At 38.4% G+C, this 72,089-nt stretch overlaps 1 protein-coding gene across 1 annotated transcript; it reads left to right on the plus strand.

Annotated features, from left to right (window-relative positions):
* Positions 1-3,781: 3,781 nt before the first annotated feature.
* Positions 3,782-48,473, plus strand: efnb2a (ephrin-B2a). The gene is made up of 5 exons (XM_088415664.1): positions 3,782-4,521; positions 19,512-19,795; positions 39,423-39,515; positions 41,597-41,707; positions 44,623-48,473. Exons 1-5 carry the CDS (start codon positions 4,409-4,411, stop codon positions 45,027-45,029), a joined length of 1,008 nt encoding a protein of 335 aa, XP_088271790.1. The 5' UTR covers positions 3,782-4,408; the 3' UTR covers positions 45,030-48,473.
* Positions 48,474-72,089: the final 23,616 nt, after the last annotated feature.

Raw genomic sequence — 72,089 nt, forward strand, 5'->3', positions numbered from 1 at the left:
TTCCTCCCACACTCCACAAACATGCATGGCAGGTGTTTTAGGCACACGAAATTGTCCTTAGGTGTTATTGGGTGCGTGAATGGTAGTTTGTCTCTGTGTGCCCTGCGATTGGCTGGCAACCAGTTCAGGGTGTCCCCTGCCCACTGACTGAAGCCAGCTGAGAAGCCTGCGACCCCTGTGGGGATAAGCGGCTCTAGAAAATGGATGGATAATGAAAGTCAATTTCATTTCAAGTTCATTTTTACTAAATATATTTTATTATATATTTTTTGTATTTATAAAATTATTCTCCATATTCTGTTCTTTTCGTGTCATATCCATTTGGTTACGTTCCTTCTGGTGTTGTAGTTTTGGTTGGAGTATTTAGCCAATTAGAAATCAGCTAACTTGTCGCCAGGGTGTATGTAATCTGCCTTAACCAGAAGCCAGGGCATTTGCATCAAAATAGCAGAGGCTTCTGCGCAAGCGCAGATGGACATGTGAGTAGCTAATATAAGTTAATGGACAGCTGTAATAGTAAATCGAGTCATAAAATCGCCATCCAGAGGCCTCACGTTGAATGTGATGTGAGTGGATGCTCACTGTCGGAAGGTGGTGCAATGCTCAACAAGCAAGCTACGAGGTGTTGGCTTTGGCTAGAGGGCTACCAGGGGTGTAAGCTAACCCTGGCAAATAGTTCTGCTGGGATTGCCTTTTGTTTGAAAAGGATCAATTTGGTGTTTGGAGCTGCACTGGATTTGCAAACTTCAATTGTTTAACCAAGGCAGCAACGAGACACCAAAGCACGGCTGGACACACGCGCTACAGTACTTTTAAAAACCTCTTGGGACACCTGAGTGGATATACAATATTGTACATCTTAGTTCGAAAGTAAAGAGAGCTCCACAATGCGCTACAGTGCTTTTAAAAAACTTTTGGGAACACCTGAGTGGATACACTGTACATCACAGTGCCAAGAGAAAGAGCATGAAGAGGTCAAGAAATACTAAGTAGATATTGAAAAGACTGATCGATTGTGACCGCTGTTTGTTTTGGTGAGTGCAAGCATGTTCTTTATTTATTCTTTCATTTTTAATATGTTTGTGTTTTTATTTCGTTCATGTTCAATTAATATTAAAGAAATAAAATGTTCTTCTTTTATTATACTGCGATTTGTAATTTGGTCTCCATAAAATCTCGTGGATATTTATATTAAATTATTATTCATTCTTTTAAGTTTTGACAGTATCACGTTTAATGACAAGTTTTAATTGTTGATGCAGGTTTACTGATGTTTATACTCCGGAAAATAGCCCGTGTAGTCCAGTAATGCGTACGTGTGTGCATGATGGGTATTTATTCGAGAGTCTGACATCACAGAAGGCATTTTGTGTGAAAGTCACGGCCCGCCAATGATTATTTTATTATCAAAGAGAGTGGCTTTTTATCTCATTATTTTGACTTTGTATCTCATTATTTCGACTTTTTATCTCATTATTTCGACTTTTTATCTCATTATTTCGACTTTTTGTCTCATTATTTTGACTTTTTATCTCATTATTTCGACTTTTTTTTTTTTTTTACCGGCGGAAATAGGCTTCCATACAATGGTCTCTTGAAAGATTTTTTTAATACTAATACGTTCATACTATTGGTTACTTGAGTTCAAGAGACAAATCAAAAAGTCGATGTTCCTACTAATTTGAAATTGATGCTCTTTCCCTTAAATTCCTCTGTGAGTTCAATTCAGCCCATTTCACGGGTTGGTTATGCAACCAGATGCAATAAACATATTTTTAATCAAACTACGGCTCCACAATTGTGTGTGTGTGTTTTTTCTTTTTGGTTTGTTTGGTTTTTTTGATGCCAGAACTCAAGAGGCTTTGTCGCCTACTGCTAAATGATATCCCTGGTGTTGTGTCAATTAGATTATTGGCTGGGCAGACAAACCCAATCCACAGCGGCTGCCTTTTGACATCATTGATCAAATTAAGTTGTTGAAAAAGGTGCCAGAACTTCACACGCTTGTTTGCTGAGCTGAGCTCTAGTGGAGCACCCTCAATAAAGATTTGGGGAAGAAGTGAGGGGGAAGGACTAATTGGCTAAAATTCAGTTTTTGCTTGGGCTGTAATTATAATTTTTAGTCTATATGAAAGACAATGCTTGTTTAAAGAAAAAAAAATAGGTAAAGCATGTGGGTAACTAGAGCTGTTGTCCCACCAACAACTTTTGTTCAACAAATATAGTGTTTTTTTGTTTTTTGTTTTTAACCAATAATGTAAAACAGGGGTGACCAAATATTTTTTATCATGGGCCACATTGTAATAGTGGTTTCTGTCAGGGGCCGGAATGACTATAAGGTCAAGTAAATTTGAAGTGTTTGTCAGACACTTATCAAAGTTTTGAGATCAAAGGTTGGTAAAGAGGGTTGAAGAGCGATTGGAAAAAAATGTTTTTTTTTTCCTTCAAAGTTTTTAAAAGTTGAAGACAACTTGCAAGTTTGCCATTTTAGCCAGACACTTGAAGTCAAATCAGTATTTCGCAGGGCTTATAAAAAGATGTGGCCGGCAGGATATGGCGCCTGGCCTGGAGTTTGACACATGTGACGTAAGGCTTTATATACTGTACATACCTAAATTAAACATCTGTCCATGGGTCTGTGGCCTGACTACAGGGGGTCTGTGAAATAATTTTTATTATAATTCTTTCATTCTGATATTAAATTGTGAAAGAATTCACAACTCTTCAATAAAGCAATCAATTAACCTAGTTTAATATATTTTTTTAAATGTAATAATTTTGAAATTTGTCAAAATCCGTTTTGTGTCTCCAATTGCTTGCTAACGAGGCAGTGAATCAATAGCAAAGCAAAAGCGGCACTTAATTTTATAATGCTGTTTTTTAACTAAATAATTGGTAGCAGCCTGTTTGGGGGAAACTGACCCGGTTTGTTATCAGGAGGCGTGCAATTTGCAAATTTTATTTTTTAACTTAGGTATAGCTGAAAAATAACAAATATACTTGATATCAAATCGAATGTGTTGAGGAATAAAAAGGGCACTTATGTATGGCTTCAATGATCATTTTTGTTTTGTTTCCGCAAACATTTGTAATGGGGGTTCTTGGAAAAAAAATGCTTTCTTAAAAGGTTACCGGACTCCCAAAATTTGAGAACTCCTGCATCACATTTCAGCTGCTTTCATTCAGTGCGGCATTTCCGCTAGTGGGTGCTCTTGCCTTAAAAAAAAACAAAAAAAACCTCACCTCGCCTTCAATTGCATTTTTTTCTTCTCTCCTTTTCCTCAATCGAAGTCATGGGAGGCACTTTGCGTGCTTGTGCTACACAATCCCAATCATGATTAAATGCTCGCCCGTGGCCCAGATTACGAGACCAGAGCGGAATTCAACAGTTTAAAATAAATAAATAAAATAAATAACTGCGGTATATCTTTGTATGATTGCGGAAAGGCTAGCCTTTGTTGTGACGTCATTGGACAGTTTCTGCGCGTGCGTGGCTAACTGATACACGTTGTTCATCTTAATCTTGAAAACGACACATTTGACATAGGCGATTTGAAAAAGTGCCCCCCCCTCCACACACACACACACACACACACACACACACACGCCGCAAAACCCACAGTGAACTGGTCGTCGCGCTTCACTGACAGTCGACTTCTGTCGACTTCCCCGCCCAGGGACCAATCAGCTGCGCTTATGGGCGGGGTCTTGATTAAATGGACTCCACCTAATATATCCATTCGCCGTCTCTCCCAGTTACTTTCTAGCCAAGTCTGGGAGCTCAACCAGGAGCAGAGCGTGACTCTCACGTCCACGATCTTTTGGAGCGGATATGCACACATTTGGCCGCCGCAGCTCTTTTTTTGGACCTATATTATGAGAACTTTTATACAAGCTCGTTTCATTTATTTCATTCTCGGTTTTAACCATTGTATTCGTTTTTGACCATCATCGTTTCATCCGATTCCCCCCCTCTCGGCTGCTGCAAGCTACAATTTGTTGCTTATCGTCATCTGAAAAGAGGAATATCATTTCATTTCACCACTCGTCTTGGCTCTCTGCAACTGGTTTGGATTTGATGCCAATTACTGAAATCTGACAAAAGGGATTTGTATTTTTTCCTTCTACCAACAACACGTTCACTCCGAGGAATGTAAGCGACGTCTTCAAGTGCGCGCTCTGAGCAAGGGAGAATACGCAGCTCCTGTGGAAAAAAAAAAAAAAAAACTATGCGTCTTTGCTTTGTGGTGCAGGTTTCCCTTCTAACGATGCTGTAGACCGCTTGGGGGTCTGTGGTCCGCTTTGGATCGGGATACTGCAGAGATTGTCGTTCGAATTTTCGGGGACAATTATATTTATTTGGACCGAAATCGTGCACCCGCCTGGAAGCACAGCAAACAGTCAAATCATGGGGGACCCGATGTGGAGATATTATTTTGGAGTTCTCTTTCTTGTCTTTAAAGTACACACGTGTCGGGCGCTCATCTTGGAGTCAATTTATTGGAACACAACAAATACCAAGTAAGTACGCACGCACGCACGCAGTACAGTATACACAAGCAGACACACGTCGAACAGACGCCAGCAGTGGGTGCGCTATATAATACTGTAGTATATAGTATATAGTATAGTGTTGCTCATATGGGCTAACATAAATATATCAATATTCCAATATCTCACCCGGTCCAACAATGGCGCATGTCATTTCGGACTACGTACTATTTCCATTGTATTCCCATCGCAGTTTTGTCACTTATGCGATGGCATATAACGAAGGAACTTAACGTAGCCACCTTTTCAGTAAAATCATTTTACGCACACAATTGGCTTTAGTTCTCCTATATTCTATGGTTTGTTAGCCGAATAGCCAGCCGTGCGTTATGTACCCCCAGTGCGGCATACAAAGCACCTGAAACAATACACACGCTTAGCTGTTTGTTGTCTGTGGTTGGATTTCTTTAATTAATCAAGTGTTTATCAATTTTTGTCCGACCCGGGTTGTGGTTGAAAACATCATTCCAAACAACTGCATCAGTGCTTGCATTGTTAACACACTGCGTGGAACTTCATTTGAGAGCGTTCAATTAATTTACATTTTGGCCAAATAAAATGTTGTTTTTCTTTCTAGATTAATCCAATGCGGGAGGCACCGAAACAAACAAAATACGTTTAAATAAACCTTGCGCCTATTTCTCGACTGTTTTGGTTAGGGCACCAGGATTCTACCTTGAAAACCAAACGTTCTGTGTCCTTCACCGTGTGCAAGAGAGAGGGAGAAAACCATTTCATTGAGAATTTAAAATAAACTTCTGGAGCAGGCTAATTGCAATTCTGTATATGGACGAAAGACGAGCCATTAGCAGCTTACATTTTTATCTTTTTACTACGTACCTTGTGTAGACTACTACTACAATTTATTGGGCGAAGGTGCAGTTCTTTTTAAGATAACAAATCTATTGTGTCCTACAGCTTAGTGAGCCCCAATTTACAAGTTAACGATGATCGCTTTGAAAAATTCATATAATTCAAGTAAAGGAAAATGATCCACCAGAATTAATTTTCAGTCTCAAAAATTATGCTTTTGTTTCTGTCAGTCTACTGTGGTTGGTCATTTTTGTGAAGCACGGGTGCTAGATCAATTCAGACTGTTTAAATATCCAATGAGAGCATTTGACCGTTAGTTGACATCTGTTTTTAGTGACTATATGAAAGCCAATGGACTGTAAATTATTTTGATATATATATAATTCTATACAGACTGATGTATTTTGAGTCTTACGTGTATGGAGCTGATCTTTGGGCTCAGCACACTCGGCCACTATATTCTCTACTGCCACTGCTAAACGCCAACACCTCCCTAGATACAGAGAATGACCAGCAACGGACTCTTCAACGGAGCTGGCACCTTTCACTCAAATGCTTATCCATAACAGGTTTTTTAAGGTTTTATTTGCTGCTTTTAATACAAAATTTGTGACTAGCTTCCTTGTGACCCCTCACATGAGAAGCAATATAGAAAATGGGTGGATGGAAATGATCATAAATCTGTTTTTAATATAGGCAGCATTAAAATAGTGACTTGTCAACCTTGATTTTAAAAATGTGAAGCTTGTTTGACCTTGTAATAATAGCTGACTCCCCTAACTGAGACAAATGCAGCAACATTCCATCGGGAATTAGCGTTTGCGCTTTTTTTTGTCCTGTGTGTATTTCTCGGCTATGATATCATTTATTGAACTATGTGTTGGGATAAATCCTAATAGACCTAAGGTACCTATGTACCTATCATTACCTATGGTAATGATAGACAAAGAATTACTGAGCTTTACTTAAATTAATTTGTTGCAATAAAAACAATTAACAATAAAAACACTTAACAATGCCCGGAGGAAAATATAACTTAAGCTATTATTCAAAAACTAACATTATACCCTTTTTTAAAAATAACAACAATAAAACAAAACAAAAAAAAACATGCATAATCATTCTTGCAAGCACTTTTTCAAATGGCGCGGAATGATAGCAAAACATGAGAAAAAGTCAAACTTGATTTTCTTATTAAACTTGAAAGGAAGCCTATGGAAAATTCACAAGCTTTATGACTAGCTCTGTCAAGCAGGTCAGCAAAATGCCCCGCAGACTATATATGCTATGTATCTCATTGAGTTGATCTTAGTCTGCCTGTTTGACTATTCAAGAAGAATAAACGTTTGAAATGTGAAGACTCTAGGCTAGTCTAATGGCTTTGTGTGTAGGTGGGGGCAGTGGATAAAGAAAACTCACGGCTGGCTCTATCGCTTTTTGCATACATGCTACATGTGTGCGTCTGTGGGGAAAAAAAAAATCTAACCACAAGGCCCACAGCTATGTCAATTAAACCCTATTGTTATATGTACTGCCCTTATACATGAGCCTCCCAAGAAAAAAGGAAACACCCAAACTCACATTTTCCTCACCACAGTCTTTCTAACACACACACGCGCACATACACATGCCTCCTTCTAATCCATTTTGTAGTTGGGAGGGAGAAACAAAAGGGAGGCCTGCTTTACATGGTTTATGTAAAAAGAGTGCTCCCTCTTCTCCTCTGCAGTTCATTTAGAGATTACGTATAAGCCCAAAGGCGCTTTGTGACAGAGCAGTGACGGGGGCACCTCCGGGGTTCTTTGTTGTTCTGGGGGTCAGCCTTCTCCTTAGAGATGCAGGCCCATCGTGAATGAATGACGAGGGCCTCGGTTCGAAAGGTTGTCATGATGACGCCAAAGTGCCAAAATGTATCCCCCGAAATGATAGGTAGAAGAATCTGATATTTTAACGTAGCTAGCTCGTGATGCGTATTTGTGGGGGATTAGGTCAAATTTATGAAACAGTGCAGGGTTTGATGACTGTTTTATGATGATCAGCAGGATCACATATGAACATAAATGTGAATAAAACGAAACAAAGCAGGACAAGAAAGCACTGAGGCCCCTTGGGAAGAGGAGGGTAATTATGTCTCGGGCTGCTCAGATCCCGTAGGGCTGGATTACGGGATGAAAGGTGCAGGGAGTGCAGACAGAGCCAGAGAGGACAAGAGGGGATAGGCTGATAGTCAGCATAAAGACCTCTGTCTTTTCAGCCAACGGAGGGCAAAAGCCGCTGCGCTGCAAATAATTGAGGGTGGATTAACCTTCGCTATACCTTGGATTGCCCTCTCTGTCCATCGCCTTAATGAAACCTTGTGTTGCAATTATCTTGATCATTGCTAAAAACCGTAATTTCCCCAATATAAGACGCACTTTTCTTTTTTCAAAAAATGAAGGCCAAAACTATGGTTGCATCCTATGAACTGTAACTTGAAAATTAGATGATTATTTTTTTTTCGGAGGCAGATTGAGCTGTCAGCCACATAAACTGAGTTTTGACGCACAGATGTGCATTGATATATCGGCCGTATTCTTACTTACAATAATTACCTTAATTATTATCGCTTCGCCTGTGGTTGAGTTGGGGCTAACAGGAGCTCATGTTGTTATGGCATTATTGTCAATAAAAGAAACGAGCTGACTGAACCACCTTCCGAGTCCAACCTTGTTCAAACACAAGAATATTACTAAAACAGAGAGGGTCATGTAAAAGTTATGTCCCCAGTTGATTCAATTAAGAGTGGCAAGGTATAGAGGTGAGGGCCCCGGTTAAAGAACACTCTTTTATTAATTGTGATCTCTTGGCATATACACACACAATCATAAACTTGGTGAAACATGGATGCTGCGCAACTTTGGGTATTTTCAGTTAAATTAACTCGAGGTGACAAGGGATAAGAACTGCTTCAAGCGCAATCCAAGTTACACTGGCAAGGCATTCACTGACCGCTCACAATGTGGAAAATCTGTAACACTTGATGCAAACAAATAACTTATGGATATGTACACAAGAAAATATGAGGAGTTTACAAAAGATGAGATCAATTCTGTTTTGCCAAAGAGTTGGTGCGTTTTATACATGGTAACATAATACTAGAATTTGACACCAAAAATTAAGACCATAGGAAGAGAATGGAAGGGAGCGTCAGAAAGGGATTACTGTTTTTTGTAACTGCTGTTGGTTTTTGTAACACAATAAACCATTGGTTTAAATTTAAACAGTTGATAAAATAACCCCCCCCCCCCCCCCCCCACACACACACACACACACACACACACACACACACAAGCATCTCACACATACACTAGACACAAAGGACAAAATGTTGTTAGGCAAACAGATGGCACCTAAGCAAATACTCTTCTTTCATGTCTCCAGTGTCACTCATATGTTAACCCAAACTAGCAGGGCTTGTCAAACACAAATATAGCCCCAATTGGTACTGATGCTCGAGCTCTGGTTTGAAACAATACATACATGTAAGTAATACATGTAAGTAATCTTGTCAGAAGATTGGCAACCTTATCAATATGTGTGTGATACAGTGGACCCCTGCTATACAAAATGAATCCGTTCAGCAGTTGGGATCGTTAGGCGCAATCGTAAAAACATCAACATTGTATATACCGTATTTTTCGGATTTGAGTCCAGTGCGGTTTATCTGCTGTTTTTTTCCACCAGTCAAGCAAATGTGTGCATCAGCTCAAGGAGTCAGTTTATGGAACAACTATGAAATAGAACTGAAAAGATTTGAATCAATAGCTGGGCTCAAAAAGAGTTTTAAAATATACTATTAAAAATATATTTTTTAAATGTCTAAATTGAATAAGATCTTGCATAAAAGTTTGTGACGTGTAAATTTGATATACTGGATACAGTATACTGTATATGATTGTATTTATAATATTATGATGTATATGATGTATATATTATTTATGTGCAGTGTGTGCAATGTTCACTCAATTAATTTATCAATTAAACAATGGGAGACAGAATATAGAACTGAAAATATGTAAATCAATAGCTGGGCTCAAAAAGAGTTTTAAAATATACCATTAAAAATATATTTTTTAAATGTCTAAATTGAATAAGATCTTGTATAAAAGTTTGTGACGTGTAAATTTGATATACTGGATACAGTATACTGTATATGATTGTATTTTTTAATATTATGATGTATATGATGTGTATATTATTCATGTGCAGTGTGTGCAATGTTCACTCAATTAATTTATCAATTAAACAATGGGAGACAGAATGCTATCAAAGTGTTGGTTTGAACTTCGAACTCCTATTTAACTCTGCAGTATTCTGTTGGTGATATGTAGGTAATATCGATCCACCCATTTTCTATAAATATAATGTTTGGACTAAACATACAGGCAAGTTCAGTCTGTTAAAGAGAGGCTGTTGCAGTTGGTAGACAATCAAAAAAAATGTAAAAAAAACAAATTAAAACTTTTATAACCACCTTTTTGCATAAATATCTGATGTTATGGCCAGCAGCTTATAGTCCAGTGTGGCTTATCTGTGGCAAACAATGGGTTTTTTTTGCTCAATTTTTGCTGCTGCGGCTTATATACCGGTGCGGCTTATTGTCGGAAAAATAAGGCACATGTTAAAAGTTGGTGACAAAATAGTATGGTAAGTGCTACTTTTATACTGTATAATATACATGTATACAATTGAAAAGGACCATAAATAAATACGATACTAAAGATTTATTTACCTTTGAGTCACATGACAAGCTTGTTAGGGTTCCTAGCAACAGTAGCATAGGCTAGCCTTCTTCTTTGTATTTATTGATTATCTCCTGCTTCATTTCCATACTAATCATCTTGTTCTCCCTAGTACATAACTATCAATCTTCAGATGTATGGCGAACAAATTAGAGTTTGAATTAAGCACTAAAATGCACAATAAATATGATATTGTAAGCACTCATACGAGTTCAAATCTTTAGCGTGTTGCCATCTTGACGCCATTACACTGACCAATAGTAGACCAGCATCTTAGTAACGCCGACCAATGGTGGACCGGTAACTTTGGGAGTCATGACGCTGACCAATAGCAGACCAGCATTGTAGTGACGTAAGCAATGACATGAGGAGTGATGTATGAGCGCCGTGCACCTGGCAATTATGCACACTGACCGACATGTTTAAGTAGAGAAGTTATTTCGTCCCCTCTTTAAGGCATTTATCCCGCTTTACGATTAACATCAAGAACTGTCATTACCTGTGGGGTGGTTGTTTGTTGTTTTGCCTCCCTCTTGAGGAGTTTTTAGGTAATTGTTCTTATTTTCTGTTGGCGTCAAACTGCCTCCACTGCAACGCGTCACTACAATGCTAGTCTGCTATTGCATCTTACCTAGACATCACCAATAATATTGTTTTCTGTGACATCACAATTATTCAGGGCTCACTAAAACAACCAATCATGGCTGACCTGTTTTCTTACTTCAATCCTAGTGCATTTGCAAGCTGAGATGTGATTGGTTGTTACCTAAGCTCAGAGCAGCTGTGATGTCGTTTTCAGTCAACAGCAAGACGAAAAATGGCTGCCCCAAGAGATGAATAAAAATGAGGAGATTTTGCTGCTTAATTTCTATTCCAAAATGCAATATTAACCAGAATGGCAGAATGTACCGGGTTCACATCTCCTTTTATCTCATTTCACCAAGAAACTCTTGGTCTAATATAATAATAAAGCTGTCGGAAAATTTTCATTGTTTCCATTTTTTTTCTGTCAACATCCTGCCTCTCTTTGTCCCCGTGTGTCCATCACTACTTTGCTACTGAGTGTGTCCTCAGGGGCAGAAAACATATCCACTCGGCCTACTTAGCTGTTGTGCATGACTGTATTAGTCTTTCCTGTATATGTTGAAGCCATGCACATGTGTACTTGTGCACATATGATCGCCAGAAGCAAATTTAAAGATGATGGGTGGTCTTAAGAGGGGCATGGAGAAAAGAATATGCAGTCAGTTTGTGTTCATTTGCAAGTAAAAGATAATAGGTGAGTGATAAAGAGGTGTGGATTTGATACTACAGTATGTGTATTTATTATTGAACACTAGTCTGATTTATCCCCATTCCCTTCAATTCAATTGTGTGCTTGTGGACAGTTATGAATTGAATGTGCCTTGCCGCGAGTCTCCTGCATGAGGTCTTTGTTGCCACACTGTGTGCGAGCGTGTGTGTGGCTTTTGTAGCAGTCCCATAAAAGGACAAGATTTGCCGTAATTCCCCAAATATAAGACGCGCCTGCGAATAAGATGCACCCCAAATGCATTACATTTCAAATACAGTAATGTTGTAATGTGACTAATTACTTTGAAATGACAGCAATGTGTAATAAATAATGCATTACAGTTTTGAAATAACTTACCCAACACTGCTCCCAGAAGTACCCATTAGACCATTAGAGAACCACTGGTATATGTTATAATCTAAAAGACGCACCAACACTTTAGCAACAATGCCAAAACAATTGTAAAACAACATAAATCTCATGTTTCCAAACTCTTCATATTTTCTTGTGTCTATTTACGTAAATTATATATTTGTTGCGCGTAAAGTGAAGTGTGTTTCAGATTTTCCACATTGTGAGCAGTCCGTGAACGTAGCGCCAGCGAAACGTGCTCCACACAGGAGCCTTTTCCTCGCAAGGCGGCTCAAGTTCATTTTACCATAAATACCCAAATTTGTGCAGGATTCATGTTTCACCTAGTTTATGATTGTGTCTGTATGCCAAAAGACCTCAATAAAAAAACAAGTCAAATGCAATACCTTTCCGTGTATCTCTAACCCAGTGTTCCCCAAACCTTTGATCACCACGGACCAGTCAACGCCTTACATCATCCTTGTATGTAATATCAACAGCGGCCAGAGGCGGCGCCAAAAAAACAGAGCTCAAGCACAAACGTATGAACTGGAATTAAATCATCGGGTGCAGTCCACGTGGCCGGTACCAGTTGATCCATGCACCGGTACCGGTCCGCGGACCAGGGGTTGGGGACCACTGCTCTAACTGAAGGTCGGTATTATGTTGAAAATATCCATCTATTTTTGTATAAATGTTCAGTCTGATGAATATAAGACAGTGGTCCCCAACCTTTTGATCACCGCGGCCCGGTCAACACCTTTCACTTTTCTGGGATGTGACAGAGCCAATACTTTCACCGACAGCACCTTTATTTTTTGCGGCAATACTCGCCTGCAAAAAATAAAACTTTCAATGTCGCAATCAAGTGGCCGAGACCGTGCTAAATACTGTGCTGACAATGCTGCGCTGTCGTTAGCTTAGCACAGTAACTACGGTTCAACAGCTGTTAAGTGAAGCAAACACTGCACATACCAGTTGTCCCAAGTTCTCGCTTCCGCCTTTCGACAAGCCAGGTGAGGGCTCTTGCTTGGCCCTGTTTCGTATTGAAAGCTCAGCTGGCCGTGTTGAATCACTCCCGGTGACCGCAAAGCGGCCGCCATGATTCATTCCTGCTCCCTGCGTGAGCCGTTGAATGTTCCTCGAAGTTGTTTGGCTGTGGCGACTCAAAACGCGGAAAAAGTAAATAAAAAATTACTTCACGCAAAAGGCGAATTTTCGCTTCTCGTGACCGCGCGCGGCCATTTGCGTTGCTCCATTCGCTTCCATCGCGTCGCCCGACGTGCCTTCGCGCCCAGTCACGCGAACTCCATTAAACTAAATCATCTCCAAAACATTATTTCGGGTGCAGCCCACGCGGCCCGGTAATAAAAAAAAGGGAAAAAACAAAACAGAAAAATGTATACTATTTTCTGCGTAAATATGTGATGTTATATATATATATATATATATATATATATATATATATATATATATATATATATATATATAGTGATCCCTCGCTACTTCACGCTTTGCCTATCGCGCCCTTAGTGCATCGCGGATTGTTTGGGGGGGAGAAAACAAAAATCATATTGCGGAGAGACGTGCCAGATAGGCAAGTTATCTATAAATGCACTTGTCACTGGCACTCCTTGGAAGTCGAACGACTACTGCAGTACACATATTTACTTTAATCTTAAATGATTAAACCTTATACAGTAAATGTACTGGTTTGCCCTCTCTTTTCCGTGTCTAGTCACGTGCCTATACGTTTACCACCTCCTCGGACGTCCGAAGAGAGCGAGTAACAAGAAGCTCAACGAACATGATTAAAACGCAGAGTTTACGCTTTAAATTCCAATTTATTACAAAAGGCAAGAGGATACAAAAACTTGCTTTCAGCTCTCCTGGAACCGCCTGTGTGCGCTCACCTTAGCACACACTCGCACGTTACAAATGTGCTAGTAAGCACATTGATTGAGAGCCTGGTCTCTGGGAGCCGATCACGTGACTCGTAGGTGTGCCGAGAGCAAACGCCCACACCCGGTCTGTCTGCCTACATAGAGAGCAACAGAGAAATGCGCAGCTTTGGAAAACTGACTTTTACCTAGATTTCTTTTGTAGTAAATTGAAATTTCAAGTGTATTGTTATGATATAAGAGGCTTCACTTTAATTCGATGTTCGGGCAGCTGCTCGCGAGAGTTCAAGTGGTACCTACAGTTCAGTTAGTGTTTAAGGTTTAATCATTTAAGATTTAAGTAAATATGTGTACAGTACTGCGTAATATTTGTCTTAAATATATGCATAGAATGAAGACTTTTCATTTTTACAAAACAAAAAAAAATGTGTGTGTGGGGGGGTTAGGGGTGCTATATTGGGGTTTTCACTTATCGCGGGGGTGGGGGGGTTCTGGTCTCAATCAACCGCGAAAAATGAGGGATCACTGTATATATACATATATGTGTGTACGTATATATATATATATATATATATATATATATATATATATATATATATATATATATATATATATATACATACATATATATATATATACATACATATATGTGTGTACGTATATATATATATATATATATATATATATATATATATATATATATATATATATATATATATATATATATATATATATATATATATATATAAACACATATATGTGTATATGTACAGTATATATACACAGTGGACCCCTGTGTCCCTGGCTTAAAAAAATAAAAACAACTGTCATGACCCTAGGGCAGGCATGTCCAAAGTCCGGCCCGGGGGCAAAATGCGATCCGTGGTCAATTTCCATCCGGGCCGCAGCCTCTGTCATAAAATCAATAATGTCTGGCCCGCATGGAGAATGAATACATCGGGCAGCAGCGCTGTTACATGCATGTGCTAATTGCTGTCATCTATAGGCTAAATCAGGAACAGCAAATTAGTATATGAGTAAATGACTGTATGAGCCCCTAACTTTCTAAAATGGCAACAATCAACAAAAGGAGGAAAGTTGACTGCGAGGGCCGACGGTTCAAGGATGAGTGGAAATCGGACTATTTCTTCACTGAAATACGGAACAACTGTGTCTGCTTCATTTGTAAAGAGACAGTGGCTGTTTTTGAAGTGTTCAAAGTGAAGCGACATTACCAAACAAAACATGCTGACGTATACGGCAAGATCACAGGTAATGAACACAGCGAGAAACTGAAACATCTTGAAGCTAGTTTAATCTCACAGCAGCAATATTTTACAACGTTTACCGACAGCTGGATAAGGACCAGTTCGAGAGATTCGAGCATTTGGTAAGAAAATGCTAAGCTTGTTCGGGTTGACGTATTTGAGAAGACATTCTCGGTTATGAACTTAAATAAGAGCCGCCGTGTGAGGACACGGCTATCGGACTTCGACTTACAAGACATCTTGCGCATCCATACTACTGCCATAGAGCCACACCTGGCCTTTTGTCCTGCACGCCAGATCTCATCCCTTCATCCCTCACACTTCATCAGTCATTTTTCATTTATTTTTCATCTGAAAACGTTTTTTTTTTTTTAACTTTTCACTCCAGAATACTACCCATTTAAAAATCCAATCAACATGTATTGTTGCTAATGTCATATTTTAAATGAGCCACTTGCTGTTGCACTTGTTGATATGACTATTACTTTCTCTGTTGTGTTTACAATTTTTATAAATATTAAACTGCCATAGTGAGATATTTTTTCATGTTTCTAATGTAATTTGCACCCAAGAGTACAATTAATTTTTTTTCAACTGTTACAAAAAAGTTAAAGTGTTAAAAAAAAGTGAAGTTAAGTGAATATTCAATCTCGATATTTAATGTCAATTCAATTTTGATGTACACGCTTGAAATGAACCAAAACACATGCTTAAGATAGATGTGAAACACAGAACAGCTCGCTGAAATGTATTTAAATTAAATGCTGTAATATGTAAAGAACGCCCGCCAAAGTTGGCCCCCCTACATTTTTAACACACCAAATCTGGCCCCCTTTGCAAAAAGTTTGAACAGCCCTGCCCTAGGGGGTTGGCTGTATTTGTGTTGTTTTGTCTGTTGTTTTTAGATAATCACACTTTTTTTCTGTTGCCATGAATCACTACTATCACTACTATGCTGGTCTGCTATTGGTCGGCCTCACTCGTTTCAAAATGGCGGAAAATATAAAGCTTTGTTCTATCGTGAGTGGTTACAAAACCGTATTTATAGTGCATTTTACTGCTTAATTCAAACTTGAAGGGGTTAGCCATGGGTACCAAAATTGCTAGTGATGTGAAAGAGACAAGTAAGATGATTTATATGGAAATGAAGCTGGAAATAATCAAGAAATACGAAGCTAGCCTAGCCTAGGCTACCCTTACGAGGGAATATAGGGCATAACAAGCGCCACTCAAAGGTAAATAAATCCTTTCCATAATTTTTATTCATGATGTTTTCTGATTGTATACAAAAAGTGCAACAAATAGATGTTTGACCAAAGATGATGAATAATAGTGATTAATAATATTTTAACAATGACCAAAATAGGCGTGATTAATATTTTGGACATAATCGTGCAGTCCTACTTGTAGCCATTAAATATCAGCATCATAGCTGTCTTGTCCTCAAAGACATATTAACTTCTTTTAACTGTATTGAATTCATGTATTTTTTTTTTTAAATTGCATTTGTAAAATGCAACTCAACTTTATTTATATAACACTTTAATATGAGTTGTTTAACCCGCATCTGTAGGTCACATGCTTAGTTTGCTGCACAGCAAATAACTTTCAATTCAAGCCTAATTTTTTAAAGTGTATGAGAATATGTGTATTGTTGGAATGCTGCGGGGCCTCTGCATACTTGAGACAAAATGGTGCTATTATTCTACTTTTGGGAAATATTTAGTGAAATTCAATTACACTCCCAGACAAAGCCCCCCAGGCTTCCTACTACTGTTGCTGTTGCTGAAATGTTTCCTCACACAGTGAGGCTTTTCTTTCATTGTTCATTCTTTTGTTAGTGTGGTGTCCTGCCATAGCCTTCATTGTTTCTTTCGTGGATTTCTCGTCAGTTACTTTCAAATTATTTTACAATCTACAGTTGAATAAAATTGGTGCATATTTGTTTTCAGTATGGGAAATTTATTGACACATTTCTGATATGTTTGTTTAATCCTATTATAACATTGGACAAAACACCTCCTTAATGAAATTTGAGGACATAGCAACATATATTGATGTTAGACATCGATGATTTTTATCATTTGTAAACAAATTCATTAATGTAGCATTCCAAGCTTTTTCTGTTGCAGGCTGTGAACCCAACATTGGAAATCGATTTTTTCCCCATCGGGCTCAACGGTTTACATCCCGTGCTTCTTATATGAAACATGGGACAGTTGAGATAATACATCTCATGAAGTACACGCTATGTTTGTCATGGCAATGAGGGAGACAGCTACTCCTACAAGACACGTTAATGGCTCCCAGCGTGACCATCAACCAATGAGGGCAACTCCGGGGTGGGATTAGATTACGACTCCTGTCCTCATTGGTCAGTCAATGGTCGTGCTGATAGCTAATCACGTGCCCGTTTCCTTCATGAAATTCAAACACATCGCAAGGCGTAAAAGGAGAGAGGAGAATAGGGTTGTAGCAGGGCATTGTAAATCTCTTACCTAGCTTTCTTTTTTATTAATGAAATTTAAAACGTAAACTCTGATTATCATGTTATCATGTTTGGTCAGCTACAAGCTTCACTCTAATTAGACTTCCAGGTGCCACTAATATAACCGCGGCTCTGGGTGAGACTGCAGCCAAAGGGATGGGAACGGGAAGGAAAAACAGCACAGGTACTGAGTAAGGTTTAATAATTTAAGATTTAAGTAAACATGTGTACTGCAGTAATATTTGTATTGAATATGTAAAGTATAAGTACTTTTCACATTTCAAAAAGTCAGGTACGCGCACACACATGCATGAAAATTCTGGGGTTGACAGGGGGGGTACTTCGTGGTTTTTGTCACAGGGGAGTTCCGGTCACCATTAACCACGAAAAACGAGGGATTACTTTATTACTCAAAATGACTCTGACATCACATTCAACTCATCTTTCATTTCAAATGACGACATTATAAAAACAACATTTTTTTCACCTTTGCAACATTGCCCTATTTTATCTCCGATTGATGCAGCAACCTTATTTTATGCAAGCTCCAAAAGTCTGCAATCAGTACAAATCAGTTTTGTTCATTATTTATAAAATACTACACGGCTAGCATATTCCTATCTTGACAAATTCGTGTTACCGTATATTCCATTTCGAATCCTTTACTCACGAGACGCCACTTTGTTGGTGATCCCAAGCTAAAACAAAGCACGCAGATCACAGCATTTTCCATTCGGGTGCCAGTGATTTGGAATGCCCTTACAATAAAAGCTACTTCAGTAGAAATGTTTAAAATCCAAAACAGATTTACAGAATCAGAACCAGAATCACCTTTATTGTCACCGTATTACTACAATGAATGTTACTCCCAGGTGTCTACATTGAAAAGCAAAAAAAACAAAAACAAGCAAGATACACTTTGTAAAATACAGCAATTTACAGTGATATACAGTATGTATATACAATATATGCATGGGATAAAAATAAGATATAGAGATAAGTGAGGAAAGTATAAAATGCTGATTTTGAAATAAAATACTAAAATGCTATAGACTCAGGAAGGAAGAATAATACCAGATTCAGGGTCAAAATGTTGCACATACTGAGAATTTATTTTTTATTTTTTAAGCAATTGCTCGTTTCAGGGTTGGTACATCAGTCATGGGATGTGTTTAGTGCGGTGATGGCTCCACTGGACCGAGTTCTGATGTGGCCTTAGCATTGGGCATCTATTGCTCCTTGTTGAGCCTGAAAGGGGGCTCCTCCCGGCTGCGGTCCCTTCTCAAGTTTTCTTATTTCTTCCCCGAATAGGGTTTTAAGTTTTGCCTCACCCTTCTGGGGAGCTTAGTTCAGGGGACACCGTTGTGCATTTGTGATCTTCTCTGTGATTCTTTCACTTATGAAGGTCTTTGAGGTTCTCTATGACATTGAATTGACTAATTTGCCTAGTTTTGTCTTTGGCTTGGTGTTATAATGATAGAGCAGTTTGACCCTCATTTTGATTGAGTTACACATAGCAGTGTTATTCATCAACCAAGCTTAAATTAATAGACTAACATTATGTGTTTGGCTGTCCAACAGCAGGCAGGTTAACTCTGTGTTGTGCTTCCGCCAAAGCCTCTTCTTCAAGGCCTCGAAAGGAGGCAAAAGCCAACCCAATATTCAACCTGAATTTTGAGTGCACACTATCCACCTTTAGCAGATTCCGGTTTTCTGCTTTGTAAGCCCTTGTTGGTGAGAAACTGCATCAGCCCTTTGGTCATTTAGCGGCAGCTCACAGTGACACACACACCTGACTGGCTGGAGTGAAAACGTTAAGTCTCCACCCAGCAAAGTCCAGATCAAGCTACAAAAAAAAAAAAAAAAAAAACTCAAAATAAACAAGAGGGCTAGCTGAGGACAAAATGCCTAACACACATTAACAGAAGCCCAGAGGTGTTGATTGAGATGGATTTCATTTGTATCCATCTATTGTAACCAACACATATATTGAAACCAAAAATCAACAATACATGTCTGGTAATAAGTAATAACGTGGGATCTTTCCAACTTCTCTTATTTCAGATTTGTGCCAGGACAAGGTGTGGTACTTTACCCTCAGATTGGGGATAAATTGGACATTGTGTGCCCCCGAGTGGACGGTGGGGTGGGTGAAGGAGTGGAGTATTACAAGGTGTACATGGTGCCCAGGGAGCAACTGGAGAGCTGCACCATTACCAAAGCTGACACACCTCTCCTCAACTGTGTCAAGCCTGACCAGGACGTGAAGTTCACCCTCAAGTTTCAGGAGTTCAGCCCAAACCTATGGGGTTTGGAGTTCTTCAGGGGAAAGGACTATTACATCATCTGTAAGTATCATTAATAAAGTACTGTGATCTTTAATGCCCCTTTTAATGTTTTGTAATTTTTAAGTGACACTGTTTAAGATTTAGACAGTTTTTCATTAAAAATGAATCAATTAAATTATTATAAATTTAATAAACTTGCAAATAGATGTGTTCTTAACGACCAGCAGTATGTTTTAAATATAATCGTAGGTCTGGTTAATGATATTACATGAAGGGTGGCACTCCCCAGAAGTTTGCCATGTCTGTTATAGCTACAGACAGCAAGGAGGAGTGTGTTTTGCTGCATTTACCATCATGCCTCTAAAGCTCAGACGCATGCGAAAAATTACACACGACTTCTATCATAGTTTGGTCACTTTGACCAAAGTACTTTATTCTTTTTGTGTATATTTCACATTATGTTGGGGGCCAGCTCGCTTTACTGATTACCTGCAATGTACTAACATCCTCGGGGAAGTTTTGACAGGGTTTAGTGAAGGCCTCCTGGGTTGTAATGTGGGAGGTGGACTGGACCATCTGTGGTGCAGGGGGGGTGTATTGAAGATAAGACCATCTGTGAGGCTCTGCCACTGCCATCTGTGTGCTGTCACTAGAGGAAGGCAATATTTCTTACTCCCTAGAAGAAAGAGCAAGAAGAAATGGTGTGTTCAGCATTCAGGAAAAAAAATGCTGGAAATACTACATAATCCAAACGGTGTACAATAATCATGCTCAATCCACTAATCAAGAGTGAATTTATAAACCTCTTGCGTAACTGAATACTTAATAAATACCAAATTAATACTTTTGCTGATTTCCTCCAGGTAACTGAGCAATATGTGCTGGGAAACAGTATATTAAGCAGTTGCTTCAGCGATACATTTTCAATTAAAGTGGGCCCCTGTGTTACGACATTAATCCGTTCTGCAGTTGGGGTCATAAAGCGAATTTGTCGTATGACGGGCAATCCAAACCTACGTTAAATAGCTAATGCGTTTAGAACCCCAGGTAAAAACATAAAAATTAGATGTACGTATTATAAATTGATACCAAAATAGTTTAGTAAGTGTTACGTATATATAATGTACACGTATACATTCCGAAAACATCATAAGTAAAAAATAAAGAAAGGATTTATTTACACTGTATTTATTCATTTTTATTGAGGGCCACATTGCAGTTACAGTTTCTGTCAGCGGGCCGGTATGACTTTGATAAAATAAATCTTAGGTGTGTTTGCCACACTGCTAACTAGTTTTGAAATCAGAGAGCGACAGAGGGCAAACAAATGCTTGTTTTTTTCCCGTAGTAATTTTAAAAGCTAAAGTCAACTGATAAATGTGGTATTTTAACCAGAAACTTGAATTCGAATCAGCATTTCGCGGGCCGCATCAAATGATGTGGCGGGCCGGATCTGGCCCCCGGGCCTTGAGTTTGACACCTGTGCCCTGGGGTCATGACAGATGTTTTTGTCGCAAAATCGGGAAAATGTCATAAAGAGGGGGATGAAAAAACTCAGTATTCAAGGTCACAACATAAAAAAAACGTAAATCAAGGTCGTTGTAACATGGGGGTCCACTGTAGTTAGTAGACAAATTTGTCAATGATGGCTTCTCTTAAACTCAAAAAGTGTTCTAGTTATTTGTGGTGTCCTATATGTACTGTGTGAAATCTAGCTTTAGGGTTTTATAAACATGCAGGTTGAGAGTTAAAGCCATTGATCAACCTTTTGCTCAGGCACACTTAGGGACACTTTACATGAGGACGCTTGCAAGTAAAAATGGCAAATATTCAGAAAATGTAAAACTTCGCTTTGACCTGCTCACGTTGCATCACATACATGCTCTATAACAATGCTCTATAACGCTTCTATAACAATGAAGTAGACATGTCTGTCTGGATACTGTCCCAGTCAATGCCGTTTTGTGTTATGTTTATTTTATAGTCTAAAGTGACGCAGAACACAGCAGAAAACATAATACCCTCTAGCACTATGGTAGTTACCTCACAGCACCACCTAGTCGCCTGGCATGCATACACAGTAGAATTCCCCATACTTTCTATATGCACATGTGATCTCTCTGAAAAACATTTGCCTAAATGCGAAATAAAAAAGTGGAGTTGAGATTCTTTTTGTATTTTATTTATGTATTTATTTATTTTTTGCGTCGACGCTTTCAATGGCTTTCATCAGCCTTCAGTATTAGGGATAATGCATGCACATCTTTTGTAATGCTCAAATGAAGCTTTTGTGGGCCATTTGTGGCAGAAACAAGTACTGCAGTTGATTTGGAAAAACCCTTGCCTTTGAATTGCCCACAGCACGCTGAAGTGAAATCCAATTACGAAATAAAGATGAATTAATGACAAGTAAAAATGTTTATATTTATTGTTTACTTAGTTATTATTGTGGTTATGTAGCAGTTAATCTCATAAAAAAACTTTGTGACAGACCAATTTATAATTTATATTCATGATTTTCAAACAATAGATGAATTTGAAGTCACATGTCGTCAGCCTGTCTGTCCAATTTCATGAAATAATTTACAAATAAATTGGACATTCACATTGCAAACAACCAGCTGTTGATGTATGGAGTAAGATAGCTGTCAAAAAGACATATGCGTGTTGCCTAATGCCGGAGTTGATGATTTGCAGATGGACTGACCTTGCTTGGTAGCTTGGCGTGATGTCATCTAAATTTGCATATTCAACTCAAATCCAAAGGCTCAGATCCACGAATGCATGAATCTAAAAGAGAGATTTGCGAAGCCAAAGGAGAGATTCATGCAAAGATGTGAAGTCATGTCTCGCGAGAGTCAACACTCAAATGAGTGGTGAAACACATAGGTCTCGCCAGAGTCGTACTCATATGAAAGGTGAAACAGGTATGTCTCGTGACAGTCGTTCTTATACGAATGTTGACACACACATACGTCTTTTTGACAACAATTTTACGTCAGAATTCTGAAGCTTCTAAGAAACTGATCTGCCTCTACTCTTGCCACTGAATGTCATCTGTTCAGGATTAGAGTTCAGAGAGAAAGGGTAAATTTAGATCATCTTGAACATGAAGAAGTAAGTGCTAAAGAGGCATCTCATAAACAAGCAGAGGAAGGTACATGTCTATAGAAACAGATGCGAGACAAGGATGGTGCATATTGTCACAGTGCTAGGGGTGCAGCTCGAGGCAGCTTCTCTGTGCACACACTGTTCAAGCTGCATCCTTACGCGAGCAGTCAACATACCCGGAGCACTATACTCACTGATATATATTGCATTTCTTTCTACAAAACTTCATCATGGCATGGAAAAAGAATCATTTTTTCCATTTATAAAAGTGTTACACTAAAGACATGTTCTTACTGGAACCGTCAAAAGGATGTGCATAATGGCCAAAATATCACATTACAATGTTTTAAAATTAAAATAAAGGTAGGGGTTTTATTATGATTGTTATAATTTGTTTTATTTTTTTTTTAAATATGGTTTTATAATAAATTGCACATTTCTGAACATTTTCCTTATGTGTTGAATGTCCGTCAATCCATCCATCATCTTAACTACTAACTTACTACTAACTTAACTACTACTTTCACGAGGACAATGATACACACACCAGGGAGACAATGCAGTTGCTGTCAAAGTCACAAAGATGGCAGTAGAAACTGCTGAGTACTAAAATGCTAAAGTGCTACATTGAGGCAGGTTCTCCCACCCCTCTCCCCCCCAGTCCTTCCCCTTCCCTTATATTGTCTGATTGCTCATTGGACAAAGGAGTCTTTAAGTCTATTGGTTCTGCACCAAGGAAGAAGCAGCCTATTACTATATATACTTTCTTGCGCACTGATGATAGTGTGGCATTGTCCATAATAGCCAAGAGTTTTTTTCATGGATGTCCTCTCTACCACTGTCACCATGGGGTCCAGGTCCATACCGACCACAGAGCCAGCCCTGATAAGTTTGTGCAGCCTGTTGGGAGTCCCTCTTTGATATGCTTCCTCCCCAGCATACCACAGCATAAAATAAGACACTAGCGACCACACTCTGATAGAACATCCACCGTAGTTTCCTGCAGATGTTAAAGGATCGTAGCCTCCTAGGAAAGTACAATCTGCTCTGGCCCGTCTTGTAGCGGTGATCTAGGTGACCAGTCCAGCTTGCTATCCAGCCGCACCCTGAGGTACTTGTCGTTTTCTCCAACTTCCACCTCGTCTCCCCGATCACCACTGGCCGTGTTCCAAATTCAATGACCAGGTCCTTGGTTTTAGAGGTGTTGAGAGGTGTTGAGCTGTTGGCAGTTCTACTTGCTCCAGGGAACAAAGTCCTTAATCAGAACCCTGTACTCTCCTTCTCCAGCATCCCTAATACATCCCATTATGGCTGAGTCATCAGCAAACCTCTGCATGTGACACAGCTATGAGCTGGAACAGAAGTTTGAAGTGTATAGGGTGAAGAGCAGGGGAGGCAGTACTGTCCCTTGAACTGTTCCTTGATGTGCCCCTGTGCTGCAGGCCACAGTGTTCAATGTGATGTTTTTTAGCATGATGTACTACGGTCTGTGTGTAAGGTGGTCCGATATCCAGGACACTAAACAGGGTTCCAGTTGCACCGTCCTCAGCTTTTCCTGAAGCTTGTGGGGCTTGATGGTGTTAATTGCTTCAGCTCTGCAGCTGTTGCAGATGACTGCTTTTGATTTATGGCATTATAATGTAAACAGTACACAGATTATCCCTTTTTTTGACTTGGAGAAGCTCCAGCCTTGCAAGTAATAAAGGAAAAATATCTGCAGAATTAATTATAAAAGTAAAGGGACGAGAGAGAAAAAAAAGATGCTTAGTAGAATTGACGAGCTTTGTTTGTCAGACAACTATGTTTTTGTGTGAAGTTTGTTTAATATTAGAAGCGTATGCAGTGACCCGGAACAAAAAAATAACTTTGGTCTAGATTCATGTTTGTGTTTGCATTCTTTGTAGCTCATACTGAAGGTTTACTGCAAGGATTTGATGAGTCTTGGCACAAGCACTTGATACATAATTAATTAAGCGGCGTTTAATCCTCCATGTCCTCTCTCAAAAGCCAAGGAACTCGCATCAATTCACAAGATCTGGATTTCAACCAATTGGATTAGCGTTATTTTATATTGATAAACTGTACATATACAGTGGGCTCCCGTGTTACGACCTTAATCCGTTCAGCGGTTAGGCTCGTAACTCGAATTCGCCGTATGACGGGCAATCCAAACCTATGTTAACTAGTGAATGCGTGCAACGCGTGCAAAAACCTTAGGTAAAAACATCACGACTTTATACACATATTAAAGATTAGTAACATAATCTACTGTACAGTTAAATTAAATAACATAAATTTACAAAGGAAAAATGACATTTACCTTTGGGGCGACGTGACTTGAACTGGGTGGAGGCGGAGGGGAGCAGAGACCAACCCAAATTTTCTTAAACGAGAATTTTTTTCAAACGAGAACTTTTTTTAAACGATGACTTTTTTTGTTCAAACAAGTACTTATTTTTTAAAGATAATTTTTTTAAACGAGAACATATCACCGGCGATTTCCTTCTCTTTAATCCATAATGGAAGCCTCTCCATTTTGTTGTTGACCGAGGTCCGTCCTCTGGCAAGGAAAGACTTGCTTGCTTTAATAGCTTCCTTGTTCTTGAGAATTGTAACGATTGTTGAGCGGTTACGACCATACACACTAGCAAGGTTAACTATGCGTGCGCCTCCTTCGTATTTTTTTATTATCTCCTGCTTCGTTTCTATTGTCATCATCATCTTACTTCTTCCTTTACCGCCACTTGCAATTTTAAAAACCATGTCTAACAGATAAAAGTTTGCAAAGTCTTCACAACAGACCGACCAGGTCGTGCCATCAAGCAATGAGGGAGTTCGGCCAATAGCATATCGGCATTTCTGTGATTGACGTAACACCGGCCAATAGCATATCGGCATCTCCGTGACTGCCTTAATCGACCAATAGCATATCGGCATCTCCGTGACTGCCTTAATCGACCAATAGCATATCGGTATTTCTGTGACATGCGAGAAAAGTTATTTTTGTTGATGCAACAAAGCAAAAAAAATAGTGCGGACACACTGTTGGATGGTTCGTAAGACGAAAGGTTTGTGCGTAAGAGGAGGACAAAAAAACGCCGCGGTCCACGTCGTAAGATGAAAAATTCGTAAGACAGGGGATCGTTAACCTGGGGCCCACTGTACTTATATTCAACAATTCATTTAAGCATATTGATTTAAAAAGTATGCTGTATATTTCAGCATCTCATTGACAGACATTTAAGTCTATGTCCTAAAAGTCTTTGTGCTGAAAACAAATAATTGATTTGTGTGTGTGTGTGTGTGTGTGTGTGTGTGTGTGTGTGTGTGTGTGTGTGTGTGTGTGTGCGAGCAGTATGCTTGACACATGTTGTGTTGCATCTGTCCAACAGGCAGCTTTATGCCTGAAGATATTTCTGTCACAGTGCCTACAAGTGTGTGCAATGTGCTTCCATGCATGCCCGTGTCTGTGAATGTGTCTTTAAGTGGCTGTGCTTGCTGTTCCAGTTTGGAGCAAATACATTTGATGTGATAGTTTGCGGCAGCATGGCCTGAAGATGAAGCCCTTGTATGCAAGATTACAGTACAAGAGCATAAAGGCACAAAATAGAAGGTCTTCGAAAGACATATCGAAAGAAATAGACGATGAAGCCGAGTGACAAAACTCCAAAACAACAAGTGAACATAAAGGAAAATGGGGAATAAAAAGATCTTGTCAGAGATCAAATTCAGTGCACTTTCAGGTAGAGAAATAAAATTCTGTACTTTCAGTTTAACGTAAATGTCATGCCTTATTTTTAAAAGCTATAGCGTTTCATTGTACTGTATTTTCTGCACTATAAGGCACACCTATAAGCCTTATTGTTTTTTTTTTTTTTAAAGCTGATGGTGCGCCTTAAAATCAGGTGCGTATATATGGATCAATATTGAAATTGGGATTCGTAGATGGGGAATGAACTGATAAAGTAAGCTTTACCTGTTTCTTTTGTGTGTTTACAGTCGAACAAGTTTGATCATATTGACATTGAGTCATTATGCTGTTGAGAGTTCAGTTATTATTTGATTATTATTATTTATTTATTATTTAATTGTTATTACTTTGAGTATTACTATATTGTGATTGAAAAAGTTTTAAAATATGTCATTAATTGAGGGTGCACCTTTTAATCCGTTGAGCCTTATATATGGAAAAAGTTTTAAAATATGTCATTAATTGAGGGTGCGCCTATAAACCGGTGTGCCTTATAGTGCGGAAAATACAGTAATATAAGCACATAAAAACAACCGTATCAAATCAACAATTTTAACTGTACATGTTGGTGATTTCAAAAGAATTCTCAAAAGATTGGATATGAGACTAGAGTAGAATATATGATTGCACTTCTGTCGTAAATTGTTGTATTCAGCATAAGACTGTCAAATGTACACCCGTGAATACCTTTTAAGGCGATCGGTAACTGGTTACTATGGCAGCAAAGCCGTCAAGTGCATGAATTGTCTCTTCAGTGTTGGGGAAGTTACTTCAAAACTGTAATGCATTTTTTATTACTTATTACTGTCATTTCAAAATAATTAGTGAGATTACAATATTACAGTATTTTAAATGGAAGGCATTAAATTACTATTGCATTACTTTTTTATTACTCTCGCCAACATAACTGGAAATATGGATTTGCCATTCTAAATGTAGCTCATTACACTCATTACACATCCAGTGGAAGGTTGGCTTAAGCCAAAAAACAGTACAAATAATTTACTCTGTATTGTGCTGTAAACTTTTAAAGACAAGATACAGAATCTTTTTTTTAATGTCCAATGGCCCCCAGATTTACGAGATTAATCTGTTCTTGCGGTTGGGATTGTAACGCTAATTCGTCGTATGGTGGGCAATCCAAACCTGTTATTTCACTAATGCATGTAAAACCCCCAGGTAAAAACATCAAAATTGTATATACATATTAAAAATGGTATCAAAATGCTATAGTAAGCGCTATGTATATATAATATACAATTAAAAACCATAATCATAAATAAAAAATGACAAGCTTGTTATGGCCATATTCCCTAGTGAAGGTAGCCTAGCCTAGGCTATCTTAGCCTTCTTCGTATATCTTGATTATCTCCAGCTTCGTTTCTGTAGAAGTCATCTTCTTACTTCTCTCTTTAACATTAACAACTAGCAATCCTGGGAACCATGGCTCACCCATTCAAGTTTGAATTAAGTCGTAAAATGTACAATAAATAGTTATTTTAAGCACTCAGACGCGATCCAGTCCGTAGCATGCCGCCATTTTGACAGTGACGCCGACCAGTAACAGAGCAGTATCTTAGGGAGTCGTGGCGCAGACCAATAGCAGACCAACATCTGAGTGACGCGTTGCAGCGCAGGCAGTTTGACGGGACTTGAAAATAAGAGCAATTACCTTAAAACGCCTGAAGATGGAGACAAAACGACACACATACAGCCAACCCCTCGGATCATGACAGTTGTTTTTGTCGTAAAGCGGGAAAAAAACATAAAAAAGGTAAGGCAGGTGTGTCGTAGATCAGGGGGTCCACTGTATTTTAATCCCTTTATTAATTAGTTTCACCGCATAGTGATACATTGTTAATGCTTTAGGGAGAAACAGTTAGTGTATTCCCCAATATCAATGTTGATATTCAAATTTAAGTTCAGTCGGCTAGGTTAGGGACAGACCTTTCAAAAATAGATGGTTTTGGTGGGGCTAGGGTTAGCAGCTAGGCTAAATCATCGTTATTGTGTTTAATGTACTGTTTAACGTGAGTTTTTTTATGCTTCATCTTGATACACATTGACCACAACTATTTAGAGGCTATTATTAATGTACTTGTCCTGTGAAAATTAGTGCTAGCTTACCTCGGCATTATTGCTGGTTTTGCTAACGTCACATTACGATGGCGTCACTCTAAATTGTTTGTCAAATTACTGGTGCTATTTGGCGGAGTGGAGAGCGTTTTAGGTGTCATGTACATCGTGCGCCTAACTATTGAATTCTTCTTGTCTTTATACTCATCTCTGGTGTAGGTGATACTAAGAACAGAAATCAAACATTTTACCCTGACCCTTTCTCCTCCGATCTCACAGTGTATTTGGCGAATTTGGGGGGAAAAAAAACTGCACTTTCAGGTTAAAAATGCATTGTAATGTATTGCGTTACTCTTGTTTGTACCGAGTAAAATATTACAATTTCTTTTTGTGTGTGTAATGCATTACACTACTGCATTAGAGCAAAAAGTAATACATTATAGTAATTATATTACTTTTGTAATGCATTACCCTCAACACTGGTTATTAAACAGCTTTGATATTTGGGGTGAGCCGCCTTTGGCCTGGCCTTTTCCTAAGGGTCATTGGAATCCCTGAGTGCAAAGGCGCCCACTGTCACAAGTGATTTGGCAATGAGTGGTGATGGGCTTTAACCAGGCAACAACCCCGGCATTGAGATGATGGCTTCCCGCTACATAGCTACTCTTTGGATGGTAATTAACGCTTGGTGTCATAGCTGTCTTTGTCTTATGTTTTAATCTTCTTGTGACACATCATCATTCTGCCCAGTGGTTATTCTCTGTGTGCAACACAATTTGCCTTTCTGCTTATCTGTAATTCTTGAATCCTTTTATCTGCTTTTGCTCTTGTTCACTGAGGGGTAGAACAATGTATATTAGCACAACCACCAATATTCAACAATGAAAGCAAAGTAAGATTCTGCTGTTCATAAAACGATTTCCCAAAGACCCACAGCATAAAACTATTTGTAGAACAAGTTCAAATTTATGACGGTGATTGTAGTTTTCTGTCTTCAGTTGAGGAAAATGCAATTACATTTTAAACGTTAGCTTAACTGTCTCTATATTAGCTTTGGCAGTAAACACTCTCCAGGCTGTCTGCAACGTTGGAGTTTTTTCACATTAGCGCTTCAGGCATTTTAAATTGCATCTCACAATTGACTGTCTAGTTAAATACTTTGCTTTTCCACTCTTTCAATTTAGCAAGTGCAGGAAAATAAAATTCAAGATGTGAAATAAATTCTAGAAGGGCGAAGGCAGTGCATGCATTTAAAATGGGAAGAATGTTTATTCTATGCCGTTGTCATAGTTTTCTAGGAGTCTAACAGAGAACAAGGACACATGGGGTGTCATGGGATGACCATCTTTTTGTTGAGGCCATTTGTGATGTGACTTGTGTGATACCAAGAAAATTGTCTAGACAGGTCAGCATGTACAAGTGAGAAAAACTAAAATAAGATTTTAGTGACATGTGACCAACAGGGCCAATTACATTCATTTTCGGTACGGCTTATTGTGTTCATGGTCACGGGACACTATCTCAGCTGACTTTGGGCAAAAGGCAGACTACACGCTTGGACTGTTCGAAAGTCGCTCACAGCAACCAATTACATACACACACAAAAAAAGATCATTTTTAAAAGCACAAAAGGAAGAAGAATAATTACATTAAGTTGGTAGATGTTTTCATGTTTGACCACAATTAAATGTTCAAAGGTGAGAAACCCTCATAAAAAGACTAGTTATTGACGGAAAATGGGTTTTTGTCCGTGGTGTGTTGATTGGCCGAATGGCGGCTGGGAGGATGAATGGCTCTTTACACAGACTTGAGGCCCATCATTCACAGTGGACACTTGATTTGTTCGTGAACATCACATTAGTACCGATGATTACAGGTTGGTTCAGCTTAAAAAAATGACAGACGAAGGGGACCCGGTGCACTGATAAATGATGGATGAGAGACCAGCAAAAATTTGTAGACTGCCATCCTCTATAAATGTATATGGTTGTACTAGACGCTGTTCGTATTGGTTTGAGCGCATTACACACCTACAGAGTGCTCAAGTTACCCTTTCACTACGGTTCCTTTTTTTTTGGGGGGGGGAATAGAACTTATGGCATATATTACTTGTTTATAAGTCTAGGATACTTGGATTTTTTTTAAATTCCAGCTTCCGTGAATTTACAGGCAACAGGATAATAATCATAATAATAAGAATAAGAATAAGAATAAGAATAAGAATAAGAATAACGTGCCAGAGAAGTAAAAGTGATCACCAAACGCCTACAATACATAGTAATGAGTGTAAGCTATAGTAATATACAGTATTTCAATATACAGTGGGCCCCCGGGTTACGAACTTAATCCGTTCAGCGGCTACGCTCGTATCTCGAATTGCTCGTATAGCGGGCAATCCAAACCCATGTTAATTCGTGAGTGCGTGCAACGCGCGCAGAAGCCTTAGGTAAAATCATCACGCTGTATACATAAATTAATATTAAGTGACATAATCTACTGTACAGGTGCATTAAATAACAAATACAAAGGATAAATGACTTTTACCTTTGGAAAGACGTGACTTGTGCTGAGATAAGCAGAGATGAGCAGAGATGAATGCTCTAAGTCAATACGTAAATCAGATATGCTATTGGTCTTACAGTGTCAAAGTAACTTTTTCAGTCAGGGTTTTCTCTACTTCCTTCCATCCCAACCAGCTGTGCCATCAAGCTAGATAAAGGCGTTCGGCCAATAGCATATCGGCACTTCTGTGATTGACGTGTGACACCGGCCAATAGCATCTCCGTGAGTGAGACCGCGTGACCTTAATCGACCAATAGCATATTGGCGTCTCCTTGACTGACTGATAATTATTTGCACTTTTTTTTTAAACGGTTGGAATGTATTGACATCTTATTGATTAAAACACATTTAAATCTGTGACGATTTTTTGTCCTGCAATCGGCACACTTAATTTCATGTCAACTGTTTTTCCCGACGTGAATTGAGCACGGTGGAAGCGGAGAGGTGGTTGTGTGTGTTGCATTTACTAGGCAGCACACTTATGGATTGTTCGAGCGCCAGTTCACCTTTGGTCACAACTCACAAAATTGCAACAATGACGCTGTCCCAATGCATATCGGGAGAGATCGCCGACTAACCTGACATGCAATCTTGTCAAGCAACCATTATATGGCGCTGTAACATCACCCGTAATAGGGTGCAGAGATTAACCTCTTGAGTTAATACGGCAACGCACATAGGCTATTGGTCTTACAGTGTTACAGTAACTCTTTCAGTCATGGTGCAAATCACGGAGATACTAAAACATCATCCTCTTATTTCTTCCTTTACCGCTGCTAGTAATTTTAGAAGCTATGTCTAACAGATAAAGTTTGCAAAGTCTTCAAAACATTCCGTTTTTCACTCATTTTGTCTACTTCCTTCCATCCTGTCCCATCAAGCTAGATAAAGGCGTTCGGCCAATAGCATATCAGCATTTCTGTGATTGACGTGTGACGCCGGCCAATAGCATCTCCGTGAGTGAGACCGGGTGACCTTAATCGACCAATAGCATATTGGCGTCTCCTTGACTGACTGATAATTATTCGCACTTTTTTTTAAACGGTTGGAATGTATTGACAATTAATTAAAAAAAAAACACACATTTAAACCAATGACAATTCTTTGTCCTGCAATCGGCACATTTAATTTCATGTCAGCTGTTTTTCCCTTTAGCTGTACAAACACTACACTTAAATGGTAATATATTTAGACACCGTGAGTGAGACAGTCAGTGTGAGATTGTAAGACCAATAGCGTTCACGTTACCGCCATAAGTATCTATTAATGATTGTAGATGACGCAACTGCTGAATATATTGACGCAGTTAGGCGAGAACATTTCTACATACTCAATGGCTGGTTTGACGGAATGCTCGCAAGACGAGAGGTTTGCTCGTAAGCGGAGGACAAAATTCTCCCTGATCCACGCTCGTAAGGCGGAATGTTCGCAAATCAGGATGCTCGTAAGCAGGGGGCTGACTGTATTTCCACAGGTAATGGTCGGCCCAGCACTGGCTTGCTGTGTATGGAAAAGTTGCTAGTATCCACTAAAATCTCTAAATAGGTGTGTAATGAACCGCTGGGATGCCAGCACATCTTATTGCTCCCATTCCTATACTCACTGCCATTTTTTCCAAAGCGCAAGGACACATTGTCCCAACGGGAGTGAAAGGGTTAAAGTTCACCTTTTAGAAACGGTACTAATGTTTTTAGCGACAGCTAATTTCACAACTGCGCAGATCTTAATGCTTGTTAATAATTTACAAGCACTAAACCTCCAACCACATTGAAAGTTTAAAAAACAACACATTTCTCATCGGGCATCAGCTGCCTACAAAACAAAGCAAAACAGTGCTTTCTTTTAATGTGACACTATTCAATTTTTTGCAGCCTACTTCCTTCATTTTGCCCTTTATGTTTGTAAGACAAGTTTTAACGTCAGTAAAGTTGCAAATCATTAGAGATTACTAGCGTGAAACAGGGCCACTCTTCCATACCCCAGCAATGGCCATAATAACATTACTTCTAGCTTAGTCAGTCTTCTTATAGGCGAGTCTTTCAGACATTGACTTGTCTGGCATGTTTGAGATGACCTGTCATTCAGTCGGGATGGGACGAGAGCTTGAGCGACAAGAGCTCACAAGATTGGAACACCATGGAGGGCCGCTAGGTTGAGGGATTGGCATTCTTGTAGGAGTAGGTGGGGGTATGCAACTGAACGTGATTTGCGATACACCTCTATTTGAAAGAAAGAAAAAGAAAAAGAGTGCAACAGAGTCAAAAATAAAAATACAGGATGCTCCGATTACTTTCAAATCGCCTGTGTGGCGACATTTTGGTTTTCCAACTGAGGCAAAGAACAGTAACACATTGACTGATAAAGACAAAGCCACTGGCTGAATACTGCAAAAAAAAAAAAAAAATCATCATACACCGCAGCTAACACGAACACATGATATCGGTGTGTTGTTCCTCACAGTTTTTGCCCACTGACAAGCTGGAGACAAAACCAATGCAAATATTCTTCGCTTTGCTGCTGATGCAAAAGTGCATCTTTCCATCCCTACCGCATCAGTGGCCAGTGAGTGTTTTTTTTTCTATCGCAGGCGGTAGAGTTACTGGCCATAGAGCACAGTTATACCCTAATAATGTAGACATGCTAGTATTTCAGAAAAAGAACATGACCCTTAAGAGTAAACTACTGTTGGATGGTCCCTGTTTGTTGGTAATCTGCACCGTAGATGGCTTGTTGTGGTGCCCAGAAGTAAGATCACTCATGTAGTTATTATTTGAATTATGCTCGCTGTATTTGTTTAATGTTTGGCACTTTAAATAGAAAGTATATATTTTTTTCTTATTATTATTATTCTCCAAGAGAAAATATATCAGATCCCATTTGTTATTGAAGCAGCATTTGAAAAATGAGCCAACAATGAGTAACAAAGACATCTTTACATAACAGGGCTGAAGAAGTTTAAAATCACAACATTTTGAAGCACTTTTTCCTGTCATGTGTTGTAAATCACTTTCATCAGAGCCCCACCCCTTTTCCATCATCATCAGTCTGTCATTTTTTCAAGCCAGAAACAATTACAACGGCGGGACGTCTGTTCGTCTGCGTATTTTTGCCGACCCTTCCCCCTTCCTCACGGGGCCATCCCCCATTTAATATATTTCATCTGGTCTTTAAAAACACATTAATTTGTAAGTTTTTGAAATTTACAATCAATTAATTTATTCCTTTTTAATGAAAATCCATCCCTTTAAAAACGGTGTAACTCCATATAAGTCTCTTAGCTGAGTATGGTTCTCCACCACTTGGTGGTGCTGTTATGTTGCAGTAGCACTATAAAAATGCAACAATATAGCTTGCAATCATACAAGTCAGTTGAAATAAAATTAAGTAGACAAAAAGGGACAGTGATGGGATGACGAGGTCTGACGGACATATTATGTCACGACAATCCTGACGATTACGACAGATGAAAATTGCACTGCCGACATTTTTAATTCACCATTTATTTTGGACATTCCATTCATTTGTCGGTCCGTCGGCAAAATGGGCGTCTGTCGGTGACAGACTGATGGACAGTCTGTCAGTGCTGACCAAGTTCCCACCTCTGAATAAAGCTTTAAATACTTTGTGCTCAGTTATTGCCTTGCACCTGTCTGCACAAATGTGCCATGCCAGAAACACAACTGTAAAAACATGCCCTCTTAGTTAAGGTGACCAGATTTTCAAAAGTAAAAACTGGGACATGACAAGTTTGCTGACAATTAAAAATGTAAAAAAATGTCACCAGGAACTATTCAAAACAAATTTAAGTGCTGGTCAGTCTGGTGAGCTGTGGTTGTGTTAGTACTTAAGTTAATGCTAAACGCGATCTCACATGACAGTTCAACAGTGCGCACTTGTCCAACCTTTTTTGCATCCTATCCTCATAATGTAGCAGTCAAATTTGTATGCACCTTGAGTTGACATATAGCTGTTCTGATTCTGGTTTGTCAAAAAAAATCACAAAACGCTTTCACGTATGCCCTAGCAGGAAAGGGCAACTCCGGCCCTTGAAGGCACTATCCTTCATTTTTAGATGTTTCTGTCCTTCAACACATCTGATTTAAATAATCAGCTCATAAGCGAGCTCATCAGCATGGTAATGATCCTGATCATTTGAATCAGGTCTGTTGAAGCATGGAAACATGTAACACATGCAGACTAGTGGACTTCGAGGACCAGAGTTGCCCACCCCTGCCCTACAGTGTGCTCATAGACTAGTCCTTGCTGTTTAGAATTAGTATTTCTATTGACCTTGGAGATGTTTTACTATGAGGATGGTGATTGAACACATCTCCAGTCAACTATGTGAGGGTGCACAGGACTTGCTTTTTTTTTTTTTTTTTGCTTTTCCATGTAGAGGAGGGAGGAGGGGCAAAACCTTATTCATTAAATTGAAAATCAATTGGCACAACATACCTCGCTGTCCTGCAACACTCATGGTCTGACTTTATTTACTGCAATTCCTCAACATAGGAGCAGGTAGTGGTTCTATTTCCGACAATGTGAAAGCCAAAGTAAACAATTCAAATTCTTCTTTTAAGTGGTTGATCGTATAAATAGCTATTGACAACTACTATGTGACTGACGTGGCCCAAACGAATGGCTTGCTAGACTAAAAAGCAAAAAAAAAAAAAAAAAAAAAAAAAAAGAGACGTGACATCGGGACATGACCTATGTAAAATCTGACAAAGCAATGAGGATGTAAAATCTGCCGGGAATTGGGACAATTGGGACAACAAAAAAAAACTGAGATGACTGGTCACACTACTTTTGGTGTCATCACTCACGAGTCAACAATGTTGATTAATGATATGCAACATCCTATTCCGTGTGCGGCGCGCTAAGAGCTTTATAAAGTACATATACACTCACACAATCACAGAAGCATAAGGCCCTAAGTGTCATGTTTGGTTGGGGTTCATGATTCTTTGGGTTGTGTGGGTTTTTTTTCCTATTCTTAGGTTCATGTTAGTTTGCCTTGTGGCTGCATTCCTGTCTGTGTCTCGTTAGTCTTATCATGTCCACCTGCCTGTTTACCTGCCCTCCTCGTGTCATCCAATCAGCTTCCACTGCCTTTCATCTCTTTCCAGCCATTACGTGTTCCCTCGCTAGGTGTGAAGTTTATTTAATTCCCCAGTTTGCATTGAGTTCTTGTCGGGTCATTGCTTCGTTGTCCATATGTCATGATGCCAGAGTTTGTGCCTAACCCTTGCCGACATCTTCTTCTATAAATTTCCTATCCGAGTATCCCCTGTCAATACTGATTTCCGTGAGTTCATTTCGTTTTTGGTTGTATTTTGTATTGATTTTTTCCAGTTGTTCCTTTTCTCAGTTTTTTATTAAAACTTCATTTTTTGAGCCACAACCTCTCAGCCTTCCTGCGTTTTTGGGTCCCCATACTTTCACACCTCCACTTGCAGAAGGAGCTCTGTCTGTAATGTGCTTTTCGGCCACTATTGGAAAGCCACAGGTCAGCTAATGAGAAAGGCATAGGGCAAGAGGAGGGAAGATAGATGGTGGGAGGGTGTCCTTGTTAACATGCTCTTTGTGTGTGCTCCCATCACAGCTAGGGGATCCAGATTTAAATAGCAGCTGAGAGAAGAAAAACACAAGGGTAAATAGAAGAAACAAAAAGCAAGTTTTGTTTTTTTTAAATCACTCTGGATCAGTCTCTTTCTCCATGATCTATCATGTAATGTGCTTCCTTCAGGGGAAAATAGCAGTAATGGGAGTGAAAAATGTTGTGGTTGTGATAGAGATGGGTGCCAAGCAAAAAGGGTATTGAGGATGGTGGAGTCAGATGTTGTGAATGAATTGTGCAAGAAGCCAAGCCGCTAAGCCCCTTTGTTGGCCTCTGTTACTGACCTGATATACCACAAGCTCTACTCCCCACCCCTTGCCCCCTCCCTCTTTCTTTCCCGTTTCACTCAAACCAACATCCAACTGCAGTCCTACTTAGAAGCCGCTAGAGATATACTACTATAAATAAAAGCAAACAGCCAGCGAGATAGAACTTTGGGGTCTTCAAACAATCATACTTAGATAGGATCTGACCCATATATATGTGTATATATACATACACACACACACACACACACACACACATATATATATATATATATATATATATATATATATATATATATATATATATATATATATATATATAAACAGTGCGCCCCCTGTTTACGAATTATTCATCTTACGAAAGTGGACCGTGGCGTTTTTTGTCCCCCTCTTACACACAAACCTTTCGTCTTACGAACAATCCAACATGCCAGTCAGTGTGTCCGCACTATTTTTTCGCTTTGCTGCGTCAACAAAATGAACTATTCTCGCATGATACGGAAGCACCGATATGCTATTGGTCTCATAAAGTCACAGTCACGCTCTCAATCACGGTCCCAGTCACGGAGATGCCGATATGCTATTGGTCGATTAAGGTCACAGTCCTGGTCTCAGTCACGGAGATGCAAATATGCTATTGGCCGGCGTCACGTCAATCACAGAAATGCCGATATGCTATTGGCCGAACGCCTTCATCTGGCTTGATGGCACAGCTGGTCGGTGTGTTGTGAAGACAATGCAAACTCTATCTGTTTGACATGGCTTCTAAAATTGCTAGTGGCGGTAAAGGAAGAAGTAAGAGGATGATGACAATAGAAACGAAGCAGGAGATAATAAAAAAATACGAAGGAGGCGCACGCATAGTTAACCTTGCTCGTGAGTATGGCTGTAACCGCTCGGCAATCTTCTAAGGGCAAGAATTTCTTTGCTAGGGGACGGACCTCGGTCAACAACAAAATGAAGAGGCTTCTTCTATTATGGATTAAAGAGAAGGAAATCGCTGGTGATATGTTCTCTTTTGAGAAAAGTTCTAGTTTAAGAAAATAAATAAATAAATTCTGTGGGTTCGTCTCTGCTCCCCTCCGCCTCCACCCAGGTCAAGTCACGTCGCCCCAAGGGTAAATGTCATTTTCCCTTTGTATATTTATGTTATTTAATTTAACTGTACACTAGATTATGTTACTAATTACGGGGGCCCACTGTATATATATATATATATATATATATATATATATATATATATATATATATATATATATATATATATATATATATATTGTATGTGTGTGTATACCTTCAATTACTTCATTTCCAAATAAATGAAGAGATAATCAAGAAATATGAAGCTAGCCTAGCGTAGGCTACAATTACTAAGGAATATGGGCATAACAAGCGCCCCTCAAAGGTAAATAGATCCTTTCTATATGTTTTTATTTATGATGTTTTCTGAATGTATACATGTGTATTATATATACATAGCACTTACTATACCATTTTGGTACCAATTTTTAATATGTACCTACAATTTTGATGTTTTTACCTGGGGTGATAAACGTATTAGCTATGTAACATAAGTTTGGATTGCCTGCCATACGGTGAATTCACCTTACGAGCCCAACCGCGGAATGGATTAATCTCGTAACACGAGGACCCACTGTACCAATATTTAGAAAAATTTAATGTTTGGTTTATTTGTGATAAACTGATATATTTACTCAGATGTAGCATATTTTTCTAAGAGACAAAATACTTAAAATGAGGGTATGGAAAGGTATCGATTTGTGAAATTTCGAAGTGTAGGAACCATGTAAACTTAAACAAAGCAAAGTATTATTAAACAGGGATTTGTTCTGCCTCTTTAAATCTCTATTATCTCTATTTTTTTTTATTATACATTGTTTTTGCCATAACCAGCCGATTAATCGGTTCTCAGTATTTCACTGCACCAAATATTGAAATTGGCATCTAGACTCATTACATTCATATCGGCTGGGCCCAGATAATAATGGATTTTTGTACGTTGCATTCGATGACCTTTTTAAAAGAAATACAGTACACACATAACTATTGTCTTGGGTAGTGTAAGTATTAGAGGCACAAGTACAAAAGATAATTGACTCATTTGGTTCCTCACCTGAAGGATTTTAGGTATTTGCCTGAGTGTTTTTCTCAACTGACTGTTATTCCCCACAATGAGCCTGAGGCATATATAGTAAAACAAGCTAGCAGGAAAACATTTTCCCAACAGTATGACTGCATTGATAATTGCAATCTATCTCTTCTATCTTTCTTGTGCCGCAGCTACTTCAAATGGCACGATGGAGGGCATCGACAACCAAGAAGGGGGAGTATGTAAGACCAAGTCCATGAAGATGATCATGAAAGTGGGGCAGAGTAAGTATTAAGTATAACTGGGAACTTCAAGTAAAACAGTGAGGCTACACACTAATCAAATGCATATACTGTACCTAATGCATATGTAGGTATAGACTACACTGCTGCAGCATACATGCGCATGCATACCCTATACATAGACTGCACAGATGATATTCATTTTATTGCTAGCCCTTCAATGCAGCGTTGTGTTTGCCATGTATTTATTTTTCTTATAAATAAAAACACCAGCCCATTAATTGGTGTTCAAAAGCATGCTTTAACTGCAGCAGTGTATTATTGCATTTTCTTGAGGTTCTCCAAAATGGATCAAATTGATGTTGGTTAAAAATAACCCTTTGATTAGCTTATTGCAAATTTCTCAAACATAAAGTTCATGAAGTTAAGGAACAGACACGTTTATGTGGTTCGTCCAAAAAAACTCATTACTTGTTAGCTCCTTTTTGTTTTTAATAATCTGCTTTTAAATCCTTATCGCCTTATTATTATTCCTATTATTAGTTGTATTATAAGAAGCAAAATTGAAAAACAGTAGAAAGTGAAGTCAAATCGAAAAGAGAATCAGATCTACTGTATGTTCACCCAAATTCAAACAGTGCCCAACCCTCATAATGAATAATAATAGTACTTTGACCAAATTGTGACATATGGGGGATCAGTTCAACACCAGTGACATACAAGGCTTGAAGCTGGTTCTGGCAGGGGCATTGGAATTTGTCAGGTCACCGCCCAAAAATCCTGTAACATTACATTTATAAAACTGGTGTTAAATGTGATTGTGCACCTAACATTTGTGTCGGCGCACCCAAAAAATGGTTGTTTGCACCAGTGCAACCATTGCAAAAAGTCTACAGCCCTATCTTTATGATGCCAACCTCCTTTTAATGGCAATACGGCGCTGATAATCAATCATTAAGCCCTGTGGGCAATTTTGATCGAAGTTGGGCTTTTAGATGTTTTTGATATGTGATATCAAAGGAAAAGCATACAAAAAACTCTAGTAGGCTAAAATATTGCAGAGTCAAAACATGTCGACTTTCAATATGCCATCCTGCTGTCCCCTCTAAATGCTTGCAAACGGGAGGTCGAGAGGTACACCCTTGCAGATGTCAAACTTAGCCCATGTGGAGCTCATTTAGTGCCATTACAAACTGGAAATATGGAAATCCTGATGTTTTATCATGCATTTTTCCCAATTTTTGCATTAATCCTCTCAACGGCAACTCGCAAACAGTGTGCATTAGAAATTTTTGTGTTGAGACTCCAAAACCACCGGGGGGCACTGGCAGACAACTTATGACTTTTGCAAGCCTTTCAACTTCATTGAGTGGCTTAGACTTAACCTAACTCCCGTAATTCAAAGTTCTTGCTTTGTATTGTGGGACTTGTAGTTGACAAAAGGCTACGATCCAAGAACTAAATGTTGCAGGAAAACTTTTTATTTTGCTGCAGGGAAGCGTTTTATTTCAACGCATCATAGATCTGCATATTCCAGCCTGTAAAATGTGCAGCATTGAATAGCTGTTAATGTTTGAGGGGTTGAAATAAAAAATATATTTATAATTGATGGTGTTATGACCCTTTGAAAGTCAGCCCAAGTTGGGCATTAATGCCAGGTTTGTGAAAAGTCCCTTGGGATTAAAAAGAAAGCATGTTGTGGCTGTTGTGTGTCGGGAAGCTAGCAGCGACACACACAGGTCACTGTCTGTGTTTGTTGTAAGGCAATGTCCTAACCCAATAATAACGTTACACTAATCATAAATGAACCATAAATGATCTGTGCCGCTGGCTAATCATAAGGTGCATATTGACAACCAATCTTTAGTCTTTAGTCTTCAATCTAATGTATGTTTTTGTGGGGTGAATTACACTGTTGTGCTCCATGGATCCTTAAAACCACTGTAGTGGTTTTCACTCATTATTGTGATAAGGTGTACTTTTGTAAGCCTGTATGAATATTTGTTTTAGCATTATTTCGTTGTTGTTGTCATTTAGACTTGGAAATACTTGCATGATTACCTTGGAAACTGTGGTCTCGAAGCTAAAAAAAAAACCCAACAACTCTTGGTTCTGTTTTTCAGATCCTACTGACCCGATTTCATCCAAAGACAAACCCACCAGGGTTCCCTACTCTCCTAAGCACCCAGACAGCAAGGACACCCACAAAACTAATGAAGTGCTCGAGAAGCCAGGTGAGATTGTATATTGCCATTTTAAATAGTGCAAAAGTGGCAACTGAGTGCAGAATTTATTGAAACAATTTTGTATTACAAAGGAAGTGCTGGACAGAAAGGACAGCAATCAATCAGGCTGTAATTGAATGTTAGCCATTAATGTGAAAGGCATTTCTGGCCTCATCACTTTCAAGGACTTTCAAATCATCATTATGCTGGTCTCCCCCTTATAATCCATCATTGAAGTGACATGTTCAGGAAAATGAACTGATTTTATGCCATCTTTATGCCACCTCGCTACATTCTTGCAATGCTAATTTTAGAACAAAATCAAAACTAATGTATCCACATGGACGCATGAGACATTTCTTTAGAATTTAGAATAATTAAAAAATCCTACCAGAAGACATAACTGTAACTGAAACTGTGCTATCATTAAAAAAAAACATCTCCCCTCATGACAGCTTTTACCAGGAACATAATGGGCATTAGAGCAGATTTTATGAGAAAGTATCATTCCTTGTAGAACAGCAGAAGGGTACTAGCTTTAGGCTGCCTGTCATCTTCTATCAACTCTTACCTCAGTACTACTGAAGAAAGATCACTTTTAGGCCTCAGGAGATACGCAGAAAAGAATGGACACCAGGTAGCACCTGAGCACACCAAACCGTCAGTCAGCTGAATAACATCATGTTGATGGGCCCCACTGCAATTTTTTTTTTTTTGTGTTCCCAGTCCCACTCCTAAACACAAGTCCTAAACACAACACTCCAACACACACAATGCACACAGCTGCTCCAGAACTGTTTTAATAGTGATTTTTATATTGGAACGTTGAAAATACCACAGTAAAATGTGCCAATGTATTCAATTTTCTTTTAATACCTTTAACCCTTTGCTACCCCTTTTTTTTTTTTTAAATAAAATTTATGGCATATATTACTTGTTTATAAGTCTAGGATACTTGGAAAATTAGTTTAAAAATTCCCACTTCCATAGATTAATTTACAGGGTTTTCTGTTCCATCGTTATTTAATCATAATAATAACAATCATAATAATAATCATCATCATATTAATGTAAACGTGCCAGAGAAGTGAAAATGATCACCAAATGCCTACAATACATAGTAATCAGTGTAATCTATAGTAACACAAATATATAGCACATATCAAGTTATTTCCACAATACTGGATACTAGTTAATCGAGGATAAATTGCAAGCTACCTTGTTGACAGGGGGCCCAGTGCTGGCTTGTTGTGTGTTGAAAAGTTGCCAGTTGACACTAGAATCTGTAGATAGGTGTTTCAACTGCATAGATAAATACATAGATCCTTCCTTTCCGTCTGTTGAGCAAGCCCTGCGATGGTCTTACAGCCTCGGTTTTAAAACGATACACCTGGCTTGTATCATAGCTGCATTTTGGATGTTTGTTTGTCCTGTTGTGGCATTTTATTTTTTAAATGACAAACAACAACCTCGTAAAATGATAACTGTAAAATTCAAAAGGTTCAGATAGGTTCACAGCTCAGTACAGATCCAGCTTGTCCAAGCTTTAAGGAAGCAGTCTTAATAGGGTGGATAGAATTTGAATTGAATTTGACCTTCATAAAAAAGCTTTCAATATAAGGATTCTTAGTTACTCTTTTGTACTGTAGTCTTTTCACTGTGCTGTTCCATCTCCCTTTGAAGGATACATTATGAAAACAAAGTTATGAGTAATTCTGTTCATTAATTCTGCAAAAGCTTTTTGAAGTGCTTTGGGGAAAGGACCAAGCACACTATGCAGAACAAGTGCAATGTCTTGAATGTTCTTCAAGAGGAAGTCAATCCAAAATTTTCTTCACCAGACAATATTCTATTTAAAAAAACAAAAAACAAAAAAAACATTTTCCTCCATCTCAGGGGATGCCCAATTTGTTACCTGCTGTTGATTGAAAATGACTTCACAGTTGTTAGTGCTCCAGTAACACCCAATCACAGCTTAACCTCTATGTTTCTTTTTTTGTTTTTGTTTTTTAAATTTGGTCTGATCCGTGATTAGTCTTTATCTGAGCTCTGATATCACTTTCAGTTAACTCAGTGCCAAGCGTTGAGTGACAGCCAATTGCAAGCATTTTGACGTATCTTTCAAGGCCGACAATATTTTATTGTTTGACTATGTAAGCATTAGTGATGCCATTTGACAGATTGGATTCCATACTTTACCTAGAAAAAGACGGTAAGATTCTATCTTATTCCGTTCTTTAACGATCACTGTTTGAAAACCGGTCATTTGAATAACACCAATCTGTTTTGGTAAAAAAAGATTAAAAAAAGGCTTTTTGTGAAAAGATGTGTTTTCTTCCAAACAGTACCTTTGAAACAAATAAGATATAAATACAAAATGAACAAAAACAGTGAAAATGGGTTTTTGATGGCAAAATAACAGTTTGCATATGTATATCGCTATATTACAACAGTGCTCGATTGGCATAATATTAAGGTGAGTGCTGGCCACAAGTATCATCTATCCATTCATTAAAAGAAAAAAAACATAGGTGACAAGAATTCCTGTCAATGGCACACAACCTAAGTATTTTTCATGACGAAAATTCTCGTCCATGGTACTGATAGAGTTATCAGCAAGTGACTGAATGGCAGCCCCGAGATGGACAAAAAGGGGTGGATTTTGCTACTTAATTCATATGCCATGAACACAATATTAATCAGAATATCATGTTTATACTAGTGGGGATTCAAAAAAATATCTTGTTATAAGGAAAGGTTTGTGGTTGACCTTTTTAAAGCACAAACCTTTTCAAAATAGCTTAAATGAACACATACTAACACATACTAACCCTAACTCATGCAGTATGATGGACAGATATGTTTTGAACGAAAAACAAGTCTATTCTGTCATTTCGACACTCATGCTTTGCTCCGTCTGTCAGGTGCAGCATCCAGAGAAAGCGATGTAAACAACACCGGCGGGAAATCGTCCAATATCATCGGTTCCGGGGTGGCCATCTTTGTCAGCATTGCCTCAGGCAGTGTCATCTTTATAATCATCATCATCATGCTGGTGTTGCTGCTGCTCAAGTACCGGCGGCGTCACCGCAAGCACTCGCCACAGCACGCGGCGACGTTGTCGCTGAGCACTCTGGCCACACCTAAGCGAAGCGGCAGCGGCGGGAACAATAATGGCTCTGAGCCCAGCGATATCATCATCCCGCTCAGGACTGCTGACAGCGTCTTTTGCCCCCACTACGAGAAGGTCAGTGGCGATTACGGCCACCCGGTCTACATAGTCCAAGAGATGCCGCCGCAGAGCCCTGCCAACATCTATTACAAAGTCTGAAGAAGTATGCTGAAAAACATGAGACATATTGGATCACTCCCAGGGTAGAGAGGGGGCAGGTTCATGCTTTCAACTGGCACGGCCTCTGATGCCGGCAAACAAACTCCCTCACCCTTCTTCTCACATTCTGCCAACCCTCTCCTCTGAAACCTTGTCAGTAATATTTCCGTTGTCAAGATTAGATCATACCGACTTCTTCTCACTCGCAGTGAGTTTGACCGGGATTGGCAGAGGCTTGAGAAATTGCTGCTGCTGCTGCTACTCTCTGACTTGGAGTAAGGGAGGAAGAATTTAAAGTATATTTGCCCAATCTTTTTCCCTTTTTTGGTTTACGTACAAGTGACTCGCATGTTACGCTAGATATGTGCGATATGTCAGAGAGGTTGGAGAGATGCAAGTGTTATTTTGCTTTTGATGTAATGAGAAGGATGACATATGCCATAGAGGACAGCGAGTGTGGCGCATGTCGGCTGAACATGAACTCACAAAATGGCTGCCCTCCCTTGATGTTCACTGGCTTGAATGACTATATGGATTCAGGCAAACAAGGAAGAGGGGATACATTTTTGCACCCATCTTCTCTGGGACTTTCTTGACTAACCCACAGATCTCACCCAAACATGTTGTCAGCCACACATACACCCCCATAATACTACGCACATCCATCAATGCCAACTGTTTTGTGAGTATGTGTGTGTCTTTTTTGTCCCCATTCTTAGATATGTTCTAACCAAATCCTCCTTCCATGTTACTTGAAGGCTGTACCCAATATACAGTATATCCCATCCTGTCAAAATATGTTACAATGGTTCACATCCTGGTGTAGCTGTGTGCACATTGAAGTTAAATTCATTCTCTTTGGGCACATCGTTTTGTATGTAGTATTCAAATTCAAGTGGAGTTGCAAGTATGTTCAAGATAGGGGGGAAGAGTGAGGATGCCTGGGACAGGTCTGTTCAAAGGCACAGAGGGCTTTCAAAACACTGAGCAGCACTTTTAACGCTGTTTTTTTTAGCTGCACTCTTCAAGGCAGTCAATAGATAGACCGTGATCAGGAAAGATTGGCCATAATCTGAATCCTGGTAGTGTTAATCGTAACTCACCTCCCCAAAACATCAGCTTTAAATGACAAGTTGTATCGGGCAATAAAATATACAGCTTGCCTTTGTGTCTTTTTTTATATACAGGATACAGTCACACACACACACGTGTATGTGTGTGTATATATATATATATATATATATATATATATATATATATATATATATATGCACACACACACACACACACCCCGTATTTTCTGGACTATAAGCCGCACCAGTATTTAAGTTGCAGCATCAAAAACTTGTCAAAAAATAGTCACGAAAAAGCCGCACTGGGGTATAAGACGCAGTTCTTCTAACATCAGATGTTTGTGCAGAAAGATGGTATATGGACGTTTTTTAAAAAAATTTGTATTCATTTTATTTATTTTTTTTTTTTAAATTGTCTGCTTACAGCAACGTCCTATCTTCAGCAGACTGAACTTGCCTGCATATTTAACATATTTATAGAACATAATACTGTATACATACAATTATATATCTATATACACACACACACACACACACTTTGTGGCTGCACGAGTATGTCCAAAACAATAATCATGATTATTTAAGTCAAAATTGAAATCACAATTATTAATCACGATTATTGATCATGTTTAGTGGAAAAACATGTCTATTTATTGCTTTATTACTTTTTGTAAACAAGCAATATATAAAAAAGGCTTCAAGTCACTTGACACTTAATAAATTAAAATAAAGTACTGTAATTAAAACAAATTCACGCAAGACCTGGTAAAAACTTGACACACAGGGCAACACAGATAACTTAACTTGCTGAGTGAAAATTGCAAATAATGAAGCCTACTTCAGTTGAGGCTGCTAATGCTACTGCCCTTCTAGCCGTTCCTGCATGATTTGCTCGCTTGCTATTTCTTAAGCTGAAATTTCACTCTTGCGTTTGTGTTTGCCCCCTGGTGGTAGGATATCTGAAAGTACTTGATTTGACAGTCGGCTATTTAAATGTTTATATCCCTGGAGATCAGCTTAATTAATCGTGGCAGCCAATATCATGATTGCGATTAAAAGTCGATTAATTGTGCAGCCCTAATATATATATATATATATATATATATATATATATATATATATATATATATATATATAGTGTAATTTTTATACAAGAACTTAGACATACTTTATATATTTTTAATAATAGATTTTTGAAACTCTTTTTGGCCACAGCCATTGGTTCACATCATTTCAGTTCCATTTCATAGTTGTTTCTTAATTTGACACCGAAAAACTTTGCTTTACCGATGGACTGTCTCCTGGTGGCTAGCAAAAAAAACAAAACAAAACCAAAAACAAACAAACCCTGCAGATAAACCACACTGGACTATAAACTGCCGCTTATTGCCCGAAAAATACGGTGTGTATAAATACGGTGTATGTGTGTGTGTGTTATATAATATATATACATGTATATACACACATATATATATATATATATATATATATATATATATATCATATGTATAAAAGCGATGAGATACTACAGAGGTTAGCATACTGTAGCTAAATGAGAAAGCTCTAGGTTCTCTAAAGTTTATGGTAAACATCTGAGGACAGGGCATCTCAAGCCTAAATAGTATGGCCAGTGCTGACTTTTTATTAAAAGCAGGGACATGCTCATGGATCGTCACTGTTTCTTCATTATCATCATACTTTCTTTGTCTTGGGGCTTTAAAACAATCATTCGCAAAGTACCACATGCCATTGAAAAAAAAAAATAAAATCAAATGAAAAATATGATTTTTTTTGTATAATAGAGCACAGATAGGTGTTGGCATGGCAAGAGTTGATATTATATTATGATAAATGTGCACATTATCCAGCCTAGATATTTTATTATTTGATAATATGCTTCATGTCATTTCATGAGATCGCCAGGGGAAGCAGGGCCAGGTGAGGGGGATTTGGACCCTTTGCTCTTATAGAGCAGAGTAGCTGTGTCCAACTTGCTCAGTGTAGCGTATACTGTATGTCATACACACCCAGTGCCCCTAATTTCATCAAACAAACCCTCCATTGTCATCTTTGCATGTGTTTGAAAGACTGTACATGTTAATATTTTTGTGATTTCACAAATCCTTGTCTTGTGATCATATCTGTTTTTGGTGTATTGTGCCCCATTTTTCTCATGAATTGCATCAAATTTCACCGATAAGCCAAGCCTAGTATGAGGTTTGTGCCTCTAAGAGGCCACAAAATCAGCAAATATGCAATTGTTATTTATTTTTTAATCAATTCTAATATTATAGACACACACCAACACACCCACACACACACATATATATATATATATATATATATATATATATATATATATATATATATATATATATATATATATATATATATATATATATATATATATGCACACACACTAACGGGAAGTGTTCTTAACCACTGAAATATGTTTCAAATGACATATTGTTTAACAACAAAGTGTCAAAAAAGCCTGCTGTTAGTTTTATTCCCTGCATATGATTTCAACTTTGTTTTAGCATTGTGAAAAGGTTTAGCTGTGAAAAGGACAAAATGAAAAATGTATGGCATCTGAACATGTATTTAAGAAAAGTTAAAAAAAAGTACACAACAAGCTGTTAGGTTGCTGTGTACCTGCAGCAGAATGACAATCTTAATAGTTTCTTTGAATCTGGCGTCCTTTTCTTCCCTTTCACTTGACTAAAACTCTCCTAACACGGACTAGATTTTGTTAGAAAGTGATTAAATGTCAAAGAAAGTTTTGAGATTCCCAGCAAGTCGGAGAGGACAAGGACGTCATGTTCCTGTAAAATGCCTTGTTCGTATGCTTAGCCCTTGGTCACTTGACTCAGAAATTTTGCACCACTCTTCTCTAGGTAACAAACTGTAAATACATTCATGTTTCTATTGTATGTGGATCCTGGGTTGTTACAATAGCCTTATTCACCTTTTTAGGAAATTAAATAGAAAAAAGGTATGAAAAAAATATGAAATACACTTCGGTAAAACAGAGCATACTACTTTTTGGTAAATAGCTTATGTAAATATTGATAAGAACACAAGAAAACATTTTTCTAAACTCTTAAAGTAAAAAGTTTTGTATAAAATTTGAATTTTTTGCTATGTATTTTAGCTAGCGCTCAATGGAAAGTGTCCTCCCCACTCTCTTCTCTTTTGCACTGTTTCCATAGTAATTTGGTTTGGAACAAAATGAGCAAAAATTTGCCAAACTAACTGCTGCATATTTGTGCCATACGTGTGTACCATAAATATTTATTAAATTAGGTCTGCTTTTTTTTTTGGTATTTTTTTATGTTGTTTCATTTCTGTCCAGTTTGTCAATAACACAGTATTATATATATATATATATATATATATATATATATATATATATATATATATATATATATATATATTTTTTTTTTTTTTTTTTTCCCCTTTCTTTTTCTTTCAACCTTGGTTTTTTTGTCATCCTCTCATGGTTACTGGGTGGCTGTACCCATTTTCTTCTTCTCAAAAATGAGTTGAAAAAGTTGTGAAATTGGTTTTAATGTTCAAAATCTGAGAAAACAAATCACAGTGACAATATATGACACACATTCCACCAGTCTGTTACAAAATGCAAACTTTCAATAAAAAAAAAAGTTTTTCCTATGGACATGCTCTCTGATTGTTGATGTTTTCATAGACTCTAATGTAATGTTACATACCACAATAGTATAAGATCAGAAGACTGACCACTCCCACTGAACATTTGTACATTTGTGGATGTTATAAACTGTCATCAACCGCAATGTCAGTGAATCAACTTTTTAGGGTGGGGATTCCAATGTATTCTATTCCATAAGTCTTTCAATTTCAGGGCCCATGGACGAACTAGGCGCTCAACTTTTAACAAGTGGTCACATGCAGTGGGATCCAAAAAATGGGAACTTTTTAACAATACTATAAAAACAAGAGTGATAGAAGAAAAATATTTTATTTATAGTAATTAAAACCTTAAAACATGCCATTTAAGAATAATTGACTGACCTTTCATTTTTTTTAAATTACGTCCTCTAGATAGATAGAGATCTGCTGTAGAAAATTAAAACTTTTTTTCTTTTAAACATTTTTATAAATTATTTTTATAAAATTGTTATAAAATGTTAAACTTTATGCATTTAAACACTGTGAGCTCTGCAAGACAGACTCATGTACAACATCAATGTTATGTGAAGTATGAGCACCTCTTGGTCATCCTGTTGTTTTTTTTTCTTCTTTAGGACAGATTCAGTCTTTAAAGTTAATCCAACATTTTAATGCATTTTTTATTTGATTTTTATTGTGTGTTTTGATGAAACAGCACCATTACGTCCTAATTGAAATTGTCAGAACTCCCACTGCGCAGCTGTCAAACTATCAGTTTTATAAAAAATATATATATATACCTATCACACACTATTGTTCCACTGATTCATGGCTACTAAAATGCCCACGTATGTGTGATACGCAATTTAAAAATTCCCATTTTTTTTTAGGTAACCCTGTATTTGGAACCCAGGGATAGTCCAGGTGAGATTCATAATTCTTTTTATTTACTGTGCGTATTTTGGGGATTTTAAGGGTTTTATATCAGTTTAACGCATGTCTCTGAGTAAAAGTTGACCTCACTTGTAAGTCGACCTCCCCTTCTTTTTTTTTTTTTAACTAATTTTTTTTTTTTTTACAAAAATGCGAGTATAAGTCTACCACTAACTTTAGTGGTTACACATATCATAGCTGTCCAATTAAAACACATGGTGTGTGTTATTAAAATGACAAAATTACGCTACTTTTAGACATTTCCTCAGCGTATATCAAATAACATACCGTTGCGGTTATGGGTCTGAGGGGTGGATCGAAATGGGGTGGAGGGGTGGATGGAAATTTCAATGGGTTTTTTTTTTTTTTGACACAGTCGAATGTGAATTCATCTAAAAGCCATCAAAGTCATCATTGCTACCTGACTTGGACAAATAGCTTCTCCCATTTCATTCCTGGACACCATTTGTTCAAATATCCTCATTACTCTTCCACAGGTAGTGGAAGACCTGTCCTATTTGTCTCAAAAAACATTTTCAGAAATGATTTGCTTATTATCTTACTTGGGATATTATCTCAAGCTTTCTTTATCCTGTTGTGAGATCACAGCATTGAACGTTGCTCTTTGCTGTTTCTCCCCTCACTTGCTGACGTGACCCTTTTCCTTAAATTCCTAAACCATTTGGGATTGCACTAAAAATGGCTACAGCAACAAAATGTGAAGAAATTTTGACAGGATGTAAAAATAACTCTGAAACTGCTTTATCTAGGGCACATGTGTCAGACTCAAGGCCCAGGGGCCAGATCCAATCCACCACATCATTTTATGTGGCCCTTGAAATGTTGGTTTAACTTCAAGTTTCTGGCTAAAATATCAAACTTGCAAGTTGTCTTCAACTTTTAAAATATTTGGGGGAAAAAAACCCAACAACCTTTAATTTCTTTCCGAGCTCTCTTTTGAACAGTTTTGACCAGTGGTGAGGCATCAGGGGCAGCAAGGCCTTATCTCCTGTGTAAATATAACTTGACATTATCATAACTATAATAAACTGTAATAATTATAATAACTATAATAAAAGTCAATTTCATTTTAAATGTATTTTCATTAAAGATATATATTTTAACTATAAAATTATTCTGCGTGCTTGTATTCTTTTCTTTTCATGCCAAATTATATCCACACGGTTACGCTCTTCCTAAGTGTTACACTTTTAGTAAAGAGTTTTTAGCCTATTAGAATTCAGCTAGCGTGTGTCGCCAGGCAGACTTCATGGTACACTTAATGTCTGCCTGAGCCTGGAGGCACTGGGAATTCACTTGAACAGACTGAGATTTCTGTATTCTGGATTTCATATTGTGTATGGGTCCAATAGTCCATCGACTGATAAAAACACCTTCAAGAAACATCACTAGAACGTGATGTAAGTGGACGCTCACTGCAGGAGGGAAGAATGAACGGTGGAAGTAGTTAAATAAAGTTATTGAAAAAAGACAAAAAAAACATGTTGCTCAACAAGCTAACATTACATCAAAGCCAGACTTTTTTTTTTTCAAACCCATAATGGCTGAAGAAGAGCAATGCGAATTTCGGCATTGGCGTCCATGTCAATACAAAAGAATTTATTATTGGAAATAATGAGGCAAACTCGACAAGCAAGTCATGAAAGTCTTTATGAGGAAAAAAAAGAATGGATTTCGTCCTGAAATAACTTCGGGACAGCCGTTTTGGGTGAGTTAATATAGTTTTGTCATTTTATGTCATTCATTTTCAATTGTCATGTTTGGTTGGGTTTGGTTGTTGTGAGTTTGTGTGGGTTTGTTCATGTTTCTGTTCCACTCACGTCTGTCTCTATTGTCTGTGTTCTCGTTATTTTTAATTGGTCCACCTGTCTGGTGATACTTTGTCCAGTTTTGCTCCCGGTTTGGTCCTGCCTCATTTTCTTATTAAAACTTCCCTTTTTGAGCCACATATTTCTTATTTTCCAGAATTTTAGGGTTCCCTACCCTCCTCCTCCCAACTCACCATGCTAAGACGTGACACTTATATTGCCATTTGTAATTTAGTGTACAATCTTGTTAACACTTGCCTACTCTTCGTGGACTTCATAAAACTTCTTGGACAAATAATTTGAAATGATTATTACTTATTCTAAGTTTTGGCACACAGAATGATACGTTTTAATTCCAGGTTTATTGATGTATAAATGCTCTGAAAAATAGCCTGCATAGCCCAGTAATGCATACGTATGCGCATGAGGGGTCCAATCACTGAAGGCCTAAGTGCGAAGTGCATGGAACGCCACTGGTTTTTACACACACTTTTCAACACACTTAGCTAATTTTGAAATCAGAGGCTGCTCTGATTTCAAAATTAGCTGATTGTTTTATGAACACACTTAAAACTTATTAGATCTGCAGTCATTGTGGCCCTTTGACAGAAACTGTACTTACATCACGGCCCACGCTAAAATGTGTTTGACACCCCTGATCTTGGTTTAGCATATGATAGCTGTTCCTTCCAAAAGTTAATATATGATATAAATTTAAAACATGCGGTAAAATAAAACATGCTAAACGTATGTCGATAAAAAGTGTTAATCTCCTGCTAGCAGTTATTGGAATCACAAAATCAAAACCAATAGTGCCTCATTGTGCTCAGTGTAAATGACTCCACTTTGCTGATGTGCTGTATTATAGGGGAATTAATTAGGAGTTTTGCTTCTTGTCAGCTGTATGATGACTGTTTATACGTGTTTTTATACTAAGAGAATAAACCAAACTGTCACTAAGTGTGTGAATCACTGTAGTTTTATTGACAAATATACCACAAATTTCCTCTATAAATGTCTTGCTATGACAATAAAAACAAAAAAATAGTGCAACCTTTGTGGTGATACAACCAGCACAAGCCACTCATCTTTTTCACTTTCACACCCATTGTACTGCTACCGATGCCCTTTCACCACATTACCACACTCTCTCTAGCCAGAGTCAACAGTCCAGTAGATGAAGCAACACATGGGATTATAATGAGGACAACCAAACATTCAGCTCATCTTCATCCTTAGCCAAGTCTAGATTACATTGGTTTAACGCTTTTGGCATGAGTGCTTAAATATTGTGTTTTCCTCGAGGTCAAAAGCAAACAAAAATGAAGGCCTCAGCCAAGCTTTTATCAGTGTTATTAACACAGTACTTCCACTCAGTTTTTCTTGTATACTGCAAATGGCTAGACCCCTCATCTGGAAATACCAAACAAAATGCAAGTTATATCCATCATTTTTAAGCATATTACCTAAACACCAGGGACGTCACTAGATTGGGTCAACAAATTACATTTGTTGCTTCAGTCTATTTTAATGCAGTACACAAACACGAATGAATGCATTAGCAATTAATGCCCCCCCCATAAAAAAGTACCATATTTCTCCGAATACAAGTCGACCACCTCCTTTTTACTTCATTTTGGGTGAAATTTACAAAAACACAATCATAGGTCTACCCCTCACTTTAGTGGCAATTATAACACATGGTGTGTGTTATTAAAAAGACAAAATTACAGTACTTTTAGATGTATTTCTTCATCGTATATTGAATAACATACTGTTGCGGTTATGGGGAAAGGGATGGGGCAGAAACGAGACACGTGCGAGGCAATGTACACGCATACGCATAGACACAAATGCTGAAGCTAATATTGCAACAATAAATTGATTTGAAGTTTCAATGCTTTATTTTTTGTGACAGCTAAATATTAATTTTTCAAAAAGCCCTAAAAGTCATCATCACTATCTGACACGCCAAATAGCTGCCCCCATTTAACTCTGGGACCTCCTCTGCGTGCTCGTTATTTGAGCAAGCATCCTTTTTACTCTTCCACGAGTAGTCTTATTCGGACCTGTCCGATTTGTTTGAAATAGAGATCTTCGGATGATGATTTGCTGATCATCTTACTTGGGATATTATTCCAAGCTTTCTTTACCCAAGTGATGACTATTGTGAGATCAGAGCGTGGAAGGTTGTCCTTCATTGTTCCGACCTGCCGACATCCATGCATTGAAACAAGTCAAGCCGTCTTTTCCTTTTCATCATGTGTCAAAGTCTGCCGGAAAGAAATATGCTACTGTATGCTTATTTATACCGTCTTACCTTCTAGGACTAAATAATGTATTCAAAATCAAATTAACAGGTACAATCGGCAGCCACTCGAGGGTAAACACATCAGAGAAGTATTTTTAAGGGATGCAAATTAGTTGATTGCGCTGTTTATATATATATATATATATATATATATATATATATATATATATATATATATATATATATATATATATATATATACAGTGGGCCCCCGGGTTACGAACTTAATCCGTTCAGCGGCTACGCTCGTATCTCGAATTGCTCGTATAGCGGGCAATCCAAACCCATGTTAATTCGTGAATGCGTGCAACGCGCGTAGGATCCTTAGGTAAAAACATCGCGCTGTATACATATATTAATATTGAGTGACATAATCTACTGCAATTGCATTAATTAACAAATACAATGGGATAATGACTTTTACCTTTGAAAAGACGTGACTTGAGCTGAGATAAGCTGTAGTCAATACAGTAAAGCAGATATGCTATTGGTCTTACAGTGTCACAGTAACTTTTTCAGTCAGGGTTTTCTCTACTTCCTTCCATCCCAACCAGCTGTGCCATCAAGCTAGATAAAGGCGTTCGGCCAATAGCATATCGGCACTTCTGTGATTGACGTGTGATGCCGGCCAATAGCATCTCCGTGAGTGAGACCGGGTGACCTTAATCGACCAATAGCATATTGGCGTCTGACTGATACTTATTGGCACGTTTTTTTTAAACGGTTGGAATGTATTGACATCTTATTGATTAAAACACATTTAAGCCTGTGACGATTCTTTGTCCTGCAATCGGCACACTTAATTTTATGTCAGCTGTTTTTCTCGACGTGAATTGAGCTGAGTGGAGGATGTGTATGTGTTGTTTTAACTAGGCACCACACTTATAGATTGTTCGAGCATCAGTTCACTGGTGGTTTCAACTCAGAGTATTGCAACAATGGCGCTGCCCCAAAGCATGTCGGGAGATTGCCGACTAACATGATATGTATTTATGTCGAACAACCATTAGACGGTACTGTAATACCACCCGTAACAGGATGCAGAGATTAACGCTCAGAGACAACACAGAAACTTAGATAGGCTATTGCTCTTACAGTGTTACAGTATCTCTTTCAGTCAGGGTGCAAATCACGGAGATACTAAAACATCATCCTCTTATTTCTTCCTTTACCGCTGCTAGTAATTTTAGAAGCTATGTCTAACAGATAAAGTTTGCAAAGTCTTCAAAACATTCCGTTTTTCACTCATTTTCTCCCTTCCTTCCATCCTGTCCCATCAAGCTAGATAAAGGCGTTCGGCCAATAGCATATCGGCATTTCTGTGACTGACGTGTGACGCCGGCCAATAGCATCTCCGTAAGTGAGACCGGGTGACCTTAATCGACCAATAGCATATTGGCATCTCCTTGACTGACTGATAATTATTCGCACTTTTTTTTTAAACGGTTGGAATGTATTGACAATTAATTAAAAAAAAAACACACATTTAAACCAATGACAATTCTTTGTCCTGCAATCGGCACATTTAATTTCATGTCGGCTGTTTTTCCCTTTAGCTGTACAAACACTACACTTAAATGGTAATTATATTTAGACACCATGAGTGAGACAGTCAGTGTGACGTTGTAAGACCAATAGCGTTCACGTTACTGCCACAAGTGTCTATTGGTGAACTCAGATGACGCACCTGCTGAAATTGTTGATGCAGTTAGGCGAGAACATTTCCACACACTCTATGACTCGATTGTCAGAATGCTCGTATGGCGAGAGGTGTAAGCGGAGGACAAAAATCTCCCTGATCCACGCTCGTAAGGCGAATTGTTCGTAAATCAGGGTGCTCGTAAGCCGGGGGCCGACTGTATATATATATATATATATATATAATTTTTTTTTTCTTCTTTTTCTTTCAACCTTGGTTTTCCGTCGTCCTCTCATGGTAGCTAGTAGCTTGATGAATGGCAGCCATTTTCAAGATCTCTTAACAAACTTTCCTCTTTTTATTATTTGATTTTCTTGTGTGGTGTTTGTTGTTGTACTGTACTGTAGGTTGTAGTTTGTTACGGCGTTAAGGCCATGTCATACGTTGGAGTGTGCTTTGTTTTCCACCTTGTTGGCAACGTGTGTGGGTCAACACAGATTTTGATTAGAGGAATGTTGGCGCTATTCGACTGTCACCACTTGACGGCCATTGAACGCTTGTGTTTTCTGTGCCATTAATTGGTAGCATTCTTCAGCAGAGATATCAGCACTGTTGTACGATTTGCGTTTGTGTGGACTGAAGGTGAAAATGATGCTAAATAGCATTCAATCGTATGCACATTGGTCATAATTTTTAAGGAATGCTAAACTTGAACTAGACAGCTTATCTATGACATTATGCTAAACTGATGAAGTAGATGGATCTTTACTTGAAATAATTTCTGACTGGGGGGGGTTCCAGTCCCGATTAACCGCGAAAAACAAGGGATCACTGTATATGCATTAAAAATGCAAACAAATCTGCAGAGCGCTTTTTTGGAGAGTTCCAGCCCACCGTTAATAGGCCTTTACAATTTCACTGCCTTTTTGCTCATGAAGCTATAAATTAAAATATCACAAGTACATAAAATGTCTTCGGTGTTTATTGAAAAAAAAAAAAAAAAGCCTGACAAGCCAAGATGAAAAACACATAAACAAATTGCCGCTCTCTCACAGCAGTAAATCATCTTCCCACATCTTACTCACACTTTGATGAGGAATAGGAGCTGTAGGGAAAGACAACTTTCTGATGTTTTTCTTATTTAACATTTCTGTTTTATCTTGTCTGCTTTCATGCCTTGTACGTGGAAGGGTGTTTTGAGTCAAAAAGGCACTGCTGGTTTTTTAATGGATGTTTCATTTAGGAGAACTAGGATGTTTACCGCTGGGTCATGTTAGGAACATTCAGGAATACGCATTGTTTCTTACTCTTGGATCTGCTATGTTACATCATGTTTGTGTGACAGCTGAAGCCAATTCTGAACCTGCTAACTCAACACAATGTCAGCTTTACGAATGGAGCTTATTTTTAACACAAAGCCATCTAGAAGAAAATAAATGAGTCAGAGCATGATGTTTTACCAACGATGTGTTGGATAAAGCCCGAGCTTGGGAGTCCTGTCCTGTGTCACTCCCTCTCATTGGATCAACCACACCACAAGTTTTGTATGTACAGATGACGTTTAATCATTCGTCACCGTCAAACTATAAACAATAACAAATAGAAATGCAAATATGATATAATTGAGACCTGAGAATTGAGGCTACCTTCCAACTCTGAGGGGAATGAAATCCAAATGTCCAAAATCACTTTAATAGGCTGATGAATACCGACGCTTGTCTCTTCCGGTCTTCTCCACGTCACAGCAGCACGTGCCAAAATAAGCCCCAAAGTGTCACAACAAAAAGCGTCCCCAGGGCAACAAATAAAATACACCGTAATAATGAACATCACAAGATCACAACATCACAACAAACTGAACAACACATATATATATATATATATATATATATATATATATATATATTTTTTTTTTTTTTTTTTTTCTTTTTCTTTCAACCTTGGTTTTCCGTCGTCCTCTCATGGTAGCTAGTAGCTTGATGGATGGCAGCCATTTCCACTATAGAAGACGGTTTCATTGACATTTTTCTAAATGTCTAAATTTCATCTGTCACATAGGCTACACTACAAGTGAAACAAATAAAAACACTTTCATAGGATGTCATTATAATGTTTTACATTACTCTCAAATGGTGGACGTCAGTTCTCATTTAGAACTGCCTGCCCTACAACTATAGAAGACGGTTTCATTGACATTTTTCTAAATGTCTAAATTTCATCCATCACATAGGCTACACTACAAGTGAGATTGAAAAGAGCAGTGGTTCTCAACCTGGGTTAGATCGAACCCTAGGGGTTCGGTGAGTCAGTCTCAGGGGTTCATTGGAGCCCCCGTAACAGAGGTCCACCCCTCAGTCTGGTCTGCAGTTAGTGGGCATAGTTATTAAAAGCGTCCTGCTCTGAGATTTCCTACCGGTCCGCTTTGAGAGCGTTGGATAAGCAGCAGAGTGAGACCTCCTTCTTAGTTGGACCACGCACTGGAATTAGCCTGTTTTCTCCCGAGCGCCGATCCAGGCAAATAAGCTCCTGCGGCCAGCGATCAAAAGGGTCGATCGCCGTACGGACTAACGATATGGCGACAGGGAATTGGTACTTTTACCCACTGTGTTGGTTTTGTTATTTGAACAAGGTGATATTAATGCACAATTCATTTCGTGCACCAGTAAAAAAAACACATTTTATTTTTTTACTAAAGAAGGGCTCGGCGAATGCGCATATGAAACTGGTGGATTCGGTGGCTCCAACAAGGTTAAGAACCACTGCTTTAGAGGATTTAAAAAAAAAACAAAAAAAACTATCTTGCATTTCATGGCCAAGAGCCAATCAGAGAAAGAATGCAAATGTAATTGGTGACTTGACACGCATCCCAGAATGCTCTTATCAGCAAGAAACCTGTAACCAGGACTAAGACAGGGAGCAACTACAAATAAATGTCTGCTAAAATCAGCTGTGTTATAGTTGTGAATTACAATTAGTAAATTGAATTAACCCAGTTTATTCATGCAACTTAACTCATCTCTCCACAGCTTGGTGGTACTATTGAGTGACCATTGTCAGATTTGATTGCAGGCTGATGACTGTTTGTACTGAATTGGAGGAAGATAGGAAAAAGATATGAATTAAGTGTTTAGACTAGTGGACCCCATAAAGAAAATTGTCATTGTGAAAATATTTGGGTTGGCTTCCCCTCAAACTATTGAGGTTAGTTACTGCTGCGTAATAGGGCTCAAACATAAGAGCTGGAAAAGTCCATCTTTTGTACACTTCACCCCCTCTCTCAAACACATGTAACCTTGTTACATGTTACATGTTAGAACATCCAGAACAACTCACTCTTTGGGTTACTTTCAGTGGAATGACTGGTTGCAGCTTTTTTTCAGTTTCTTTGAATTTCTAAACAGCTGTATGGCATCGCATGACCTAGATTGCACAAGTTACACTTCAAAGTCAACAATTCAATTACATTTTTCCTTAAAATGATTGGTGTCTTTTATACCAATGAAAAAATGTCCAGAGCAAGGCAATTAAATGGAAATTGGCTATAAATTACATGCTGTATATCGAAACAAATTATGCCAAATTGTAAAAAAAGCAATGCAATCCTAAAATATATTTATATATTTGTTTATATGTTTATTTATTAGCTGACTATACTTGGGCAATGATTTTTAAATGCCTTTTTATTAGTTTAATGTTATTGCTTGGCTACTTCTCAATACAATGTACGAATGACACTTTACTTTTGAGAGAGTACAATTGTATTAAAAGTTTCACGAGCTTTCCCATGTTCTTTCAATACATAACAATATCAAGACAAGGTTGTTGTACATCCATTGTACATCCATTACCTTGAATTTATCATTAGCACTAATTCTCAACATCAATTGCAAACAGCGAATGTACAAAGTAGAACAAGGCCATAATCTGAACAATGAGTCATTCAAGAGTCGTAGCGATTATCTATCTTCATATGTCAAGGCAATGCAATCAACACCTTAATAAAAGGTGGTCCATACCCAAGCTGTCTCTGCACAGTAGGTGGGGGATAACCTGAACTAGTTGGCCACCAATCGCAGAGTATAGAGTGACGAACAACCATTAACAAAACCAATAAGAGCTAGGGCCAAGCCAAAGTGTCCAATACACCTGCCATGCATGTTTTTGGAGTGCGGTAAGAAGCCGCAGTTCCCGGAGAGAACATACAATTTCCACTCAGGAAGGTCGGAGAGAGCTGAATTTGAACTCTTGTGAAGGGAATCATATACAGTGGTACCTCGGTACTCGACCGCCTCTATACTCGACCAAATCGGTGCTCGACCAAAAAATTCAAGTAGGTAATGCATCGGACCTCGAACAGATTTTTGGTTCTCGACTAGCCGAGCCGAGCCGAGCCGAGCCGACCCGAACGCGCTCCTCGGCCCTTCTCGGCCAGCGGGTAAGCGCCAGTTCAACTCAGACCGCCAGCGGAGTAAGACGTTTGTTCGAGTATTTCTTCCCGGATTTAAACTTTTTCGTGTTGCTCTAGCCCTTAATAATGGGTCCAAAGAAAGACAGTGATAAGGGGAAGGCAAAGAGGAAAACAATGAGGACCACTATTGAACCGAAGAAGGAAATTATAGCAAAATATGAACGCGGTGTACCTCGCGTCGCAGTTAGCTAGCGTCATCATGGAAGGAGTAACTCCCTCCCGTCCTCTCCACATCCATTCCTGTATGCCATCAACCACTCTCCAAAACGTAAGTAAATTATACAAAATGGTTTATAATGCTTTATTTATCTTTATCTTTATCTTTATCTTTATCTTTATCATGTACTGCTTGTGCACATTTACTTGTGCACACATACTTTCCATTATTTCTTATGGGAAAATTGGTTTCGGTGTTCGAACAAATCGGTGCTCGACCACCACCTCAGAACGGATTATGGTCGAGTACCGAGGTACCACTGTATTAGGTTGTTATCATTATGTGCTTAGTTCATTGTTACCCATTTATGCAATCCTAGTTCATCTTGACCCTGTCCTTAGATAGAGCTGTTGACGCACGAAAGTGTGAGCCGGGACCTTGGCCCAGCTGCCGGTGGCGCCCGGCTGGCTCTTTTGTTGTGTCTTGTAATCTGCTATGCTTTTGCTCAATAAAAGCCAGGGGGGGACGGCTGGGCAGTGGAAAACTAGCGTTGGAAGACCCACGAGTTACATTTGCCCAAGCTTTTTCCCTATGCCCGGCATAGGAAAGTCAATCTTGGCTGGTCTGAGTTACTCTTTTTGCTGTTTAAGCAGCTAGGCTTGTCCTAGTCTTCTTTTCTGAGAATTCTCTGACAACTCTGAACGAAAGTGACCCAGAAGCGCACCCTAACGTTAACGAGAATTGCCCCTACATCAATAGGAAGTGATCCATATATGCCCCCAAATCAAAGTGACCCAAATTGAAGGTTTTGAGATTACTCAGTTTCCCCAAAACCAAGAGGAAACGACAGACCTAAATTGAAGTAACCTGGGCTCGCCCTAAATTAAACAGGAAAAGATTGAAAATTATCAGGAAGTGTTTTGAAAGAGCCTTATAATGAACACGGTTACCCACAGTGAACCGGACGTGCTGCAAAATCAACAGGAAGTGATCCAAATTTCACAGGAAGTTATCCAGAATTGCCCCAAAATTAACAGAGGGTGTGTCCAAATTTGCAGGTATCCTACGAAGGATATATTTTTCGGCCACATGACGTAATTTCCAGCGCAACAAGACTGCATGCCCCGTCCAAGTTCAAACGGCCTTTAAACGAAGCCTTCAAATCTGGCCTTGGTTTCCACGGAGCCCTGAGCCAAGTCTTCATCGGAGCAAACTTTTGACACATTGCCCTGCTCTTGGGCTTTTTTTTGGCGATAATGTCTTAAAAATGTTTTTTCATTCTCCCATGGTGTTCAAAAAGTGTCCAATACATTGATTGATTGCTCCGTTCTGCCCCTTCATTCTATTTAATGCACGTGTTCAGGGATTGCATTACAGAACCTGGCATGCAGTAGCAGCGATTTGAACATCTGACATAAAAATAGCTTTCCCTGTTTATTTTCCCAATGGAGACCGAAGTCTTTATTTTATTTTATGTTCTACAATGCTTACTTTTTGAGGTGGAGAGAAGAGCCACGGCCACTCGTCGGCGTGTTGTCCTTTTTCGTGCAAACCAAGTAAGTACCTGCCGGGTCAAACCATTTTCACAATCATCAATATTGACAGATTAATAGTGATACACTAAAATGATCTTCATTCAGTCTAAAATGTAATCTGAGCACAAATTCACTTTGAAGTAATTTCTTTCTTGACATGAGTGAATATTCCATGCTATTTAATATTTATAACCCAGAAAATATTTGTCATACCTGTAGCTTTTGACTCGTCAATTTGAACTGCTGTGAATAGAAAGTCATGGTCATAAAACATAATTCATACAAAGCTGACTGAGAAATAACCAAGATGTGCACATGTGTTATCTGGTGTTAATTCAAAACAGTTTATTTGTGTTATATAATTTTGCCCAAAACAGACAAGAGGTCCATATATGAGAATAAACCTGAGTGTTCCAGTGTTGGACCAGTATTTCAACCAAGAGGATCTCCAAACTGACTTTCGCCTGAGCAGGGACTCATTTGGAATGTTAATGAACCTGCTAAACCAGCACCAACAGCATGGATGGTGTGCAGAGATTGAGGTCCTGGTCTTCCTATTCTGGCTGGTGAGTGGGGCATCATACCGGGTGGTATCGTGTATTTTTGTTATGCCACGATCGACTGCCCACTACATCATCCACTGCAACAGTCGGGAAGTGGTGACTCTTCGCCATCCAAGTCATCCACTTCCCCAACAACACAGAAAACCTGCAGGCGGTGACCCAAGGGTTTGCAGGGCTGGTGAGGCATCGGGCCTTTTCAGGAGCATCTGGGGCAAAGGATAGCTGTCATGTCAGGATCAAGTGTCCAAGCGGCCCTGATGATCAGTACTATAAGAATCAAAAATTGTTCCCAAGATTAATTCTGCTGTGTATGACCATAAGGGCTGCTTTCTTGACTAATAACTCTTGATGATGTACAACTATGAGGTCGACAATTATTCCAATCATGGACTTTCACTTATAAAGCGCTTTTTTTACCTTACTTACTCAAAGTGCTTTACACTAACGAATCATTTACCTACTGATGACACAGCATCAGGAGCAATTGGCAGTTCAGTGTCTTGCTCAAGGACCCACAGCCTCTCAGCTGGGAGACAACCACTCTACCACCAAGCCATGCCGCCCCATCATAAATCATAAACTTAAAAGAAAGTTAATTATTGAACATTGTGCTTTGATAAAACCTTCTTATTAACCATATACTCCAATAATTTTTTAACTACGTCAATGACTGAAGAATGAATATGCAAAAATAAATTTTGAATAACTGAAAAAGCAAAAATTTTGACTTGAACGTTTGTGGTGAAATACATTTATCAAGTGGGGAGGACACTTTTTAATACCTGGTTAGATTTAATTGTCCCTACTATTAAAAATGCCCTTAGTAGAGCTGCAAAAATAATGCAAGTAGACAAAAAGGAACACATTTTCCTTTTATTTTACTTTTAAACAACAAACAAAACAGCCATGAGGTCCATACTGCAAAGTAAAAACAGAGTGTGTTGGACAATTTCTTTAATGTGCAGGTGCTGCAACTCTACTCTGAGCAGGGACTCATTTGCAGTGTTGATGAACCTACTAAACCCGGACCGATGACATGGCTAAGGTCTCAGTCTAGCCATTCTGGCATCAAATGGGGCATCATATCAAGTGGTGTCACAACTCAAGTCGTTGGGATGTGAGCCCAACTGACAAAGCACCAACCTTTTCTAGTGCTGCTGGAGCAATTGATGGTTGTCTCTTTGCTTGTATAGTTCTGTTGTACACGAAAACATATGCATGCATCTCAGTAATAAAGCATTACCGTGAATAATGCAGTCATACTCCAGATGCCAGTATTTGGTTTGAAACGAAAATTCCAAACGTGTTCAATACCAGGTCTTCTCTGAGCTTAGGCAGATCTAGAGGAGAAAGCTCGTCACACTCAGGAGAGCTGAATGGCACAGAAGGAAGGGGAAAGAGAAGGCCAAGAAGAGCAAGGAGCGTCTCTTCCGAAACCGCCGGCTATTAAACATCGAAGAAGTTCGTAAAAGGCGTAGAAGAAGAGCGACTCAAAGAAGGCCTCGAAGGATACTTCCGATGTATGTCCCACATCAATGCAAAATCAACAGAAACTCCATGCAAACTAAGATGAGATTTGTGGGGTGCATTCAAGGGCAGCGTGAATTTGGACAGATGCGTGTAGCCTTGTTACGTCGGAAATAACATCACGTTGGCCATCACATTAAGCGTTGAAGGACGCAGCCATTTAATTTGTGCAGCCTGTCCAAATTCAAAATGGTTCATGCGGTCTACGGAGGCTGTATTAGGAGGAGCCTTCGGTGGCATCAAAGTACCCAGCCTGAAAACTGCCCTTGAATTTGCCTGCGAATTTGGACACACCCAAAGTGACCCAAATGGATTTGATCCAAATTGGGCTGGAAGTAACGCAGGTGTGCAAACAAAACAAAAACAAAAACAGCAGGTGTCTAGGAAATGCCCTAATAGCAACAGGAAGTTGCCCAAATTCATCAAGAAGAGGGCCAGAGACTTAGCACAGGTTATATGACCCCTGATGACAAATACAAATAGCTTAATCAGATTTCCCTTGCGCTCTTCTCTGTAGTTTCTGAGACAGTCACATCCACAAAGATTGGTTGTAGTGCCAAGCCTTGCAACAGTATACCAACTTCCCGCCATTTTTTTAGTCAGGAAGACAAGTGAAACACTGTGTCAGCCTGTGCCTCAGTTGTTTTTCCACAGGTGATCAGAAAAATGACAAACCACATGAATTGAAATAGCCATTCATTCTATGCAATCAATGATGTTTAGGCTTTTTGTGTATGTTTGTTACATCTGCTGCCAGTCTAAAGCATGTCCTTAATCAGAGGGCCTGTGCCTGTTTTTAGGTATGTCTCAAGGATTGATCGTGATGCTTCTCTTTCACATTTCGATTTTAACATGGTTATTTGTGTGAGAAGAGTGTTACTTCTTAAGTGAGCTGCAATACTCGTATGCTATGTTACTTCTACCTTTGCCTCATCCTCAACTTTTCTCAAGCAGTTCTCAGGAATGACGACATCCTCTGTCAGATTTACGTTGTCTTCTTTGCTCCACTTCCGTAGCTCTATTGTGCTCTGAGTAGGGATGCATATTAACTTTTATTTTTCCATTGATCCCGATAACTGGTTGCCAGCCAAAATAATGCCCGATAACCGCCTTCCTCTTCACACCAATTCCAATAACAGATCATTTCTTTTGGTATACTGTACTAAATGTAAATCCGTTGTTGCATCTTCGAAGAATAAAACATTTCAATCCTGCTTTCAATTTATGTAGCAACTATTCATGTTCTATATCCAGTATTGTTTTGGCTGGAAACCAGTTTGGAGTGTACCCCACCTACTACTGCCCGAAGACAGGTGGGAGAGGCATCCGTCGTTAAAGGTAGAGAGGCTTGTCGTTGTATGTTTGAGAAGCTGGCAATTAGCTTGGCTAGGCTAACCCTGCTTTTGTTTAAATTCCCTCCATTCCCTGCCACACCCAACAACAATCCACAATATCTTGTGCCTATTCTGTTGATATCGGGCAGGTAACAGTGACAATGTTTTTCCTCAATATTGGTTTAATGCAGTGCTTCTCAATTATATTTTGTCAAGCCTCCCTTAGGAAAGAGAAAAAAAAATCACCCCCCACTCGACTATAAAGAAGAATACTATCTATAAAAACTGTACGTATAAAAAGTATGAATACCTAAACCTGTATTCTTAACATTAACAAAAGAAAAAAGTAAAATCAACTTTCACCAACTGTTAATTATTTTTACAGCATTTGATACGGGTTGCAGCTAAAACAGAAAAAAACATAACCAAGTGCATCAAAGTCCCTGAAACTAAGAAACGATGATAAACATTCTTATTTCATTGCAATTACACTTTCCCTGGGGTCATCTGCACTACTCCTGGCATGACCTCCTGCCCCATTTGAAAAGCACTGGTCCAGGGGTGGCCAAGTTCGGTCCTCAAGAGCCACAATCCAGCCTGTTTTCATTGTGTCTCTTCAACTAACACACCTGATTCAAATGATTAGCTCATCAGCATGCTTTGCACAATCCTGATAACGACGCTGATTTGACTCAGGTGTGTTGGTTGAAGAGATACATTGAAAACAGTCTGGATTGTGGCTCTTGAGGACCGAACTTGGCCACCCCTGCTAATGGTTGTCGTTTCCAGAAGGGTCACATCTCTAGTAATCCTGCAATGAAAAACAGAGGACTCTTCGCTCAAATTGAACTGTTTTTACATAGCTTTTTTTTTTTTTTTTTACCAGCTTTCTTTTAAAATGTTGAAAAAAAAAGTTCAATCCTGGAGTTGATTAAATACTTTTACAGCATAGGTGTTGAACTCCAGTTCTCGAGGGCCGGTATCCTGTAAGTTGTCCCGTTTTATCTCCTGTGTTAAATTATTACCTTATTAGGATGCTCTGCTTATTTATCTGTTATCATTACAGTAACAACACAGCTTCTTATGTGAATGCAACACGTCCCTGATATCACACATGTGCACAAATCACAACATTGAGTGATGGCAAGGTGGAAGGAGGGAAATTGTGTAGAATAAACAAAACGAGGGTCCTCTATCGCTTTATTTCATGGATATGGATATGTCTATGAAAGATGATGTTGAACCATTGCCATGCTTCATGTTTCAAGTAAGATTAATTTAAATTCAAATATAAAATCAACAGCTGATGGAGATTGGGCAAAAAGTTCATGTTTTTTCATTTTATTTTTTTTTGCCAAAAGGTGACCACATAATGTGAAACCGGTGTTGGGAAAGTTACTTAAAAACTGGAATGCATTTTGTATTACTTATTACTGACATTTCAAAGTAATTAGCTACATTACAATATTACTTTATTAGAAATGTAAGGCATTCCCAGTGCTCATTTTACCTCTGAATAATGTTGTGTCCCTGAGACTTGCAATACTAAAAAACTATGGGTCCCAACAGAAATGTTTGGAGTCCCAAAAATCATGCAGTAAACTATGCAAAAAAAAGTACCCTTAAAGATACTTCTAAGCAGTTTGAACAAACATATATATATTGTACAAGCCTCTTAAAAGTAAAAAAAACAACAACAAAAAAACAACAACAACAAAATGAGCCACAGATTACAGAGAAGATCAAATAGACAAAAGCATGCATTATTAGTGAAAAAAATGCACTCATTAGAGTGGAAAGCATTGCTACCAATATGAAATCAAATGTATGAAAATTTAAATAACTAAGCAGGAATTCCTGAATTAGAGTTGGAGAACGAAGAAAATCACAGACGGTAAAAATTTTGGTGTGACGGATGGGGATTGAGGAAGTGGTGCCAACAGTGAATTAGCAATGAAAAAACAACAACAACTTATTTTCTTTAGTGAGCAAGTTTGACTATAATGGTGCCCCCCTGATCTGAATCGACAGCCTCCTGTAACAAAACCATCAATTCTGTCTATTGTTGAGTTTCTGTGAAAGTGTGTATACAGGTATCTGAGAATGAGGTTTTGGTTACAGCGGAGTCAGCTTCCATTGTAAAATGAGATGAGCTGACTCTTCAAGTGGCAGTTTCCCACACCACCTTACCCTCAATCCAACACACTAACAGTTTGTATTCTCAGCTTGCTCAAATGATACTAAGCACCCTGTTGTGTATCGTAGTCCAGTCACTCAATAAAATTGCTTTTTGTGGATGGCATTAACTGTCCGGCTCTGTGTGTATTCTAACTTCATGTATATTGTTTTCATTTACTTTTGTTACTTAATATATTGCCTCGTTGCAGACTCGTCACCAGACCTTAGCTTTAAAGGGGCAAATTGGTGGGGACCCATTTGGTTTCAGAAAGTATTTACTTTGTTTTGCCGCATCTATTTTTATGATCCAATTGTGCATTTCATGTGCGCAGCTTGAGCATATATTTTGTTGTATAGTCATCTGAATTTCCATACCATAATTTTATACGATATGAAGATTACAGTGACACATGATATGACAGTTGAAAATATTTTACGGGAACAAGAACTGTTGGGCAAAACAAGGGGCGGCTGGCAAAACAGGTGTATTATTTTATATAACATTAAAAGAAGACTGAAAAAATAACATTAAAAGAAGACTGAAAAAAAAGCTGAATAAAACTATCCAACTATGAAGATAAGTGTTCTAACACCTGTTTAAAGGGGACTCATTCAAAAATGCTCTCGGTATTCGTAGTAAATATAAGAATTATATGTACAGTATAAAGTGTAGATAGTTTTATTGTTTATATTAATTTTTTGACATATCGACCAATACACTGGAAGGCAGAAGCATAATTATTTCATTGGGTATTGTAAACATGAGTAACCTGATGGACGTTACAGTATAATAACCGTAATTTTTCAAATATGAGACACACTTTTTTCCCACAAAAAATGAAGGCCAAAAGTAGGGGTGCATCTATAAACAGTAACTTAAGTAACTCAAAAATTAGATTTTTTTTTTCAAAACCATTCGACGAAGATTGCTATGTCAGCCCCAGAAGTTGAGTTTTGACGGACTGATGTCTAACCCTAACCCTAAAGGAAGGTGATGTCAGTTGGCTGTTAGCTTCAAGTGCCTGTTGCAACTAACGGCAGCTCGTGTTAGCTGGAGCTTTTACGGCATTATTTTAAAACAAAAAAGTTAGGAAGACTGAACCAAGATCCGAGTCCATCCTTGTTCATACAAACATATATTACTAAAACCGAGAGGATCATATAAAAGTTAAGATGTCTCTAGCGGAATCAATTATGGGTGGCAAGGTACGGACCCTGCGTGCAGACAATCATAAACTTTGTGAAATGCAGCTGTTGATCAACTTCGGGTATTTACGGTAAAATGAACTCAAACTTCGTCACGAGGAAAAGAAACAAAAAACTACAGCTTCCAGTGCATTCAACGTTACACTGGCAATGCATTTACTGACTGTTCAATGTAGGAAATCTGAAAAGTGCTTAACTTAATGCGTAAAATATATAACTTGTGGATAAAATGACAACATAAATGAAAAGATAACTACAGTAAGGTCACTAAAATAATTATTCAGTGATTGAATATGATTGGTTTTAATGGCAGTGTGTTGATGTTAGCGGCTCTCAGATGTGATGGCAATATAAACAGAGTTGTGAGGACTCAAGCTAGTAACTCTGCAACTACTACGGCTATTGCATTTCCATCAATGTACTATTTGATGTTTTTGTTTTGAAGTTGGCCAACCTATGAGGTTGGTGGCATGTTACATAAATGCTGTTGCGGCTTCCGTGGCATGTTGGTGCGCCTCAAATAAACAAACGTATGAATGAATGTCTTTGCAACACTTCGTTTGCATGCTTGTGCCATGAAGTAGTTGTAACCCTCTTGCTAGGTCTTTTTTCATGGTGTGCATCACATAAATACAGTAAATATATGAAATAGTTCACATCAATGATTGTACTAATACATGTACATGTACTCAGACTGTGCCAGGAATTTTTTTAAACCAACGTACATTGGATGTTTTTGCAAGTGAACGGCTCTTTATACAGACTCGATTCCAATTGTCAATAATAAAGAGCCAAGTGGTATATTTGTGAACATCACATCACTACCTCAATCATGAATCATCATTGCAGCTGTATAGTACAGTATGTGGCAATCTGTGAAGATGCCACATTCATTTGGTCCTTGGAGCTGTACAGTACCATCAAGCCAGAAATCATGGGATTGACTGTGAATATTTTAGAAATGAAAATAATATAACAACTGACAAAATAAGAGATATAACAAATGAATTTAACAAATATTTCTTTGACATAGGTAGTAAACTTGTCAATGAAATTTGTGAGCCAATAAAAAAGATTGAAATAAATAAATGTGAAAAAGAATCCCTCTACTATGTTCCTTGGTGCTGTAAAAGACACTGAAATCTTAAATATTGTCAAAACATTAAAAAATAAAAAATCCAGATTGTTTTAACATCAATATGACCTTAATAAAAGATATCATTGCGCGTGTAGTACAACCATTAACATACATCTGTAACTTGTCTTTCAAAACTGGCACTTTCCCATCGCAAATGAAAACTGCAAAAGTAATTCCAATCCACAAAGGTGGAAACAAACATTTATTTTCACAATACCGGCCTATATCATTGCTTCCACAACTCTCAAAAATCCTAGAAAAATTATTTTCACACAGACTTGATAATTTTATAGAGAAACACAGTCTCTTAAGTGACTACCAATACGGCTTCAGAGAAAAAAGATCGACCACCCTGGCTGTATTGGAACTAGTAGAAGAGATTGCTACAAACATTGTTGAAAATGAATTTATGATAAGGATTTTTATTGACCTTAAAAAAAGCTTTTGACACTATTGATCATAAGATATTAATGGACAAACTAGCGAGATATGGTATACGAGGTGAGGCGTATAATTGGATAAAGAGTTACCTACATGATAGGAATCAGTATGTACAATTTAATAATGAAAAATCAGATTTACTGAAAATAACTTACGGCGTCCCCCAAGGATCTATACTTGGTCCTAAACTATTTACATTATATATTAACGACATCTGTTGTGCTTGTAAAATGTTTAAAAACGTACTCTATGCAGATGACACTACTTTATATTGCTCGGGGAAAGATCTCAAACAAATACTGGATACTGTGGAAAACGAATCAAATACATTAAAGAACTGGTTTGATGCAAAGAAATTATCTTTTAATTCAACCAAGACAAAATGGATTATTTTTGGTACTAGGCAATGCAAAATCCCAGTCAAAATTATGATACAATCAACGGAAATAGAAAGAGTAAATGAGATTTCTTGGTGTCATACTGGATTCAAAATTATCCTGGAAGGTGCATATAGAGAATGTTAAAAGAAAGATTTCTAAAATTATAGACATCCTCTTTAAAACCAAAGAACTTTTAAACCAAAAGTCATTATATATGTTATATCGTTCACTGATATTGCCCTACATGACTTATTGCGTGGACATATGGAGAAATACATGTAAAACACACACTCTGTCTGTCTATAAACTCCAGAAAAAAGCAATACGAATCATCAACCGGTCAAAATACACAGAGCCTACCAACAAATTGTTTATCAAATTAAACACTCTCAAATTCTATGATATAGTTGAAGCTAAAACAGCTCAATTAATGTATAAAGCTTTCAATAACCAACTTTGCAACATTATCCAGAAGCTGTTTGAAATCAGGGCGGCTCGGTGGTGCAGTGAATAGCACGTCCGCCTCACAGTTCAAAGGTCCTGTTTCAAATCCACCTGGCTCCGGCCTTCCTGTGTGGAGTTTGCATGTTCTCCCCGAGCCCGCGTGGGTTCTCTCCGGGCACTTCGGCTTCCTCCCGCACTCCAAAAACATGCATGGCAGGTGAATTGGCCATACTAAATTGTCCTTAGGTGTGAT

The sequence above is a fragment of the Hippichthys cyanospilos genome, chromosome 5, assembly GCF_059441005.1.
Source record: "Hippichthys cyanospilos isolate Australia breed blue-spotted pipefish chromosome 5, RoL_Hcya_1.0, whole genome shotgun sequence".
NCBI classification, from domain to species: Eukaryota; Metazoa; Chordata; class Actinopteri; order Syngnathiformes; family Syngnathidae; genus Hippichthys; species Hippichthys cyanospilos.

Bases quoted from the DNA above. Each gene is read 5' to 3' on its own strand.
- efnb2a (XM_088415664.1), top strand. From the start codon at position 4,409: ATGGGGGACCCGATGTGGAGATATTATTTTGGAGTTCTCTTTCTTGTC. The intron at 4,522-19,511 runs GTAAGTACGCAC...CTCTTATTTCAG, and splicing joins TGGAACACAACAAATACCAA to ATTTGTGCCAGGACAAGGTG. The intron at 39,516-41,596 runs GTAAGTATTAAG...TCTGTTTTTCAG, and splicing joins GATCATGAAAGTGGGGCAGA to ATCCTACTGACCCGATTTCA.